General features: G+C 46.0%; 1 long non-coding RNA gene across 1 annotated transcript; it reads right to left on the bottom strand.

Moving 5' to 3' along the window:
- Positions 1-52316: 52316 nt before the first annotated feature.
- LOC142744936 (uncharacterized) lies at positions 52317-55853 on the bottom strand. The gene is made up of 3 exons (XR_012881668.1): positions 55741-55853; positions 54588-54688; positions 52317-52382 (listed from the first exon to the last, which is right to left on the bottom strand). It is a non-coding gene; the product is annotated as an uncharacterized LOC142744936 (long non-coding RNA).
- Positions 55854-72089: the final 16236 nt, after the last annotated feature.

Here is a 72089-nt window from a genome sequence, read left to right on the forward strand (position 1 = left end):
TACACATTGATTCACATTCAAAGCAATACTGCTCCAGCTGATAGCAATCTGGTGTGAGTTAGGATTGCCATACACAGAAAATTAGGATCAACCAGAATGTAGCCAATCAATCGTATGACATATGACGTATGAATAATCCGACCATTAACATGCCAAACTAAACTGGCAGATCAGGGAACTAGTTAAAAATAAAAATTGTGGTGTAAAGCGAAAAAAGAATCGGCCGAAATCATCCAGTGAGTTACATAGTTTGTACGGTTGAAAAAAGACACATGTCCATCAAGTCAGATCAGTTTTTTTTGCTCACAGCAGTCTGCCATCAGCAATCACAAGCAATCGTTCACGTATAAATTTGAAAACTATGGTTGGCCGAAATAGACAAAAGTGGACTTTCATCTTATATGTATGATTAGTTTTACTCTTCCCTGGGCAAGGATGTCTATGATTACCTTTTCGGTGGAGGGTTGGATACAATAGATAAAGACTCTACACCGCATTCCAAATTATTATGCAAATGTTATTTTTCGCTGATTTTCCTAAATAGTCGATGCAAATGACAGTCAGTATAATCTTCAAGCCCTCAACCGTTGGAGTATAATGCAAATTTTATTGAACAAATCTCCTAATGATAACAGATTTTTTTTTAGAAGTAAAAAACTCAAAATGCACTGTTTCAAATTATTATGCACAATAGAGATCAAAACATTTTAGAGGTTGTTAAAGAGGCTCTGTCACCAGATTTTCAAACCCCTATCTCGTATTGCAGCAGATCGGCGCTGCAATGTAGATTACAGTAACGTTTTTTTTTTCAAAAACAAGCATTTTTGGCCAAGTTATGAGCATTTTTATATTTATGCAAATGAGCCTTTCTTAAGTACAACTGGGCGTGTTTAAAGTTAAGTCCAAGTGGGTGTGTATTGTGTGTGTACATCTGGGCGTTTTTACTTGTTTTACTAGCTGGGCGTTGTGAATAGAAGTGTATGATGCTGATGAATCAGCATCATCCACTTCTCTTCTTTAACACCCAGCTTCTGGCAGTGCACAGACACACAGCGTGTTCTCGAGAGATCACGCTGTGACGTCACTTCCTGCCCCAGGTCCTGCATCGTGTCGGTCGAGCGAGGACACATCGGCACCGGGCGTCAGAGGCTACATCGACTCACCTGCAAACGCCGATGCTGCTGCAGAATCAACTGTAGCCTCTGTCGCCTGGTGCCGATGTGTCCTCGCTTGTCCGACACGATGCAGGACCTGGGGCAGGAAGTGACGTCACAGCGAGGACTAAAGGAGAAAAAGCACCACAACATTTGTAAAGCAATTTCTCCCGAGTAAAACAATACCCCACATGTGGTTATAAACGGATGTTTGGACACACGGCGGAGCTTAGAAGGGAAAGAGCGCTATTTGGCTTTTGGAGCTCAAATTTAGCAGGAATGGTTTGCGCAGGCCATGTCGCATTTGCAAAGCCCCTGAGGTACCAAAACAGTGAAAACGCCAAAAAAATTACTCCATTGAGAAAACTACACCCCTTGAGGAATCCATCTAGGGGTGTAGTGAGCATTTTGCCCCCACAGATGTTTCATAGATTTTATTAGAATTGGGCAGTGAAAATAAAAAAAATCCTTTTTCTTCAATAAGACGTAACTTTAGCTCCAATTTTTTAATTTTCTCAACAAATAAAGGAAAAAAAAGAACCCCAACATTTGTAAAGCAACTTCTCTGGAGTACGGCAATACCCCACACGTGGTCATAAAATGCTGTTTGGGCACACGGTAGGGCTCAGAAGGGAAGGAGCGCCATTTGCTTTTGGTGTACAGATTTTGCTGCATTTGGTTTCTGGGCGCTATGTTGCATTTGCAAAGTCCCTGTGGGACCAAAACAGTGAAAACGCCAAAAAAGTTACTCCACTGAGAAAACTACACCCCTTGAGGAATCCATCTAGGGGTGTAGTGAGCATTTTGCCCCCACAGGTGTTTCATAGATTTTATTAGAATTGGGGAATGTGTAATAGCAGGAAGGAGGAGAAGGGAATGTGAGCCCTAATCTACCCACCGCCCTGTCCCTGCCTACTTGCAACGACCCGCCCTAGGCGACGGGGTACAACTGGGCGGCGGTCCCTGCGCTGTCTAAGTGCATGGGAGAACAAACAGGGAACACGCAAGGGAAGGGACAGTAGCCCACGGAACGCCGCGAGGAAACGGAGCGGTGAATGAATAGTCAGGACCAGGATGAAGTGGATTATACCAACGAGAGCACGGAGAAGGAAGCAAGCCAGGGGCAAAGCGAAGCAGGTTAAGCTGAACTGCAGCAAAGCAGAAGCACGGCAGAAGCAGGCTGGAGCAAGCAGCAGTGGGGCCAGGAATCCAGAAGAGTTACAAGCACTGAGGAAGAGAACACGGCAGGTAATAAAGGACAGGGGGCGGAGCTAACTCCGACTGACCAGGCCGCGATAGGCTCTCCCACTCCTGAGCCTGCCACCCTGGTTGGTGGGAGACGGTGTCAGTCTAACAGATCTGGCCTCAGGTGTGGATTGATTAATCCCAGGAGTATACCTAGACGTAGTACCTGGCAGATCCCTAACAGTACTCCCCCTTTTATGAGGGGCCACCGGACCCTTACTAAGAGGACCCGGTTTAGTAGGGAAGAGAAGGTGGAACCTCCTGATCAATACCCTAGCGTGAACATCACGGGCAGGTACCCAAGTCCTCTCCTCCGGCCCGTATCCTCTCCAATGGACCAGGTACTGGAGGGAGCCCTGGACCATCCTACTGTCCATAATCTTGGCCACCTCGAATTCCACCCCCTCAGGGGTGAGAACGGGAACAGGAGGTTTCCTCGAGGGGGACCAGGACGGGGAGCAGCGTTTGAGGAGGGAGGCATGGAAGACGTCATGTATGCGAAAGGATGGGGGCAGCTCCAGACGGAAGGATACAGGGTTGAGGACTTCACTGATCTTATAAGGTCCAATAAATCGGGGAGAAAACTTCCTGGACGGGACCTTAAGGCGCAAGTTCCTGGACGACAACCAGACCAAATCCCCGACGACAAACCGGGGGTTAGCAGAACGTCTACTATCAGCCTGAATCTTTTGTGCGCTCTGGAACGCCTCTAGGTTCTTCTGAACCTGGGCCCAGACTGTGCACAGTTCCCGATGAACATCCTCTACCTCAGGATTATTGGAACAACCAGGGGAAACGGAGGAGAACCTTGGGTTAAACCCGAAATTACAGAAAAACGGGGAGACCCCTGACGAGTTACTGACCCGGTTATTCAGGGAAAATTCAGCAAGGGGAAGGAATGAGACCCAATCGAATTGACAGTCAGAGATGAAACACCTTAAATATTGTTCCAGGGATTGGTTAGTCCTTTCCGTTTGGCCATTAGTTTCGGGATGGAAGGCGGAGGAGAAGGACAGATCAATCTCCAACTTTTTACAAAAAGCTCTCCAAAATAAGGAAACAAATTGTACCCCTCTGTCAGAAACGATATTGACTGGGGCCCCATGGAGACGCAGGATGTGTTTCACAAACAAAGAAGCTAACGTCTTGGCGTTAGGTAGCTTCTTAAGGGGCACAAAGTGGCACATCTTGCTGAAGCGGTCTACTACCACCCACACCACCGACTTGCCCTGAGATGGGGGCAAATCGGTGATAAAATCCATGGAGATATGGGTCCAAGTTCTCTGGGGAATGGGCAAGGAACGTAGTAGGCCCGCAGGTCGGGACTTAGGGGTTTTGGACCTAGCGCAAACCTCACAAGCGGCGACGTAAGCCCTAACGTCTTTAGGCAACCCAGGCCACCAATAGTTTCTGGTAATGAGGTGTTTGGTGCCCAAGTTGCCAGGATGACCAGATAGAGCGGAGTCATGGTTTTCCCTGAGTACCCTTAGCCGGTATTGCAGGGGAACAAACAGTTTGTCCCCAGGGACGTTCCCGGGAGCTGAACCCTGATCAGCCGCAATATCAGAAGCTAAATCAGAATCCGTGGCAGAAACGATTATACCAGGGGGTAAAATACAAGCAGGATCCTTCTCGGAAGGAGGATTGGCCATGAAACTACGTGACAGAGCATCAGCCTTAATATTCTTGGACCCAGCCCTATAGGTAACCAAGAAATTAAATCTGGTAAAGAATAGTGCCCACCGAGCTTGTCTAGGATTAAGCCTCCGGGCCGATTCTAGGAAAACCAGATTCTTGTGATCCGTAAGGACCGTTACCTGGTGTCTGGCCCCCTCCAGGAAGTGCCGCCACTCTTCAAAAGCCCATTTAATGGCTAGAAGTTCGCGGTTGCCAATATCATAGTTACTCTCCGTGGGCGAAAACTTCCTAGAGAAGTAAGCACAGGGGCGGAGATGGGTGAGGGAGCTGGTACCCTGGGACAAGACGGCCCCCACTCCCACCTCGGATGCGTCAACCTCCACAATAAATGGCTCCTCTTGGTTGGGCTGAATCAGCACGGGGGCCGAGATAAAGCACTTCTTGAGGGTCTCAAAGGCCTGGACGGCCTCAGGGGGCCAATGGAGGACATCAGCACCCTTGCGAGTAAGGTCCGTAAGAGGCTTAGCGACGACCGAGAAGTTGGCAATAAATCTCCTGTAATAGTTGGCGAACCCTAAAAAACACTGTAACGCCTTAAGGGAGGCAGGTTGGACCCATTCCGCCACAGCCTGAACCTTGGCAGGGTCCATGCGGAATTCATGAGGAGTGAGGATTTGCCCTAAAAATGGTATCTCCTGTACCCCAAAGACACATTTTTCAGTCTTAGCAAACAGATTATTCTCCCGAAGGACCTGGAGCACCTTCCTGACATGCTCCACGTGGGAGGACCAGTCCTTGGAAAACACCAGTATGTCATTAAGGTACACAACAAGAAAATTACCCAGGTAATCTCTCAGGATTTCATTAATAAAATTCTGGAAGACAGCAGGGGCATTACACAACCCAAAGGGCATGACCAGGTATTCGAAATGACCCTCGGGTGTGTTGAACGCAGTTTTCCACTCATCCCCCTCTTTGATGCGGATAAGGTTATATGCCCCCCGTAGATCGAACTTAGAAAACCATTGGGCTCCCTGAACCTGATTAAAAAGATCCGGAATCAAAGGAAGTGGGTACTGGTTCCTTACGGTGACCTTATTCAGGTTAGGATAATCAATGCACGGCCTAAGACCACCATCCTTCTTCCCCACGAAGAAGAAGCCAGCACCTACAGGAGAAGTCGAGGGGCGAATGAAACCCTTGGCCAGGCATTCTTGGATATACACCCTCGTAGCTTCACGTTCAGGACATGAAAGATTAAATATCCTACCCTTAGGAAGCTTGGCACCAGGCACCAAATCGATGGCGCAATCGTAATCTCTATGGGGGGGCAACACCTCGGAGGCCTCCTTAGAAAACACATCGGCGAAGTCCTGAACAAACTCAGGAAGCGTGTTTACCTCCTCCCGGGGAGAAATAGAGTTAACAGAAAGACATGACATAAGACATTCATTACCCCATTTGGTAAGCTCCCCAGTATTCCAATCAAACGTGGGATTATGCAACTGCAACCAGGGAAGACCTAATACCAGATCAGACGATAATCCCTGCATCACCAGTACAGAGCACTGCTCCAAATGCATGGAGCCAACCAGGAGTTCAAAAACAGGAGTATGCTGAGTAAAATAACCATTAGCAAGGGGGGTTGAGTCGATACCTACTACAGGGATAGGATAAGGTAAATCAATAAAAGGCATCTTTAGAGACATAGCAAATTCCACAGACATGATATTAGCAGATGAGCCAGAATCCACGAAAGCACTGCCCGTGGCAGACCGGCCAGCAAACGAGACCTGAAAGGGAAGCAAAATTTTATTGCGTTTCACATTAACGGGAAATACCTGTGCGCCCAAGTGACCTCCCCGATGATCACTTAGGCGCAGAAGTTTTCCGGCTGCTTATTCTTGCGCCTGGGACAGGTGTTCAGTAGATGCTTGTCGTCCCCACAGTAGAAGCAGAGACCATTCATTCTGCGAAACTCCCTACGTTGTCGAGGGGACATGGAGGCCCCGAGTTGCATAGGTACCTCCGAGTCCTCCGTGGAGGGGCGAGGGGACGGGACCTCGGGGGGGATCGCAGAAAAGTCAGAGGGGAGCACATTGAAACGTTCAAGCTGACGTTCCCTGAGACGTCGGTCAAGTCGTACTGCTAGGGCCATAACCTGGTCAAGGGAGTCAGAAGAGGGGTAGCTAACCAGCAGATCCTTCAGGGCGTCAGATAATACTAACCTAAACTGGCACCTTAGGGCCGGATCGTTCCACCGAGAAGCTACGCACCACTTTCTAAAATCAGAACAGTATTCCTCAACCGGTCTCCTACCCCGACGTAAGGTCACCAGCTGACTCTCGGCTAAAGCAGTCCTGTCAGTCTCGTCGTAAATGAGTCCGAGGGCAGAGAAAAAACGATCAACAGAGGAAAGTTCAGGGGCGTCAGGAGCCAAGGAGAAGGCCCACTCTTGGGGCCCTTCCTGGAGTCGGGATATGATGATACCCACCCGCTGGTTCTCGGAACCTGAGGAGTGGGGTTTTAGGCGGAAATACAGTCTGCAACTCTCCCGGAAGGAGAGAAACGTCTTACGGTCCCCTGAGAACCGGTCAGGTAACTTGAGGTCGGGTTCTAGAGGTGAGGTGAGGGGTACTACTAAGGCAGCGTCACCCTGGTTGACCCTCTGAGCCAGGGCCTGGACCTGTAGGGAGAGGCCCTGCATCTGCTGGGTCAGGGTCTCAAAGGGGTCCATGATAGCGTCAGCGTAGGAGAATGGTAGACTAGGTATGGGCTTGTAATTATGTAATAGCAGGAAGGAGGAGAAGGGAAAGTGAGCCCTAATCTACCCACCGCCCTGTCCCTGCCTACTTGCAACGACCCGCCCTAGGCAACGGGGTACAACTGGGCGGCGGTCCCTGCGCTGTCTAAGTGCACGGGACAACAAACAGGGAACACGCAAGGGAAGGGACAGTAGCCCACGGAACGCCGCGAGGAAACGGAGCGGTGAATGAATAGTCAGGACCAGGATGAAGTGGAGTATACCAACGTGAGCACGGAGAAGGAAGCAAGCCAGGGGCAAAGCGAAGCAGGTTAAGCGGAACTGCAGCAAGGCAGAAGCACGGCAGAAGCAGGCTGGAGCAAGCAGCAGTGGGGCCAGGAATCCAGAAGAGTTACAAGCACTGAGGAAGAGAACACGGCAGGTAATAAAGGACAGGGGGCGGAGCTAACTCCGACTGACCAGGCCGCGATAGGCTCTCCCACTCCTGAGCCTGCCACCCTGGTTGGTGGGAGACGGTGTCAGTCTAACAGGTCTGGCCTCAGGTGTGGATTGATTAATCCCAGGAGTATACCTAGACGTAGTACCTGGCAGATCCCTAACAGAATGAATATAAAAAAAAATAATTTTTCTTCAATAAGATGTAGCTTTAGCTCCAAATTTTTAATTTTCTCAACAAATAAAGGAAAAAAAGAACCCCAACGTTTGTAAAGCAACTTCTCTAGAGTACGGCAATACCCCACACGTGGTCATAAAATGCTGTTTGGGCACGCGGCAGGGCTCAGTAGGGAAGGAGCGCCATTTGCTTTTGGTGTACAGATTTTGCTGCATTTGGTTTCTGGGCGCTATGTTTCATTTGCAAAGTCCCTGTGGGACCAAAACAGTGGATGCCCCCCAGAAATGACCCCATTTTGGAAACAACACCCTCAAGGTATTCACCTAGGGGTGTAGTGAGCATGTTAACCCCACAGGTGTTTTGCAGAAATTCGTGTGCACACGATGTGGGAGAATGAAAATGGGAATTTTTCCTTAGATACGCCAATATGTGGTGCCCAGCTTGTGCCACCATAACAAGACAGCTCTCAATTATTTTGCGGTGTTTCCCTGTTTTATAATCACCCTACTTGTGGCCCTAATCTTTTGCCTGGACATTCGACAGGGCTCAGGAGTGAAAGAGTACCATGTAAAATTGAGGCCTAATTTGGCGACATATAAAGTATTGGTTCACAATTGCAGAGGCTTTGATGTGAAATAATAAAAGAAACCCCTGAGAAGTGACCCCATTTTGGAAACTGCAACCGTCAAGGCATTTATTAAGAGGTGTAGTGAGCATTTTCACCCCACGTGTCTTTTCCATAAATGATTGCACTGCGGAAGGTACAAATTAAAATTTTTCCCTAGATATGCCAATTCAGTGTCAAATATGTCGTGCCCAGCTTGTGCCACTGGGGACACACATCCAAAAATTGTTAAAAGGGTTCTCCCGGGTATGGTGATGCCATATATGTGGAAGTAAACTGCTGTTTGGGCACACTGTAGGGCTCAGATGGGTGGGAGCGCCATTTGGGTTTTGGAGCGTGGAATTTGCTTGGTAATAGTTTTGTTTGGAGTATCACTGTTGTTTCCGTTTATAATGTGGGGCATATCTGAGCTGGGCAGAGTACATCAGGGGCATAGTCAGGTGGTATAATAATAAGGTAAAAAAAATAATAAAATGATCCATAGATGTGTATTACGCTGTGATCGATCCTTTCTGCACAGGCCGGTGTCGCACTGATAAATGTCCTTCCTTATCCCCCTTTTGGTCCACACTCCGCACCTTTGCAGTTTGGGGAATTTTGCCGGGAAAGTGTTGTCCTGGTATAATACGGGCACCGTCGCTTCCAGCAGATATGTTTGGGCCCTCCCCTTCCTGGTTCTCTAATTTTAGTGCCTTGATACATTGCCTTTTGAAACAGAAGAAATGTTCCCCTCGGGCCTTCACAACTGGATATTTTTCTTTCCTGAATTATTGGAGCCTTAACTTATTTTATTTTTTCATAGACGTAGTGGTATGACGGCTCTTTTTTTACGGGACGAGCTGTAGCTTTTATTGGTGCCATATTGGGGTACATGCGACTTTTTGATCACTTGTTATCCTTTTTTTGGGAGGCAAGGTGACAAAAAAACAGCAATTCTGCCATAGTTTTTTATTTGTTTTTTTTTATACAGCGTCCACCATGCTTTATAAACTACATGTTACCTTTATTCTGCGGGTCAGTACGATTCCGGCGATACCAAATTTATAGAACTTTTTTATAACTTTTTGCACAATAAACTTACTTTTGGAAAGAGAATGTATTTTTTCTGTCGCCAAGTTGTGAGAGCCATAACTTTTAAATTTTTTCATCGATGGAGCTGTGTGACGGCTTGTTTTTTGCGAGACGAGGTATAGATTTTATCGGTACCATTTTTGGATACATGCGACTTTTTGATCACTTTTTATTTCAATTTTTGGAAGACAGTGACCAAAAAAACAGTAATTATGGCAGTGTTTTTGAGGTTTTTTTTACGGCGTTCACTGCGCTGGATAAATAACATAATATTTTTATAGTTCAGGTCGTTACGGTCGCAGCAATACCAAATATGTATGGCTTTATTATTTTTTTCTATAATAAATTACTTGAAAAAGTGAAAAAGGGCGATTGTGTTTTATTTTATTACTTGAAACTTTTATTGTATGTTTTACAACTTTTATTTTTACTTTTTTTACACTTTTTTTTACACTTTTCTTTAGTCCCACTAGGGGACTTGAATGTCCAACTGTTTGTTTGATGTTCTAATACATTGCACTACCTATGTAGTGCAATGTATTGGAACTGTCAGTTGTTCACTGACAGCAAGCCGATCAGGCTCCGTCTCTGGGCGGGGCCTAATCAGCTTACGTAATGGCAGACAGGAGTCCATTGTTAGGGCTCCTGTTGCCATAGTAACAGTCGCCAGCCTTGCCATCGCATGGCAAGGCTGCCGATTTTCTACAAACCTCTAGGATGCAGCGATCACAATGGATCGCTGCATCGAAGGGGTTAATGCCAGGAATCGGAGCTAGCTCCTGTTCCTGGCAATAGATCGGGGTGTCCGCTGTAACATACAGCGGACACCCACTGCTGATGACGCCGGCTCAGCTTCTGAGCCGGAAACTGAACCGGCGCCATCTTGCCGATGGTACCGGAAGCCTCCTGGGCCCCGCCGACGACGGAGCATAGGAGGATTCCGTTACAGGCTGATCGGGAGGTAAGCATTAGCCCTCCGATCGCCTTTCCAGCCACCGGCAACCCAGCTATCACGTTGCTGGGGTGCCGGTGGCTATAAACTCCTCACATGCTGCGATCTCTATTGAACGCAGCATGTGAGGGGTTAATCGGTCGGATCGGAGGCTAGCTCCGGTCCTGCCCGATACCTCAGGGTGCCAGCTGTAACATACAGCTGTCACCCGGCGGTGATGTCACTGGCTCAGCTCCTGAGCCAGCTTCATCTCTATGACGTACAGTAATGTGAAAATGCGGTAAGACACCAGTTTTAATGACGTTACTGTACGTGATCCGGCGGGAAGGGGTTAAGGATGCTCCAAAGGTTCTCAATAGGGTTGAGGTCAGGGGAACATGGGGGCCGCACCTTGAGTTTTTCTCCTTTTATGCCCATAGCAGCCAATGACACAGTGGTATTCTTTGCAGCATGAGATGGTGCATTGTCATGCATGAAGATAATTTTGCTACGGAAGGCACGGTTCTTCTTTTTGTACCACGGAAGAAAGTGGTCAGTCATAAACTCTACGTACTTTGCTGAGGTCATTTTCACACCATCAGGGACACTAAAGGGGCCTACCATTGCTCTCCCTATGATTCCAGCCCAAAACATTACTCCACCACCTCCTTGCTGACGTCGCAGCCTTGTTGGGACATGGTGGTCATTCACCAACCATCCACTACTCCATCCATCTGGACCATCCAGGGTTGCACGGCACTCATCAGTAAACAACACGGTTTGAAAATTATCTTCATGTATTTCTGAGCCCACTGTAACCGTTTCTGCTTGTGAGCATTTATTTAGGGGTGGCCGAATAATAGCTTTATGCACACTTGCAAACCTCTGGAGGATCCTACACCTTAAGGTCTAGAGGCACCAGCAGCTTCAAATACCTTTTTGCTGCTTTGCAATGGCATTTTAGCAGCTGCTCTCCTAATCCTATTAATTTGTCTGGCAAAAACCTTCCTCATTATGCCTTTATCTGAACGAACCCGTCTGTGCTCTGAATCAGCCACAAATCTTTTCACAGTACGATGATCACGCCTAAGTTTTCTTGAAATATCCAATGTTTTCATACCTTGTCCAAAGTATTGCACTATTTCATGCTTTTCGGCAGCAGAGAGATCCTTTTTCTTTCCCATATTGCTTGAAACCTGTGGCCTGCTTAATAATGTGGAACGTCCTTCTTAAGTAGTTTTCCTTTGATTGGGCACACCTGGAAAACTAATTATCACAGGTGTCTGAGATTGATTACAATGATCCAAAGAGCCCTAAGAAACAATACCATCCATGAGTTTAATTGAAAAATGAATAATTAAATGTTTATGACACTTAAATCCAATGTGCATAATAATTTGGAACACGGTGTACATATGAGATCTGACCCTGCACTTATCATTATCAATGAGACATCACTGCTAAAAGAAGAATAAATCAGTGTGTAACCACTAACCCCTGAATGCTATTAAAAGGAGCGGCACTAGTACTGAGGATTACCTTTACTGTGCTGCAGACAGTGGCGTAACTACCACTGTAGCAGCCATAGCGACTGCTACTGGGCACGTGGAATGAGACGACCCGTGCCGCCTGCCGCCTTGGGCCCCATGCCCCCTCATGCCCGGTGGCACTGCTGGCAGACACTATGACCGATACAGCAGTAGCAACGCTACATTCAATAGTATCTGCGTCCCTAGGACGCAGATACTATTGAACACTATGGCAGAGCAGGGGGGCATCTCCCTGCTCTGCCATTTACTAGGCTCAGCCTGCAGCCTATCAGGCGCAGGGACAGGATCCCATCGGTGTTGTGGATGCTTTGGAGAAGCGGGGCCTAGGTAAGTATATATATTATTTTATTTGTTTGCTATCCACAAGGGGACGCTTTCTAGAGGGGGGGCTGCATAGCGCTATATACAGGGGGCTGTATGGCACTATATACAGGGGACTGTATGGCCCTATCTACAAGGGGGAAGTGGGGGCACTATCTACAAGGGGAATCTGTATGGCACTATCTACAGGGGGCTGTATGACACTATCTACAAGGGGGAAGTGGGGGTGCTATCTACAAGGGGGGCTGTATGGTACTATCTACAGGGGGCTGTATGGCACTTTCTACAAGTGGTAGGTGGGGGGAGCTATCCACAGGGGTACTGTATGGCACTATCAATGGGAGGCTGTATGGTACAATGTGGAGGTGGGGGCGCTATCTACAAGAGGGGGCTGTGGGCACTATCTACAGGGGGCTTTATGGCACTATCTACAAGGGGGAGGAGGGGGCACTATCTACAGGGGGCACTATCTACAAGGGGGGCTGAATGCCACTATCTACAGGGAGGGATGTGGCACTGTCTACAGGGGGGATGTATGGCACAATCTACAGTGGGCCTGTATGGTACAATCTATAGGGGGTCTGTATGGCACAATCTACAGTGGAGGCTGTATGGCACAATCTACAGGGGGGCTGTATGGCGCAATCTACAGGTGCTGTATGGCACAATCTACAGGGAAGGGCTCTAGCTACAAGGGAGGGCTGTGTGTGGCACCCAGAGGAGGGGGCTGGTCTCTAGTCTTTCCTTCTGGATTATGTCCTTATTGTAATGTCTATGGCCACGGTCTGTCGTTCTAACTTACCCCTCGATGATCGCGGCCATGGACTTCCTGCTGCTGTGCTGTGTCGTCCCCCTGTGAGGTGCCAGCACTCACTTCTAGGTATCGAGCCTGTCTCCCGGAGGGTCTTAACGGGCCAGCGTGCGCACATGAAAATCCTCATCATCAACTCATGAATTCCTGGACTATAAGAGGGTCACCATCCCTTCTTATCCTCGCCTGAGCGTTGTTGTTGTTTCCCTTAGTCTGTCTTGCAAATGGTCTCCTAAGTGTCTTCCAGCTTCCCAGTGTTCCCCGGACCTGTATCCTGCATCCTGTTTCCCGTGCTATCAGTACTATCCTGGTCTACTGCCGTGTTGAGCTGTTGTCGTGTTTTGCTGCATCTCTACGCCTGTTCTACTGCACCACGCCTGACGTCTACCTGCTGCCTGGTCCCAGCCAAGCCTGCCTTGCTGCTGTCTACATTGCCTCAGGTACCCTTTTCTGGACTGTAGACTCTGTACCATACCTGTTTGGCCAGCTGCCATCACGCTACGCGGTACGGCCCAGTAGGTCCACGCCCCGCCTCGTGACACTTATATTTTTCATTTATTAATAAATAAATATTTCATTTCCTAACCCCAGAAGCTAGGGAATGCAATGATACAAAAATGCAAGCATGTGGCATATTACAGGTTAATATCCAGTTACATTACATATAACCTTGTACACTGTTTTCTGTATTCATTCAGAAAGTCATTGCAGGAGACACAACATGGGACTTAGAAATATCATTACAACTCAAACTCCGTCATACCCATGTCATACCCCTTGCATGCATACTGGCATTGTGCTAGCAGACGTGCTCCGAGATGGTGCTATGGTAACCAAGACAGAATCCTTTAATTGCTTTAACAACTTCCTTAGGCTTAGCTACAGGGATTCGATTTGCTAAGAAGGAAATGATGGCTGTCAGAGGCGGCGTGACATGTATCCTGAGAGCTCAATGAATCTGTTTTTATTCATTAGCCATCTACCCAGAGACTCATGTATTGGGTTCACATCCATAGCAGAGATCCTTCTTAGATCATTAAAGTCTTCTGTACAGGTCAATAGTTCATAAATAAATCTCCTTTCCTAATAGTACATTGTATTTACATATTGTCTTCTCATTCAGTACAGATCAATATCTCATTTTAAAAGTTAAATGTAGAACCTCTAGGAATTAAAACATCTCATCAGAAGAGTCATGGAACCACTGAAAAATCAAGCCTCGCATTCAGTGGGGTTACAAAAGGTACAGCCATCGCTGACTTGCATCTACAGAATTTACTAGATACATATTCTGAATACTATAAGATTACTTTATTATTGCTTCAATGGTTAAATAACCCTTAACCGGTTAAGGACTAGGCTGTTTTACAGCTAAATGACCAGAGCAAATTTCACAATTTTGCTATGCGCTTCTTTAGATGACTATAACTCAGCAGGTGAATAAAGTTCATCTTTGAATTTTACACTCTTTTTAAAGGACAGATAGGGCTTTGTTTTAGTGGCATTTGTCAGTATATATCATTTTTATTTTTTTCTCTAAAGTGGGCAAAATTGGAAAAAAATGCAAGAATTTAGCAATTGCGTCAGTTTATGCTAGCATTTTTCACACACGGTATGGACCACGGACAAAATTAATCTCCTTTCACATTCTTCCACTTCTCCCGTGCATGGGGATACCAAATATGTGTGCCTTATTCACTGTGCGGGCATGTGCCAGGGCTTGGCATAAAAGGAGGCTTTTCGGCCTTTTCGGTCCAGGAATTTTGCATTTGATTTTATAGCCGCATACTGTTTTCTGGGGGGTGTAATGCTGCTGAAACATTAGAATTACCCCATAAATTACTTCATTCACACAAGTAGACCCCACAAGGTTTCCTTCAAGGGGTTTATCATATTTTTAGCAAGTCCAGTTTTCTTCTAAAAGTTTCTTGAATAAGATGGAACAAAAAAAAAATCAGCTATTTTTTAGCAAATGCGTCAGTTTAGGCTAGTATTTTTCACACACGGTATAGACCACGGACAAAATTCATCTCCTTTCACATTCTTCCACTTCTCCCGTGCATGGGGATACCAAATATGTGTGCCTTATTCACTGTGCGGGCATGTGCCAGGGCTTGGCATAAAAGGAGGCTTTTCGGTCCAGGAATTTTGCATTTAATTTTATAGCAGCATACTGTTTTCTGGTGGGCGTAATGCTGCTGAAACATTAGAATCACCCCATAAATGACTTCATTCACACAAGTAGACCCCACAAGGTTTCCTTCAAGGGGTTTATCATATTTTTAGACAGTCCAGTTTTCTTCTGAAAGTTTCTTGAATAAGATGGAACAAAATAAAATTACCTTTTTTTTTAACAAATGCGTCAGTTTATGCTAGCTTTTTCACACACAAAATGGACCGCGGACAAAATTCATCGCATTTCACATTCTTCCACTTCTCCTGTGCATGGGGATACCAAATATGTGTGCTTTATTCACGGGCATGTGCCAGGGCTTGGCATAAAAGGAGGCTTTTTGGCCTTTTCGGTCCAGGAATTCTGCACTTGATTTTATAGCCGCATACTGTTTTCTGGGGGGCCTAATGCCGCTGAAAGATTAGAATCACCCCATAAATTACTTCATTCACGCAAGTAGACCCCACAAGGTTTTCTTCAAGGGGTTTATCATATTTTTAGACAGTCCAGTTTTCTTCTGAAAGTTTCTTGAATAAGATGGATCAAAATAAAATTAGCAATTTTTTAGCAAATGCGTCAGTTTATACCAGCATTTTTCACACACGGCATAGACCACGGACAAAATTCATCTCCTTTCACATTCTGCCACTTCTCCTGTGTATAGGGATGGCAAATATGTGTGTCTTATTTATCACATAGAGATGTAGGAGGGCAGACGATAGAAGAAGCTTATTTCACAAATCGCCTTTTTTCAAAGCTGGTTTTACAAAACTCAACAGAGTTTCTATAACACTTCCACAATATCTGCTCTTGAAGCAGAAATCACAAAAAATTCATCTAGGGGTATAATGGGAATTTATTTTTTGGGGTTTTCTAAAATAAGAAATTGCAGGTTTATGCAAATGGAGCTCTCCAGCAGATGAACTTTAGAGAATATGCAAACATGACATCCACCCCCCACCCATTCCCTCCCTCACCCTTGGAGTAAAATCAGGGGAAAAATAAAAACGTAATGTAGGGCAAATATATTTTCAACGAATTAACTAAAATCTAATAATTCAGAACAGTGTGGTATTTTTTAAAACATGGGTCAATGCACAGGCCTGGTTGTGAGGGACATGAGGGACAGAAATATCGGGAATCTTTGCGGTGCCCGTCTTTTCTGCAGACGCGGCACTTTTTCTGAGGGTTGCTTCTGGTTGGTGTTGGGGGAATCCGACTGATGAAGTGTCTTTCAGTCAGTCGCGTGACATCCTCAGACTGGGGGCATTCTCGGGTGTCCTGAACATCAAAAATGAGGCCTTCAATAATTTTTTCCTGGAAATCCAGGTATGTGTCTCTGCCTCTGTTTTTTTTATAGAGCACAAATGAGTTGTGGATGGCCACCTGTAACAAATAAATGGCCACCTTTTTGTACCAGGTTTTAGTTTTGCGTTTTACTAAATAGGGCTGTAAAACCTGGTCGCTTAAATCCACCCCCCCCATGTACTTGTTATATTCGGACACGCTCACTGGTTTGTGCTTGTCCGATGTTGCCCCCCTTTCCCTCACTGCCACTGTTCCTGCGGTATGAATCGTGCTTAGCACATACACATCTTTGCGATCCCTGAACTTGACCGCCAGCAATTCTTCAGATGCATAAGCACAGGAGTCCCCCTTTACCATGCGCTTCCCCACTAATTGCTGTGGAAAACCAATTCGGTTTTTGCGCATGGTACCACATGCCCCAGTCCTTGCAGCATGCAAATGCCTAAACAGGGGCACACTCGAATAAAAATTATCACAGTACAGGTGGTACCCCTTGTGAAGCAGAGGCTGCATTATCCCCCTCACAATCTTACTGCTGGTGGAAAGATCAGGGGGGCATCCAGGAACATTTATTGTGCGGTCCCGCCCTTCATAAATCCTGAAGGCGGTGGTATATCCTGACCCGCTTTCACACAATTTGTAGAGCTTAACGCCATATCTTGCCCTTTTTGAAGGTAGATATTGGCGAAAGCTAAGTCTGCCATGAAAGTTGAGGAGGGATTCGTCCACACTTACATTCTGCTCAGGGGTGTAGAGTTGCAGAAATAAATTATTCAGGGAATTTATTAGCGGTCTTATTTTGAACAACCGATCCTGGTTTGCATCGGTACTTGGGGGGGCCTGTGCGTTGTCATTGAAGTGGAGGAACCTCATTATTGTCTCATAACGAGACCTGGGCATTACTGCAGAATACACTGGGGTGGCTTGGGCGGGTCTTGTTGACCAGTAAGACCTAATGGAGGGCTTTCTGACAATACCCATATTTAGGGTGAGCCCCAATTTTTTTTTTAATTCCAGCAAATTGGTGGGCGTCCAATCTCTGGCATGGGTGGATGAAGGTTTCTGCCTTATATATTGAGTGGCATATAAATTTGTTTCGTGGACAATCTGATTTAGGATGTCGTCCGTTATAAATAAATGGAAGTAATCCATTTGGACAAAATTTGTATTGTCCACGGTTATGCCAGGAGTGGCAGTAAATCCGTGGATTCTAGGCCCAAAAGATGGGGCAGGTGCCCATACAAGAGCCTGGACTGAAGGGACCAGGCTGTCCCGTGCTACAGCGCTACTTGGCCCTGCGCTTTCAAGTTCTGCAGTTTCAACTGCATCAGGGACAACGTCCCCTGAAGATGAACCTGAAGTGACGCTGTCATCGTCACTACCTAAAACAGGTTCCATCTCGGACGCCATCTCTGATGCGGTCTCCGACTCAGACCACAGCATGGCGTATGCCTCCTCGGCGCTAAACAACTTTTTTATATAAAACACACAAACTAACTGCTATATATATCTACACTACCGCTAACAAAAAAATAAACCGCTATTGCTATATATATTATATATATGTGGATATATATATAATTATATACTCCCTACCTGCCTATTCTAATAGAATAAAAGATAGAAAGGTAGATATATAGAAAAAAAGATAGATGGATAGATAGATTGTATAGATAGATAGAAATCTATCTATACAGAGAATGTTTTAGAGTGTAACTGTATTTTTTGTGTAACTGTAACTGTAATCTTCTGGCAGCAATTCTCCCGAGTCTCTTCTTCTCCTCAAACTGAAACAATGTTTGAGGAGAAGAAAAGAGGCAGGAGATTTACTGCCAGAAAAGTCAAAATAAAACAAATGTGGTCGCTGTGATAGGTTTTCACAGCGACCACATGTTCAGGGACCATCAGATTGGTCCCTGATACTCTGCCCAGTGCCCAGAGCTGTTGGTAACAGCGTGGGCACCGGGCTGTGTGCACGCGATCGCGTGCACACTGTTTTCTATGCAGAAATGCATGTGATCGCTGTGATTGGTTGTCATAGCGATCACATGTTCAGGGGCCAAAAGATTGACCCCTGACATTCTGCCCAGTGCCCATGGCTGTTAGCAACAACCAGGGCACAGAGCTGTGTGCACGCGATCGCGCGTGCACAGTCTCTGAAGTGCCGCCGTAAATAGTCTATACGGCGGACTTTAGAGACCCTGACCGCTGGCCGTATAAATACGGCCAGCGGTCGGGAACCTGTTAAATTACTCTTATGTCTACAGGGCTCTCTGAGATTAGGAAAAAAAAGGGTCTTATTTTTCTTTTATATACAGAAACAACGCTTCTCTTGTCCATAGGCAGTGTCTGGTATTGAGATCAACAACATTCAAGTGACTAAGGCCGGATTCACACGAGCGTGTGCGTTTTGCACGCGCAAAAAACGTGGCGTTTTGCTCGCGCAAAAGGCACTTGACAGCTCCGTGTGTCAGCCCCGTACGATGCGCGGCTGCGTGCTTTTCGTGCAGCCGCCATCATTATGACACTCCGTTTGGATCATTATGACACTCTGTTTTCATTCATCCTTTTCACAGCTGTTGTGCGAATCACGCTTGTCCCACGGAAGTGCTTCCGTGTGGCATGCGTGATTTTCACGCACACATTGACTTCAATGGGTGCGTGATGCGCGAAATACGCCCAAAGAACTGACACGTCGTGACTTTTTCACAGCGGACTCACGCTGCGGAAAAATCACGCAACTGTCTGCACTGCCCCATAGACTAATATAGGTTCGTGCGACGCACGTGAAAATCACGCGCGTTGCACGGACGTATATCCCGTTCGTCTGAATAAGCCCTAAGGATGAGCTGCAGTGCCAGACAAATCCAATAGACCAGTGTGGCACTGTCTCTGGAAAAAAAAAACAGACCATTTTTCCTAATATCAGGTCCCCCTGTAAATGCTTAGGTCTACATGGAGATTTTTTCAATGACAACACTAAGGCTGGGTTCACATGACCTATTTTCAGACGTAAACGAGGCGTATTATCCCTCGTTTTACGTCTGAAAATAAGGCTACAATACGTCGGCAAACATCTGCCCATTCATGTGAATGGGTTTGCCGACGTACTGTGCCGACGACCTGTAATTTACACGTCGTCGTTTGACAGCTGTCAAACGACGACGCGTAAAAATACAGCCTCGTCAAAAGAAGTGCAGGACACTTCTTTGGACGTTTTTGGAGCTGCTTTCTCATAGACTCCAATGAAAACAGCTCCAAAAACGGACGTAAAAAACGCAGCGAAAACGGTGCGAAAAACGCAGCGAAAAACGCGAGTTGCTCAAAAAACGTCTGAAAATCAGTGGCTGTTTTCCCTTGAAAATAGCTCTGTATTTTCAGACGTTTTTTGTCACTACGTGTGCACATACCCTTAGACAAAAGAGCTCATCTATAGCAGTATATAAAAAAACAGAAATGGAATAAATTGACTGTCAGTTCAAACACCACATTTATCAATATTTTAATTAATTTTATACCTCTTTCTTTTTCTTTTTTAAAAAAGTGGGTGTGATTAAGGGTATGGTTAAACAGACCTTATATGTCATCATATCTAAACTCTTAAATAGCGGGTTGGGGATGACGAGACAAGAGCAGAATGATTTAATAATGGATTACAGGATAAAGGATAGTTTCATCAGAATTATAATTAAAGGTATTGCATAGGATGGTATTATTAGTACAATATTAAGCAGTAATATGAATATTTTAATAAATATTGTAACATCCACGGCCGCGGACCGTCGGGACTACTCACCACTTGACGGCCGCAGCCATGGATTTGTGAGTGCTGGTCCACATCTCCTCCTCAATAGATGTCAGCGCTCAATTCCTCTCCGCTCTGCTGTGTCCCGTAGGGTGCGCGCACACGCTCGCGCCAGGCCTTAAAGGGCCAGTGTGCGCACATGTAAAACCTCACTAATAGCCCCTGATCACCCTGGACTATAAGAAGGACTCTGCCCTTTTACTCCTTGCCTAAGCGTTGTTTGTATTCCTCTGTTAGTCTTGCAAATGGTCCCTTAGTCGTCCTTTTCCCTGTGTTCCCGTGCCCTGCTACCTGTATCCTGTATCCCATGCTGTATTTGTTCCTGTGCCATCTCTAGTGTTGGAGTCGTGTTGTGCCGTCTACTACGCCACGTCTGACTTACACCACGTCTGATGTCATCTGCCACGTTTTGCACCACCTGCCGCCAAGGTCCCATCTGTGCCTAAGTCGTTGCTACTGTCTGGACTATTACAGGTATCCTTGTGCTCGGTCTTTATATTGACTTGGTACACTGTTGTTTGGCCAGCTGGTTCCCCTCTTTGGTGGTGCAGTCTAGTGGGTCCACATACCCATAGATCGTGACAAATATACTGGAGCTTGTTTTATTACTACCTGCTCACATAATATTAACTACTGTTATCAGGCCCGCATTGAAAATAATTATCACCCAGGCCTTTCTCAAATGAAGTTCTCCCGTGAAGTAGTACCCTACCTTTAATAAGGTATACTATTCTGACCAGTGTTTTATCCAGGTTTAACTATCTAGAAAACATAGGTGTTGTGATGTCAAAATTTCTCTTCTTATTCTCTACCACAGATTTTTCGTTCTCTGAATACTTATCCGGTCTGTTCAATGTGTCCTACTCCTAAGCTATCTCTTCGCCTCACTTTCTCACTGTTGGTGTACCTCAAATCTGTTTCCTCAAACCTCTCCTCTTTGCTATCTACACCTATAGTTCATTAGCTCTACAGGTTTCTAATGTTATTTATAGTTACTAATGTTAGTTACTCAAATCTGACTCTCAGGTCCTGATATTAATGTATTACTATAGAATTGTTAAACAACTGCTTTTTCTTTCCTGACTTCAACAGGAATAAGACAGGAGATATCATCTTTTTATCATTTAAATCCACTCCCGTAACTGCTGATAACTCCACAATAATGCCAATCTCAATAGCCCTCTTCTTAATCATGGTCTTGCCACCACCAAATTATCACATCTGATTTCCTCACCCAAGGTGCAACTACAATTTTACTGCATGACCTCATGATATCTTGACTAGTCTGTGATCTAGTAATAGAATGAATAGCATCTCTCCAATGTACCTCCCTACCTCCTCCTCCACTAATTTACTTCTCACTATATGTAATCAACATATATATGGTGAGAATTTCATAGGAAGCGAGTTAACCTGTCAGCTTGTTTCTCAATTTTTCTATCTATCCGCCAATCTTTGCTGTCAGGGGAGAGTCAGGAGACCCATATACACATTACATAATCTTGGTGGGAGTGGCCAACATTTAAATAATTTGTATGTTCACCATTAGTCTTAGCTATAAGATTTATTTCTAAGGACAAAACTTTGTTTTAAAATGGCTATAGATATGAGATTTTACCTTGCAGACAAATGAACAACTGATCAATCTGCTGACTGTACACTGTTGTTTTAATGTCCAATTGGCTTTTGATTCGCCCATAAACTAGAGATTCTGGCCGATTGCTGTTAACCGGTTGAAAACCACCCACTGTATATATACGGTGCGGGTTTAAGCTTGCTGTCCAAAGCGATCAGGCAGCTAAACGTTGGTCTCTGACTGCCGGTGACCCTGGAAAGGTGGCAGAAGCTGTTTTCACTACTTTTGTCTTATCTGTACTCACATACACAGTGCTCAATAAAGGGCTGTGTATGGAATAGAGACTATAACAGTGGCCACTTCCCCTGTAAGGGCTTGTCCCCACGTAGCGGAATTGATGCGTATTTTCCGTCCGGAATTGTTGGCAGAAAGTACGCAGCAGAATACAGTAGCAGCAAAGTGGGTGAGATCTAACAAATCTCATTCGCACGCTGCATAAAATTTCGCTACAGAAATTTTCTGCAGTAAAAACTGCTGGAAATTGTGCGGTTTTTCCGCAGTGGAAATTTTCTGCAGCAATTCCGTTACGTGTGGAAAAGCCCTAACTGGGACTGCTGTGCAGAGCAAGTTACAGTGAAAAAAGTCCTAGTTTTTTTTCTGACCTTTAAGGCAATAATAATAATAATAATAATAATAATAATAATAATAATAATAATAAGAAAATAAAAGTAAAAAAACAACTAAACTAAATAAAAATTACACATAAACTATTCCCCTCAAAAACGTTTCAGTCCGCCAATAATTGTTGTAACGCTAGCTCTGACCCAATTTCCCTAAAACAGACATGTTATATTGTAAAATTTACGGTAGACAATGCTGATCACAAAAAGTCTATTTTACGGTAACACTATATTATTACCAGAAAAAAATTGCTAAAAAGAAAAAACAATATTTTTTTCAAACAGTAAGCCTAAAAATGCAAAAAATTCAATAAAAGCACAACAATTATGTGTATACAAATGATAAGAAAAGATACCTGCATTGGTCACGAAAAAAATTGCAAAAATCACATCGCTAGCTCAACAACAACAAAAAAAAAAAAAGATATAGCCGTTTAACTAACACATGCTGAAAATGGCAAAACGGTGCCTGGTCCTGTACTGGTTAAAAAAATTCCAAATGCTGTCTGTCAGAAATCATGTAATGCCCATGGCCACGGACCGTCGGGATTTCTCCCCTCCTGGCGGCCGTAGCCATTGATCTGTGAGTGCTGGCCCGCATCTCCTCCTCAGGAGTCGCCAGTGCTCACTTCCGCCTCACTCTGCGGTGCCCCTTAAAGGGCCATCGCGCGCACCTGAAAAGTATGTAAAATTAGCCCATGATCGCCCGTCATTTCTGGTGGCCCACGCTGCCCAAAGACATTGTGGACTTTGTCTCGTGCTGCACGGTGTGCGCTGCCAATAAAGTTGCTCACTCCAATCCTGCCGGTCTGCTCCAACCTCTGCCTGTGCCAAACGCTCCCTGGCAGCATATAGAAATGGGCTTTGTCACAGACCTTCCATCCTCTGCTGGATGCAATATGGTCTGAGTGGTGGTGGACAGGTTCTCAAAAATGGCTAATTTTGTTCCACTGACCGGCCTACCTTCTACTTCTTGACTGGCCAACCTCTTCATCCAGCACCCGCCTGCATGGCTTACCTCTGCATATCGTGTCTGATCGGGGGGTTTAGTTTACATCAAAATTCTGGAGAGCCCTCTGTAAATTCTTTGATGGAATGTTGGACTTTTCCTTAGCCTACCATCCCCAGTCCAATGGTCAAGTTGAGAGGATCAATCAGATCATGGAGAACTACATTTCATCTCCAGGCAGCAGGATGACTGGGTGCAGCTTCTTCCCTGGGCTGAGTTCTCATACAACAACCATACAAGCAATTTCACCGCCTCCACACCATTCTTTATTGTCTACGGCCAACATCCACAAATGCCTCTTCCTGTTTCTGCTACGTCCCAGGTGCCTGCAGCTGACTCTGCATTCCGGGACTTTCTACGGATCTGGCAGCAGACCCGGTCCTCTATTCTGCTGGCGGTCGATTGCATGAAGCATGAAGCAAAAACCAGACACGAGAAGAAGAGAGCCGCCTCAGTTTCTTCCGGGTACCAAAGTCAGACTGTCCTCAATAAATATTCGGCTGAGGGTGCCGTCATACAAATTTGCTCCCAGGTTCCTCGGACCCTTTGAGATCCCCCAGAAGATCAACCCGGTCTCTTATAAGCTTAGTCTGCCTGCTACGCTCAGAACCCCCAACTCCTTTCACTTGTCTCTTCTGAAGCCTGTGGTCCCGAACCGCTACTCTAAGACTCTTGGCCCTGCAGTTGCCCCCAGCGGTTCTGCCGATGTATTTGAGGTCAAGGAGATCTTGGACTTCAAGAGGATAAGAGGAAAAGCCTTTTACCTGGTGTACTGGAGGGGGTTTGGTCCAGAAGGGAGGACCTGGAAGCCAGAGGAGAACCTTAATGCTCCTACCCTTGTGAAAAAGTTTCTCTCCCACTCTGGCCCAAGAAGAGGGGCGTAAGAGGGGGGATACTACAACGCCCATGGCCACGGACCGTCAGGATGGTCCATATCTCCTCCTCAGGAGACGTCAGCGCTCACTTCCGCTTCACTCTGCGGTGTCCCGTAAAGGGCCCATGCGCACCTGACAATTATTTAAAATTAGCCCATGATCAACCTGGACTATAAGAAGGGCCCTGCCCCTTCCTTCATTGCCTGAGCGTTGTTGTGTTTACCCGTGTTAGTCTTTGCAAATGGTCCCTTAGTGTTTTCAAGTTCCCAGTGTTCCCGTACCTTCTACCTGTATCTCGTGCTACCTTGTTCCTGTGTCATAGAGAGTTGGGGTCGTGTTGTGCCATTTACTACGCCTGCTGTGTTATACCGCACGTGGTGTCTGCCTGCTGCCACGGTCCCATCCGAGCCTAACCATCGCTACTGTCTGAATTACCACAGGTACCCTTATTCGAACTATAGACATTGACTTGGTATCCTGTTGGCCAGCTGCTATACCGTTTTGGACGGTATGGCCCAGTGGGTCCATATACCCACAGATCGTGACAAATCATAAGAAAGAGCATAGTCAATTATTTGCAAATAAGTGAGGCAAATAGTTGAAACTATTCATTTTGGTGGATATTTATTTCAAATAAATGAGCCGCAAAGTAAAAAAAAATTAGGCCTTGCATTAAGGTTTGAACCTTTTGAATGAAAAAAATATTAATTGGATATTTATCATGAATCCTCTAATCCCTCTAATAACAGTCACATATATACATTAACTTAAAAGGGTTTTTCCAGTCCTAAGAAATTGATGGCCTATCCTCAGGATAGGCTATTAATAACTCAATCGGGATCCAACTCCCGGCACCCCCGTCAATCAGCTTTTTTAAAGGGGTCTATTGATGAGAATGTGAGAAGGTTGTAATACTGTGTGATGGTGATTCACAGTACAAGCAGATAAGGAAAGTAGGGGAAGCAGCGCTCGTATGGGCGCTGCAGCCCCTTCAAAACAGCTGATCGGTGTGGGTCCTGGGAGTCGGACACCGACCAATGAGATATTGATGGCCTATCCTGAGAATTTCTTAGGACTGGAAAAACCCCTTTAATTACAGTTTTATAAAGCACCAGAATGTATTTCTGTAACACTGCAGAGAAATCTAACCCTAGCTTTCAAGGTGGGTCTGGACCTACAAGTCAAGGGGAGATGGAGTGCAGAGGGAATGTACCTTATTTGTTTTATTTAGTTTTAGACTGCTTAGCATGTGTCCCTAAAAGACTGCTCATCAAAGTGAAGACATTTGAGAACATTGAATAATGCTGTGAGGAGTTAAAGGAAGTTTGTCAGCAGTTTTGACCACTCAAACTGTTAACATCGCTACATATTTAGAGGGCACCCCCAGAAGTTTAAAAGTGACATCGTGAGATGCAGCTGAGAGACCTGCCTGTCCTGTTGCCTTGGCAACTATATAACACCAGTAGCCTCTCCTGCAAATGTTCTCAGCAATATACAGAAAATGCATTGTCCTCATCCTCAGAGTGGCTCATATTCTAATTTCCCTATATCGGGCACATGCACACATACTAAAGGGCGAATTTCATAGAAAGACAGTTTACTTATGATTCACTGAGTGTGAGGTCATCCTCATGTGATCTGCATATATTAGAAGCTAGATGCATATTTTTTTATTTTACTTTGTTTCTGGAATAAATATCTTGACTATTAACACACTATGTGTACAGTTATCAGTGAAATACCTTATGTAAAAAGCGAGACGCCATAAAAAAAAAAAAAATTGCATGTTTCAGTTTTAATCAAATATAAATAGCATGCTAAGATTCCACAGAGCGATAAATTCAGGGTAATATATTGCTCGAATGATTAGGCGCCGTGAACGTAATACCTAAACCTTGAGCATTGCTCGGCATTGGAATTCACATATGTTTTATAGATAATAAGCACTATGTGGAAAATATTAATTCAATTTTGTGTGCCATGAAGCAGGATAAAAATAAAACACTGCTTTTTTTCAGAATAAATGTACAAAATTCGGTAATGACTGTATGTGTGTGTATATATATATATATATATATATATATAAAAACAGATCATGAGAATAATCACAGCTTTCGTCATCACAATAATCTTATAGCAGACTCATTACCAACTTGAGCATGCTATATTAAGTACTAGAAGAACTGACGGAATTGGCTCCGTAACATAAAGATCTGCTCTTGTTTATTTCTATATAACTGAAGCAAACCGGAAAACATTAAATGATGACTAAACTTTGAAAAATATTTTGACGTGTCATAACGACATGTCAGAAGATTTGATCGGTGGGGGTTCGAGCACTAAGACCCCCATCGAGCGGTGTACAGGATCAATAGAATGTCTATGATCCCGTACACCGCATTCTCAGCTTTCCAAGGAAAGCTGATCAGAAATATAGCGGAACAGCACCCACCCGAGTTCTTCTGCAGCTTCGTTTTAGTGATCAAGGGGGTCTCAGTGCTCGGATCACCACCGAACAAAAATGTCACTATAACATGTCAAAAGTTTTTTTTAAAGGTTAGTTACCCTTTGAATTCCTAATTTTAAGGAATTAACAATTGTTATTTTTAAGTAGCTTGCATTATTACAAATGGAAAGTTAAAAATCATGGACTGTTAAGATTTTTTATGTACAAATTTGAAAATCCAAATAAATCATAAAGGTGAATGATGTCTATCTATAGCTCAGACACTAATATGAACACATTAGCAGCATTTACTGTGAACTGCAAAAAAAGTTTCCTTTTTTTTTACAGACTGTCCGTAAAATTACCTATGGTTGGCAGCCCTGATGGTGAGTTAGGGTCTTATGGTTGATATCTAAAAACACTTGCCTAAAAAATGGGTATATTAGCCAAATGCTACACTCTACCGCCCATAAAGGTGTGGCACTATGGTGGGATTCTGAGGCTGGTGCTGTTACAGGGAAATACTGCATGTCATATCATCAGATATACATCAGACCTGGAAACATGAGGTGATGGATGAAAGTTTGAAGATGCTTCATTGTGGGACCAGGAGGTGTCACAGAAACTGCAGATGTGCTACTACAAGTTGGGAAAGAGTTTGGAGTGGAGATAACAAAAGCATTATACTAACTAACTTATCTAAGCGGTGCAATGAAGTGATGAAGAATACCCTAAATACACCCAGGGGCGTAGAATGGAGAGAGCCACATACATGCGAGGCCATCTTTCCATTCACCAGGCAGGACCGGGTTCGGGTGACCCTCAGCAGGGGCGTAGCTAGGGGGGGGCAGGCGGGGCATGTGCAAATTGGGGGGGGGTCGCTAGCGCCACCGCCTCCTGTACTATAATTGTACCTGTGTCTATAGGACACAGGTACAATTAGAAGCAATGAATGACCGGGTACGTTCCGTGCCCGGCTATTCAGGGCCTTTCTACAAGTGAAGCGGCGCGATACTTTGCGCCGCTTGCATCGCTGAAAGACGCTGAATGACAGAGAAAGTCACTCTGCCCTGCCATCAGCGCCTTTCATAGATGCTTCGTTCAACCCCCGGAGACCTGCGCAGAAGAGAGCAGGTCTCCATTGCTGCCGGACGGCGTGGGAACGGGATTAAGGTGAGTTTGAATAGTTTGTTATGTTATTGTAATGAAAAAGTGTGTGGCTTTATCTACGGAGTGGCTTTATCTACAGGGGGGGCTTTATCTAGGGGGGACTTTATTTACAGGGGGGCTTTATCTACGGGTGGGGGAGGCTTTATCTATGGGGGCTTTATCTACTGGGGGGCTCTATCTACAGGGGGGGCAATATACTGGCGGGGGCTATCTATGGAGCACTATATACAGGGGTGGGCTATATCTACAGGGGGCTATATAAAGGGGTGGGCTATCTATGGAGCACGATATATAGGGGTCGGCTATATCTACAGGGGGGCTATATACAGGGGTGGGCTATCTGTGGAGCACTATATACAGGGGTGTACTATATGTGGAGCACTATATACAGGGGTGGGCAATATCTACAGGGGGCTATATAGAGGGGTGGGCTATCTGTGGAGCACTATAGGGGGAGCTATTTTTAGGACACTATTTACAAGGGTGGGCTATATGGGGGCACTATTTACAGGGGGCTCTATGGGGGCACTATCTACAGGGGGCTCTATGGCAGGCACTATCTACAGGGGGCACGGTGTGTGTGTGTGTGTGTGTGTGTGTGTATGGTTTGCTATTATATTTAGGGGCATAGTGTGTGGTATAATGAGAACGTTATCTTTGTTTATATGTGTAGAAATGTTGGAAAAGTGAGAAGCTGAAGACATCTTAGCGGCAAACTGCAGAAATGGGCTGTGATCGGGAGAAGTCATCATAGAGGTCTGGACCGGATGGAGAAAAAGAACTAGAATCTGAGACGTCACCAGTGAGTCACTTAATGTAAATGTTTATTCTGCCTCTAATCAGTAATGTAGTCACTGTATGATCTGCAGCGAGATGATGGGTGGTATGATTATGATAGATATGATTTAATTTTTGTGAAACAGCATCTCCCAGCATATCCTCACCATTGTTCGGGCCATGCTGAGAGCTGGAAACAAATTAAAGCAAACCTATACGGTAGGGGTTGCACTAGATTGAGCTGTATTTGTGCTGGTGTTGTATTTATGTACTGAGCTTTGTTCTGGTGCTGTATATATGTAATGAGCTTGGTTCTGGTGCTGTGTATATGTACTGAGCTTGGTTCTGGTGTTGTGTATAGAACTATATTGCTTGTACAATGTACAAATGTTTTTATGCTCGAGTTACATAAAAAGAAATGTGGACATCATTGATTGGTAGAGAAAACAAACATGGCGAGGGGGAAGGAGATGTCGGGAAAGAGGTTGGGGGGGGGGGGGAGTACATCCATAAAGTATTGGCTTGGGCAGGCAACAGTCAGGTATTAGGGTTAGATTTAGGGGCTGCTAGAATACCATAGAGATTCCCACACTGTAAGCCAAGTGGGAAGGGTTTGTATGCTTTAGTTGCGGAAATGATGACACAAGACACAGGATTGATGTTCAGAAATAGTTCTCTTCGCTAGGCCAGGGTTGTTCGCCGCAAGGGGTGCAAACACTTCTCAGATACACTTATAGGCAGTGTTTTTAATATTGAGTTTCAACACAAAATGGTGCCAATCTCTGGCACTGGCTGGCAATTGTGGCTGACTCGCTGTTTCTATAGGACAAAGCCCGGGCTCCTCTATGATGCATGGGTATGTCGTCTAATGTCTCTAAGCCTATCTCTATCTCACGGCCTCTTCACTCTCTGCCACGCACAGGAAGGCCCTAGAAAACTTCACCTGCTGTCCCTCTCTGCCGCATCTTCCTGGGAGAACTCCTGACCACTTTTATCCAGCTTAAAGTAATCACTTACACACTCAAGGAGGCTCCTGCACTCCACTTTCTGGTTCAGCACTTGCTGGTTCATCGCACTCCATCCACCAAATAAAGGATCCTCTCTGGCTTTAGAGCTACTTATGCCCACGGGCACTACAACAGCACTCACCCTGCTTCTTCTAGGGCTGCAACCCACGCACACTGAACCACATTAGGTGGGAACAGCTGCCTTAGTGTACCCATGCTGTATGCATTCTCACCATGGCCGGCCTTAGGGTTGTGCGACCTGTGCGATTGCACAGGGCGCATCACTCCAGCAGGTGGAAGGGGGCGCTGCGCTGGCTGCCTTCTCCTGTTTGTTTCAGAAACATCCGGGCCACCTTTCCGCCCGGGCGCTTCTTCCCTCAGTGACTGTGTGGCACTACCTACAAGGGGGTTGTGTGGCGCTACCTACAAGGGGGTTGTGTGGCACTACCTACAAGGAGGCTATGTGGCACTACCTACAGGGGGGCTGTGTGGCACTACCTACCAGGGGGCTGTGTGGCACTACCTACAAGGGGGCTGTGTGGCACTACCTACCAGGGGGCTGTGTGGCACTACCTACAAGGGGGCTGTGTGCCACTACCTACAAGGGGGCTGTGTGGCACTACCTAAAGGGGTCTGTGTAGCACTACCTACAACGTGCTGTGTGGCACTATCTATAGGGGGCGGTGTGGCACTACCTACAAGGGGACTGTGTGGCACTACATACAATGGGGCTGTGTGGTACTACCTACAAGGGGCTGTGGTACTACTTACAAGGGGCTGGGTAGCACTATCTACAGGGGGCTGTGTGACACCACCTACAAGGGGGCTGTGTGGCACTATCAACAGGGGGAATCTGTGAGTGGTGGGCTGATGGTCATTTTAGTGAGAGTGGCGGGCTGATGGTCATTTTACTGTGAGTGGGGGACTGATGGTCATATTACTGTGAGTGGGGGGCTGATGGTCATTTTACTGTGAGTGCTGGGCTGATGGTCATTTTACCGTGAGTGAGGGCTGATGGTCATTTTACTGTGAGTGGGGGGCTGATTATCATTTTATTGTGAGTGGCGGGCTGATGGTCATATTACTGTGAGTGGGGGGCTGATGCTAATTTTACTGTGAGTGCTGGGCTGATGCAGTGGCGGACACAGACTGCAAAAGGCCCCTGTGCAGATAATGTGCCAGGGCCCCCCCGCCCCCCCCCCCAATACCGACAAAGTTACCTAAACATATATATGCATATAAAAATAAACCTTACTAATAAAAATTATGAAGGAAGATTTATATTGTACATTTTATTACCAGTTTAGAACACAAGTAACACATTTTTTTCCGGGTTAAATTCTTATCTAAACTAAGTCCCTAAATGTGGGCAAAGAAAATGAAAAACCTATACTCACCTCCTCCGGCGCCTCCGTTCCCCCTCCGCAGCCCCTATCCCTTTCTGTGTTTACAAAGCTGCTGTGGTGACGCGCGGTCGATGGCACATGACCGCTGCAGCCAATCAATGCCCTCAACAGCGATTTGCTGTGGAACTACTGTCCTCAGCAGCACACCAATGAGGAGTTATTGGCAGCAGCGGTCACGTGCCATCGGCAGCGCGTCACCAGTGCAGCCTTGTACACTTGTAACACAGACCGAGACAGGAGGATGGGGGCTGCGGCGGGTGAACGGAGGCGAGGGAGGAGGTGAGTATAGTTTTTTTATTTTCTTTGCCCACATTTTCTTTGCCCAGCTACTGTCCACGGGGGGCCCGCTGATGGGCTCGCAGCTACTGTCCACGGGCCTCTGTCTCAGTCCTCAGCATCGCGCAGCTGAGAACTGAGTCGGCCAGCAGAGGAACGGGCCCCCTTCCCACGCGGGGCCCTTGTGCAGCTGCACCGGCTGCACATGCGGTATGTCCGCCCCTGGGCTGATGGTCATTTTATTGTGAGTGGCGGGCTGATGGTTATTTAACTGTGAGTGGGGGGCTGATAGACTTCAAGTGGTTTTCACCTCTGAGCTCCAATTGAAATGAATAGGAGGTAGAAAATACCTGTGGCGCCCGTTTGGAGTGCTTTTTTTGCCTGTGTTTTTGCATTCAATGGCTTAAAAAAAACGCAAAAAATAAAAAAAGGTCAAGCAACGCTGTCATTTCAAAATCTGCTTCAAAATTCCTGAAGGAATTTTGAGGCAGATTTTTTTTGCCTCACAAAAAACGCTGTGTGAACATACCCTACAAGTGTAGTGTTTGTTTTTAGCCGTTATCTGTCTTTCTCAAAACAATTTTTGGTAGAGCTGCCCTGAGGAAATTTTATTTTTCCAGTGGTGCCTCGAGTCTGAAAAGGTTGGGAAACTCTGTACTAGCCTACAGGATCACGGCGTCCTACACCAGGATCCCATCGTGGATCAGCTCAGTTTGTCGTGGGAAAGGGGCCTAGGTGAGTACAATTTTTTAGGGGGGGGGGGCACTGCCTACAAGGGGGACGTGGGGGCTGTATGGCATGATCTACAAGGAGGAGGTGGGGGATTATGGGACTGTCTACAGCAGGGGTATCAAACTCGGCCGGGTATGTGGGCCACATATAGAAAAAATTAGAAGTTGATGGGCTGAATTTAAACAATCCAGTTTTCCAGTTTAAGTGTCGCTAAATGCAGTCCGGCGGCTCAGTTGGCAGCGTTTGGCAGACACACAAATGTCAAGAATGGGCAGCGCCTTTTAAGATAGTGCCACAGAGCGCTCTGTAGATGCTGCCACAGTGCCCTCTGTTGGTACTGCCACAGTGCCCTCTGTATATAATGCCACAGTGCCCTCTGTATATAATGCCACAGTGCCCTCGGTAGATACTGCCACAGTGCTCTCTGTAAATGCTGTCACAGTACCCTCTGTAGATGCTGCCACAGTGCCCTCTGTAGATGCTGACACACACCCACCCACCCATAGATACGGCCACAGTGCACTCTGTAGATGTTGCCACAGTGCCCTCTGTAGATACTGCCACAGTGCCCTCTGTAGATGCTGCCACAGTGCCCTCTGTAGATGCTGCCACCCACCCATAGATACCACAGTGCCCTCTGTAGATACTGCCACAGTGCCCTCCGTAGATACTGCCACATCCACCTATAGATAATGCCGCAGTGCCCTCTGTAGATACTGCCACAGTGCCTTCTGTAGATGCTGCCACAGTGCCACAGTGCCCTCTGTAGATACTGCCACAGTGCCCTCTGTAGATAATGCCACACACCCCTAGATAACACCCACACACTCACACACCCACACACCCATAGATAATGCCACAGTGCCCTCTGTATATGCTGCTACACACACACCTATAGATAATGCCACAGTGCCCTCTGTAGATACTGCCACAGTGCCCTCTGTAGATGCTACCACATTGTCCTCTGTAGATGCTGCCACAGTGCCCTCTGTAGATACTGCCACAGTGCCCTCCGTAGATACTGCCACATCCACCTATAGATAATGCCGCAGTGCCCTCTGTAGATACTGCCACAGTGCCTTCTGTAGATGCTGCCACAGTGCCACAGTGCCCTCTGTAGATACTGCCACAGTGCCCTCTGTAGATAATGCCACACACCCCTAGATAACACCCACACACTCACACACCCACACACCCATAGATAATGCAACAGTGCCCTCTGTATATGCTGCTACACACCCACCTATAGATAATGCCACAGTGCCCTCTGTAGATACTGCCACAGTGCCCTCTGTAGATGCTGCCACATTGTCCTCTGTAGATGCTGCCACAGTGCCCTCTGTAGATGCTGCCACATTGTCCTCTGTAGATGCTGCCACAGTGCCCTCTGTAGAAGCTGCCACAGTGCCCTCTGTAGATGTTGCCCCAGTGCCCTCTGTAGATGCTGCCACAGTGCCCTCTGTAGATGCTGCCACAGTGCCCTCTGTAGATACTGCCACAGTGCCCTCTGTAGATGCTTCCACAGTGCCCTCTGTAGATGCTGCCACAGTGCCCTCTGTAGATGCTGCCACAGTGCCCTCTGTAGATGCTGCCATAGTGCCCTCTGTAGATGCTGCCACAGTGCCCTCTGTAGATGCTGCCACAGTGCCCTCTGTAGATGCTGCCACATTGCCCTCTGTAGATGCTGCCACAGTGCCCTCTGTAGATACTGCCACAGTGCCCTCTGTAGATACTGCCACAGTGCCCTCTGTAGATGCTGCCTATAACGGTTCTCACCGGTTTGTTCGTGGATCCTCGTTGTCGTCTGGGAGATGGTGCTTGGAACCCAGGCAACGCTTGGCACAGCGGGTAAAGGCGGTCGGATGGATAGGCAGAAGTCAGGGCAGGCGGCAGGCGGCGTAATGGTATGGCAGCAATAGGTCAAGGCAGGCGGCAGACGTCGTAACGGGTATGGCAGCAATAGGTCAAGGCAGGCGGCAGACAAGGACAGTCAAGTTCAAGCAGAGGTCAGTAACGGGAAATCCAGACAAAGGCAGAAGGAACGGAAACAGGGAACTAGGGCACAGGGAACTCACGGGGAACTTGGTTGAACAAGCAGGGATGCAAAGGAGGAGGAAGTTCAGGGAATTAAGGCACGCGCTGGCCCTTTAAGGCAGATTGAGTCAGCTCGGGCGCCCTCTAGTGGCAGCAGCCGCACATCGGGGATGCCGACCACGGAAGGAGGTGATGGCTGCACTCACCTGACGCCATCCAGGACCAGCAGGACGTCCTGACCGGGTAAGTGGAGCTTGGGAACTGCGGGGAACGGCGCGGCAGCTGTTACAGTACCCCCCCTTTATGCCCCCGCTTTTTAGGCTTGCCTGGAAACCTTCGCTCAAAGTCCTTGATGAGAGCTGAGACGTTGATATTCTCCACGGGCTCCCATGATCTCTCCTCAGGACCATAATCTCTCCAGTCCACTAGGTACCATAATCTCCCCCGTGATCGTTTGACATCCAGGATCTCTTGAATTTCAAATTCGGCATCAGCTTCCGGTGCAGGATGGGCCGGAATCTTCTTAGAAAATCGGTTGAGTATGGTGGGTTTTAGCAGAGAAATGTGGAAGGAATTAGAGATTTTTAGGGACTGAGGAAGGCGAAGTCTTAATTAAAGTTACTGGATTAATTTGTGCAGTTATTTCATAGGGACCCAGAAATTGAGGAGCTAGTTTGTAACAAGGGGTCTTCAGACGTATGTACCGGGTGGATAGCCAGTCTTTATCCCCAGGAAGGAGCTGTGGCGGTATCCTGCGTCTTTTATCCGCGTCTCTTTTAAACCTGGCTACAGCTTTGTGGATGGAGTCCTTGGCCGTCTGCCAAATCCGTAGAAAGTCGCGGTGGACCGTTTTAGCAGCTGGAACCTCAGAAGGCACAGAGACAGGTAGAGGAATTCCTGGGTGCTGGCCATACGGCAAGAAGAAGGGAGAAGAGCGGGTAGATTCCCCTGTATGGTTGTTGTAGGCAAATTCGGCCCATGGAAGCAGACTTGCAAAGTTGTCTTGTCTCGGAGACATGAAATTCCTGAGGAAACCTTCAAGTATTTGGTTTATCCGCTCTACTTGACCATTGGATTGGGGATGGTACGCGGAAGAGAAGTCTAGTTTGACCTCCAGCAGTTTGCACAAGGCTCTCCAGAACTTGGATGTGAACTGAACTCCTCTGTCAGAAACAATGTGCTCAGGAAGACCATGCAGGCGAAAGATGTGCTCGACAAACAGCGTTGCCAGTCGGGAAGATGACGGAAGGCCAGAGAGAAGTACGAAGTGCGCCATCTTGGAAAAGCGATCCACCACAACCCAGATTACGGTACACCCAGCAGAACTAGGCAGATCGGTGATGAAGTCCATGGCTATGTGCGACCAGGAAGAGTCAGGCACAGGCAGGGGGTGAAAAAGGCCAGCAGGTCTTGAATGGGAGACTTTATTTTGAGAGCAAGTGGAGCAGGCAGAAACAAAGTCTTTAGTGTCTTGGGAAATGGAAGGCCACCAGTAATGACGACCAATCAAATCGAGAGTCCTTTTGATGCCAGGGTGCCGAGAAACCTTGGAGGCATGACCCCAACGCAGAACACAAACCCTTTGTTTAGGGGGTGCGTAGGTCTTTCCTCGGTGAATGTGTACCACTTCAGCAGGAGCAGCGATCACAATACATTTCGGATCTATAATAAACTGGGGGCTGGGCTCTTGGTCTGTGGGGTCAAAACAGCGAGATAGGGCGTCAGCCATGGTATTTCCAGCGGGTTTGTAGTGAAGCTGAAAGTCGAATCTGGAGAAGAATACTGCCCACCGAGCTTGACGAGAGTTTAGGCGTTGAGCAGTCTGTAAATATAGGAGGTTTTTATGATCTGTGTAAATGATGATGGGGTGCCGTGCACCCTCAAGCTAATTTCTCCATTCCTCCAGGGCCAATTTAATAGCTAAAAGTTCTTTATCTCCAAATCCATAATTTTTTTCGGCGGATGTGAACGATTTGGAGAAAAAAACGCAGGCCACAAGTCTCCCAATACAAGTCTTCTGGGACAGAATAACTCCAACTCCCACAGAAGAAGCATCGACCTCCAGAACAAATGGTTTGGTGGAATCCGGTCTGTGTAGGACTGAGGCAGAAGAGAAGGCATCTTTGAGAGCTTGTAATGCGGCTTCGGCCTCCGCGGTCCAGTCTTTAGCATTAACCCCTTTTTTGGTCAGAGCAGAAATAGGTGTCGTCATAGAGGAGAAATGAGGAATAAACTGGCGGTAATAATTTGTGAATCCTAGCAGGCGTTGGACCGCTTTGAGTCCTTGCGGATGAGGCCAGTTGAGAATTGAGGACAGCTTGGCTGGATCCATTTGAAGACCCTGGTCGGAAATGACATACCCCAAGAAAGGCAGGCTGGTTCTCGCGAAGAGGCATTTTTCTAGCTTGGCAAACAGGGAGTTCTCTCGCAGATGCTGTAACACTTGGCGCACATGCACACGATGAGTTTGAATATTGGGGAGAAGATTAAAATGTTATCCAGGTATACCACCACACAGCTGTACAACAGATCTCGAAAAATGGCATTAACAAAGGCTTGGAAAACCGCAGGAGTGTTACAAAGTCCAAAGGGCATGACAAGGTTTTCAAAATGCCCATCACGAGTATTGAAGGCGGTTTTCCATTTGCCTCCCTCGCGGATACGGATGAGATTATAAGCTCCACGAAGGTCTAGTTTGGTGAAGATCTTCGCCCCCTGTAGCCGGTTAAAGAGTTCTGACATCAATGGTAGCGGGTACTTGTTCTTTAACGTGATATTGTTTAATCCTTGGTAATCAATACAAGGACGCAGGGAGCCGTCTTTTTTCCCCACAAAGAAAAACCCTGCGCCAGCAGGAGAGGAGGACTTACGGATGAATCCTCTCTCCAGATTTTCTTGGACATACCTAGACATAGCCTCAGTCTCGGGCAAAGACAAAGGGTAGACTCTACCTCTGGGAGGCGTGGCGTTGGTGACCAGGTCTATGGCACAGTCGTATGGATTGTGAGGAGGCAGCGATTCAGCTTGTTGTTTGCAGAAGACATCCGAGAAGCTTTTATATGGAGTAGGAAGTCCTGCTGAGTTAGGTTCTGTAGGCTGAGGCTTAGGTGGGCGAATAGATAGCAGACAATGTTGGTGACAGAAGTCACTCCAGCGGGTAATTTGTCCTCCAGTCCAGTCAATAACAGGAGAGTGCTTCTGCAACCACGGTAGACCTAGAAGCAAAGGGTTCAGAGAGTTCTTTAACACATAGAAGGAGATATGTTCCTGGTGCAGCACCCCTGTTAACAGGAGAATGGGCTCGGTGACGAGATAGATAGTTTCCTGTAGGAGCCTCCCATCTGCAGAAGCAATGGACAACGGTTTGGTGAGTCTTTGCACTGGGATTTGGTAGGCTCCTGCACTCCACTTTCTGGTTCAGCACTTGCTGGTTCATCGCACTCCATCCACCAAATAAAGGATCCTCTCTGGCTTTAGAGCTACTTATGCCCACGGGCACTACAACAGCACTCACCCTGCTTCTTCTAGGGCTGCAACCCACGCACACTGAACCACATTAGGTGGGAACAGCTGCCTTAGTGTACCCATGCTGTATGCATTCTCACCATGGCCGGCCTTAGGGTTGTGCGACCTGTGCGATTGCACAGGGCGCATCACTCCAGCAGGTGGAAGGGGGCGCTGCGCTGGCTGCCTTCTCCTGTTTGTTTCAGAAACATCCGGGCCACCTTTCCGCCCGGGCGCTTCTTCCCTCAGTGACTGTGTGGCACTACCTACAAGGGGGTTGTGTGGCGCTACCTACAAGGGGGTTGTGTGGCACTACCTACAAGGAGGCTATGTGGCACTACCTACAGGGGGGCTGTGTGGCACTACCTACCAGGGGGCTGTGTGGCACTACCTACAAGGGGGCTGTGTGGCACTACCTACCAGGGGGCTGTGTGGCACTACCTACAAGGGGGCTGTGTGCCACTACCTACAAGGGGGCTGTGTGGCACTACCTAAAGGGGTCTGTGTAGCACTACCTACAACGTGCTGTGTGGCACTATCTATAGGGGGCGGTGTGGCACTACCTACAAGGGGACTGTGTGGCACTACATACAATGGGGCTGTGTGGTACTACCTACAAGGGGCTGTGGTACTACTTACAAGGGGCTGGGTAGCACTATCTACAGGGGGCTGTGTGACACCACCTACAAGGGGGCTGTGTGGCACTATCAACAGGGGGAATCTGTGAGTGGTGGGCTGATGGTCATTTTAGTGAGAGTGGCGGGCTGATGGTCATTTTACTGTGAGTGGGGGACTGATGGTCATATTACTGTGAGTGGGGGGCTGATGGTCATTTTACTGTGAGTGCTGGGCTGATGGTCATTTTACCGTGAGTGAGGGCTGATGGTCATTTTACTGTGAGTGGGGGGCTGATTATCATTTTATTGTGAGTGGCGGGCTGATGGTCATATTACTGTGAGTGGGGGGCTGATGCTAATTTTACTGTGAGTGCTGGGCTGATGGTCATTTTATTGTGAGTGGCGGGCTGATGGTTATTTAACTGTGAGTGGGGGGCTGATAGACTTCAAGTGGTTTTCACCTCTGAGCTCCAATTGAAATGAATAGGAGGTAGAAAATACCTGTGGCGCCCGTTTGGAGTGCTTTTTTTGCCTGTGTTTTTGCATTCAATGGCTTAAAAAAAACGCAAAAAATAAAAAAAGGTCAAGCAACGCTGTCATTTCAAAATCTGCTTCAAAATTCCTGAAGGAATTTTGAGGCAGATTTTTTTTTGCCTCACAAAAAACGCTGTGTGAACATACCCTACAAGTGTAGTGTTTGTTTTTAGCCGTTATCTGTCTTTCTCAAAACAATTTTTGGTAGAGCTGCCCTGAGGAAATTTTATTTTTCCAGTGGTGCCTCGAGTCTGAAAAGGTTGGGAAACTCTGTACTAGCCTACAGGATCACGGCGTCCTACACAAGGATCCCATCGTGGATCAGCTCAGTTTGTCGTGGGAAAGGGGCCTAGGTGAGTACAATTTTTTAGGGGGGGGGGGCACTGCCTACAAGGGGGACGTGGGGGCTGTATGGCATGATCTACAAGGAGGAGGTGGGGGATTATGGGACTGTCTACAGCAGGGGTATCAAACTCGGCCGGGTATGTGGGCCACATATAGAAAAAATTAGAAGTTGATGGGCTGAATTTAAACAATCCAGTTTTCCAGTTTAAGTGTCGCTAAATGCAGTCCGGCGGCTCAGTTGGCAGCGTTTGGCAGACACACAAATGTCAAGAATGGGCAGCGCCTTTTAAGATAGTGCCACAGAGCGCTCTGTAGATGCTGCCACAGTGCCCTCTGTTGGTACTGCCACAGTGCCCTCTGTATATAATGCCACAGTGCCCTCTGTATATAATGCCACAGTGCCCTCGGTAGATACTGCCACAGTGCTCTCTGTAAATGCTGTCACAGTACCCTCTGTAGATGCTGCCACAGTGCCCTCTGTAGATGCTGACACACACCCACCCACCCATAGATACGGCCACAGTGCACTCTGTAGATGTTGCCACAGTGCCCTCTGTAGATACTGCCACAGTGCCCTCTGTAGATGCTGCCACAGTGCCCTCTGTAGATGCTGCCACCCACCCACCCATAGATACCACAGTGCCCTCTGTAGATACTGCCACAGTGCCCTCCGTAGATACTGCCACATCCACCTATAGATAATGCCGCAGTGCCCTCTGTAGATACTGCCACAGTGCCTTCTGTAGATGCTGCCACAGTGCCACAGTGCCCTCTGTAGATACTGCCACAGTGCCCTCTGTAGATAATGCCACACACCCCTAGATAACACCCACACACTCACACACCCACACACCCATAGATAATGCCACAGTGCCCTCTGTATATGCTGCTACACACACACCTATAGATAATGCCACAGTGCCCTCTGTAGATACTGCCACAGTGCCCTCTGTAGATGCTACCACATTGTCCTCTGTAGATGCTGCCACAGTGCCCTCTGTAGATACTGCCACAGTGCCCTCCGTAGATACTGCCACATCCACCTATAGATAATGCCGCAGTGCCCTCTGTAGATACTGCCACAGTGCCTTCTGTAGATGCTGCCACAGTGCCACAGTGCCCTCTGTAGATACTGCCACAGTGCCCTCTGTAGATAATGCCACACACCCCTAGATAACACCCACACACTCACACACCCACACACCCATAGATAATGCAACAGTGCCCTCTGTATATGCTGCTACACACCCACCTATAGATAATGCCACAGTGCCCTCTGTAGATACTGCCACAGTGCCCTCTGTAGATGCTGCCACATTGTCCTCTGTAGATGCTGCCACAGTGCCCTCTGTAGATGCTGCCACATTGTCCTCTGTAGATGCTGCCACAGTGCCCTCTGTAGAAGCTGCCACAGTGCCCTCTGTAGATGTTGCCCCAGTGCCCTCTGTAGATGCTGCCACAGTGCCCTCTGTAGATGCTGCCACAGTGCCCTCTGTAGATACTGCCACAGTGCCCTCTGTAGATGCTTCCACAGTGCCCTCTGTAGATGCTGCCACAGTGCCCTCTGTAGATGCTGCCACAGTGCCCTCTGTAGATGCTGCCATAGTGCCCTCTGTAGATGCTGCCACAGTGCCCTCTGTAGATGCTGCCACAGTGCCCTCTGTAGATGCTGCCACATTGCCCTCTGTAGATGCTGCCACAGTGCCCTCTGTAGATACTGCCACAGTGCCCTCTGTAGATACTGCCACAGTGCCCTCTGTAGATGCTGCCTATAACGGTTCTCACCGGTTTGTTCGTGGATCCTCGTTGTCGTCTGGGAGATGGTGCTTGGAACCCAGGCAACGCTTGGCACAGCGGGTAAAGGCGGTCGGATGGATAGGCAGAAGTCAGGGCAGGCGGCAGGCGGCGTAATGGTATGGCAGCAATAGGTCAAGGCAGGCGGCAGACGTCGTAACGGGTATGGCAGCAATAGGTCAAGGCAGGCGGCAGACAAGGACAGTCAAGTTCAAGCAGAGGTCAGTAACGGGAAATCCAGACAAAGGCAGAAGGAACGGAAACAGGGAACTAGGGCACAGGGAACTCACGGGGAACTTGGTTGAACAAGCAGGGATGCAAAGGAGGAGGAAGTTCAGGGAATTAAGGCACGCGCTGGCCCTTTAAGGCAGATTGAGTCAGCTCGGGCGCCCTCTAGTGGCAGCAGCCGCACATCGGGGATGCCGACCACGGAAGGAGGTGATGGCTGCACTCACCTGACGCCATCCAGGACCAGCAGGACGTCCTGACCGGGTAAGTGGAGCTTGGGAACTGCGGGGAACGGCGCGGCAGCTGTTACAGTACCCCCCCTTTATGCCCCCGCTTTTTAGGCTTGCCTGGAAACCTTCGCTCAAAGTCCTTGATGAGAGCTGAGACGTTGATATTCTCCACGGGCTCCCATGATCTCTCCTCAGGACCATAATCTCTCCAGTCCACTAGGTACCATAATCTCCCCCGTGATCGTTTGACATCCAGGATCTCTTGAATTTCAAATTCGGCATCAGCTTCCGGTGCAGGATGGGCCGGAATCTTCTTAGAAAATCGGTTGAGTATGGTGGGTTTTAGCAGAGAAATGTGGAAGGAATTAGAGATTTTTAGGGACTGAGGAAGGCGAAGTCTTAATTAAAGTTACTGGATTAATTTGTGCAGTTATTTCATAGGGACCCAGAAATTGAGGAGCTAGTTTGTAACAAGGGGTCTTCAGACGTATGTACCGGGTGGATAGCCAGTCTTTATCCCCAGGAAGGAGCTGTGGCGGTATCCTGCGTCTTTTATCCGCGTCTCTTTTAAACCTGGCTACAGCTTTGTGGATGGAGTCCTTGGCCGTCTGCCAAATCCGTAGAAAGTCGCGGTGGACCGTTTTAGCAGCTGGAACCTCAGAAGGCACAGAGACAGGTAGAGGAATTCCTGGGTGCTGGCCATACGGCAAGAAGAAGGGAGAAGAGCGGGTAGATTCCCCTGTATGGTTGTTGTAGGCAAATTCGGCCCATGGAAGCAGACTTGCAAAGTTGTCTTGTCTCGGAGACATGAAATTCCTGAGGAAACCTTCAAGTATTTGGTTTATCCGCTCTACTTGACCATTGGATTGGGGATGGTACGCGGAAGAGAAGTCTAGTTTGACCTCCAGCAGTTTGCACAAGGCTCTCCAGAACTTGGATGTGAACTGAACTCCTCTGTCAGAAACAATGTGCTCAGGAAGACCATGCAGGCGAAAGATGTGCTCGACAAACAGCGTTGCCAGTCGGGAAGATGACGGAAGGCCAGAGAGAAGTACGAAGTGCGCCATCTTGGAAAAGCGATCCACCACAACCCAGATTACGGTACACCCAGCAGAACTAGGCAGATCGGTGATGAAGTCCATGGCTATGTGCGACCAGGAAGAGTCAGGCACAGGCAGGGGGTGAAAAAGGCCAGCAGGTCTTGAATGGGAGACTTTATTTTGAGAGCAAGTGGAGCAGGCAGAAACAAAGTCTTTAGTGTCTTGGGAAATGGAAGGCCACCAGTAATGACGACCAATCAAATCGAGAGTCCTTTTGATGCCAGGGTGCCGAGAAACCTTGGAGGCATGACCCCAACGCAGAACACAAACCCTTTGTTTAGGGGGTGCGTAGGTCTTTCCTCGGTGAATGTGTACCACTTCAGCAGGAGCAGCGATCACAATACATTTCGGATCTATAATAAACTGGGGGCTGGGCTCTTGGTCTGTGGGGTCAAAACAGCGAGATAGGGCGTCAGCCATGGTATTTCCAGCGGGTTTGTAGTGAAGCTGAAAGTCGAATCTGGAGAAGAATACTGCCCACCGAGCTTGACGAGAGTTTAGGCGTTGAGCAGTCTGTAAATATAGGAGGTTTTTATGATCTGTGTAAATGATGATGGGGTGCCGTGCACCCTCAAGCTAATTTCTCCATTCCTCCAGGGCCAATTTAATAGCTAAAAGTTCTTTATCTCCAAATCCATAATTTTTTTCGGCGGATGTGAACGATTTGGAGAAAAAAACGCAGGCCACAAGTCTCCCAATACAAGTCTTCTGGGACAGAATAACTCCAACTCCCACAGAAGAAGCATCGACCTCCAGAACAAATGGTTTGGTGGAATCCGGTCTGTGTAGGACTGAGGCAGAAGAGAAGGCATCTTTGAGAGCTTGTAATGCGGCTTCGGCCTCCGCGGTCCAGTCTTTAGCATTAACCCCTTTTTTGGTCAGAGCAGAAATAGGTGTCGTCATAGAGGAGAAATGAGGAATAAACTGGCGGTAATAATTTGTGAATCCTAGCAGGCGTTGGACCGCTTTGAGTCCTTGCGGATGAGGCCAGTTGAGAATTGAGGACAGCTTGGCTGGATCCATTTGAAGACCCTGGTCGGAAATGACATACCCCAAGAAAGGCAGGCTGGTTCTCGCGAAGAGGCATTTTTCTAGCTTGGCAAACAGGGAGTTCTCTCGCAGATGCTGTAACACTTGGCGCACATGCACACGATGAGTTTGAATATTGGGGAGAAGATTAAAATGTTATCCAGGTATACCACCACACAGCTGTACAACAGATCTCGAAAAATGGCATTAACAAAGGCTTGGAAAACCGCAGGAGTGTTACAAAGTCCAAAGGGCATGACAAGGTTTTCAAAATGCCCATCACGAGTATTGAAGGCGGTTTTCCATTTGCCTCCCTCGCGGATACGGATGAGATTATAAGCTCCACGAAGGTCTAGTTTGGTGAAGATCTTCGCCCCCTGTAGCCGGTTAAAGAGTTCTGACATCAATGGTAGCGGGTACTTGTTCTTTAACGTGATATTGTTTAATCCTTGGTAATCAATACAAGGACGCAGGGAGCCGTCTTTTTTCCCCACAAAGAAAAACCCTGCGCCAGCAGGAGAGGAGGACTTACGGATGAATCCTCTCTCCAGATTTTCTTGGACATACCTAGACATAGCCTCAGTCTCGGGCAAAGACAAAGGGTAGACTCTACCTCTGGGAGGCGTGGCGTTGGTGACCAGGTCTATGGCACAGTCGTATGGATTGTGAGGAGGCAGCGATTCAGCTTGTTGTTTGCAGAAGACATCCGAGAAGCTTTTATATGGAGTAGGAAGTCCTGCTGAGTTAGGTTCTGTAGGCTGAGGCTTAGGTGGGCGAATAGATAGCAGACAATGTTGGTGACAGAAGTCACTCCAGCGGGTAATTTGTCCTCCAGTCCAGTCAATAACAGGAGAGTGCTTCTGCAACCACGGTAGACCTAGAAGCAAAGGGTTCAGAGAGTTCTTTAACACATAGAAGGAGATATGTTCCTGGTGCAGCACCCCTGTTAACAGGAGAATGGGCTCGGTGACGAGATAGATAGTTTCCTGTAGGAGCCTCCCATCTGCAGAAGCAATGGACAACGGTTTGGTGAGTCTTTGCACTGGGATTTGGTAGCGATTTACCAAGGACTGGCACAGAAAATTCCCAGTAGATCCGGAATCTAGGAAGGCTTGAACGCCGAAAGTGGTTCCTGCAAATTACAGCTTCGCTGGTATGGTCATCTTCTGAGAGGAAGGTATTCCACCTAGGGTAGCCTCTCCTACTTGCCCTAGGCGTTGGAGTTTTCTGGCCTCACTGGGCAGTCTCTGAGGAAGTGCGTTTTTCCACCACAATATAGACATAAATTCAACTTGCGTCTATTCTGGCGCTCCTCAGGCGTGAGTCTTGTTCTCTCCACGTGCATGGGTTCGTCCGACTGGGAGGAAGATGAGGGCAGAAGAGGTCTTTGGAAGGTTGGTGCCAATCGTGATGTCCAAATTCCTGGAGCAGATTACTGTTGTCTCTCACAGAAACGTATATCTATATGATTAGCAAGAGTAATCAGGTCATCCAAGGACGGTGGAAGGTCTCGGCCCGCAAGTTCATCCTTGATTCGGCCCGCCAGACCCTCCCAGAAGGTCGATACCAAAGCCTCATTATTCCACTGGAGTTCTGTAGCCAAGGTGCGGAACTGAATGGCGTATTGGCCTACAGTGGAGCTTCCTTGTCGGAGCTTAAGTAGGGAGGACGCTGCAGAAGAGGCTCGGCCCGGTTCTTCAAACACCCTTTTAAAAGTAGAGAGAAAGTTCTGAATGTTGTACATGATCGGGTTGTTTCTCTCCCACAGGAGCGATGTCCAAGCCAGCGCTTTACCAGACAGCAGGGACAGGTTATAGGCCACCTTAGCCCGGTCTGAGGAAAAATGATGCGCCATGACTTCAAAGTGGATGGTGCATTGGTTAACAAATCCCCTGCAGGTCTTGGGGTCTCCCTCATAGCGAGCAGGCGTAGGTAGCTGAAGTCCAGGACTGTAGACATGAGCTTGTTGCGGTGGTGGTGGTAGTATCGGTGGCGCCGGAGGTGCTAGCTCGTTCAAGTGAGTGGACACGTTCTGCAGAAGCTGGAAAAGCTGATCTTGGCGGACTCGTTGTCTGGAAAGCTCCTGAGCCATATCAGCCGTTTCCGGCAGGGCTGTGTCAAGGGGATCCATGGCTTGTTCAACCTATAACGGTTCTCACCGGTTTATTTGTGGATCCTCGTTGTCGTCTGGGAGATGGTGCTTGGAACCCAGGCAATGCTTGGCACAGCTGGTAGAGGCGGTCGGATGGATAGGCAGAAGTCAGGGCAGGCGGCAGGCGTCGTAACGGTATGGCAGCAATAGGGCAAGGCAGGCGGCAGACGTCGTAAGGGGTATGGCAGCAATAGGTCAAGGTAGGCGGCAGACAAGGATAGTCAAGTTCAAGCAGAGGTCAGTAACGGGAAATCCAGACAAAGGCAGAAGGAACGGAAACAGGGAACTAGGCACAGGGAACTCACGGGGAACTTGGTTGAACAAGCAGGGATGGAAAGGAGGAGGAACCTTAAATAGGAAGTTCAGGGAGTTAAGGCGCGCGCCCTCTGGTGACAGCAGCCGCACATCGGGGATGCCGACCGAGGAAGGAGGTGATGGCTGCACTCACCTGACGCCGTCCAGGGCCAGCAGGACGTCCGGACCGGGTAAGTGGAGCTCAGGACAAGCAGCTGATCTGGGAGGGTGCCGGAACCGGAGCGGAGGCCGTGAGAACGGCAGGGAATGGCGCGGCAGCCATTACACTGCCACAGTGCCATATATGGACAATGATGTCAGGGGCTTGTCCCGAGCTGGAGTCCCGCTTCTAGCACTCTTCTTGGGACTCCCGCTATGCTCCTGACATCACTGTCCAGCTCTGGGGAAGCCCTAGACATCGCTGTCTATATGTGGACAGCGATGTCAGGGGATTCCACAGAGTCCCGGAGCAGAGCCTATACTAGTGCTCTGCCCGGGACTCCAACTCTGAGGAAGCCCCAGACATCGAGTGTTCATATATGGACAGCGATGTCAGGGGATTCCACAGAGTCCCGGAGCAGAGCCTATACTAGCGTTCTGCCCGGGACTCCGGCTCTGGGGAAGCCCCAGACATTGTGTGTCCATATATGGACAGCGATGTCGGGATTCCACAGACTATAGTCCGCTGTAGGGAAGATCCTGACAACACTGTCCATATATGGACAGCGATTGTAATGGCAGGAAGGAGGTGAAGGGAACAAGTGAGCCCTAATCTACCCACCGCCCTGTCCCTGCCTACTTGCAACGTCCCGCCCTAGGCGACGGGGTACAACTTGGCGGCAGTCCCTACGCTGTCTAAGTGCAAGGGAGTACAAACAGGGAACACGCAAGGGAATACAGTAGCCCACGGAACGCCGCGAGGAAACGGAGCGGTGAATGAGCCAGTCAGGATCAGGAAGTAGTGGAGTATACAAACGGGAGCACGGAGCAGAAGCAAGCCAGGGGCAGAGCAACGCAGGATAAACGGAACTGAAGCAAGGCAGAAGCACGGCAGAAGCAGGCTGGAGCAAGGCAGCAGTGGGGCCAGGAATCCAAGAAGAATAACAAGCAAGGAGGAAGAGAAAACGGCAGGTATAAATGGACAGGGGGCGGAGCTAACTCTGACTGACCAGGCCGCGATAGGCTCTCCCACTCCTGAGCCTGCCACCCTGATTGGTGGGAGCAGGTGTCAGTCTCAGAGGTCTGGCCTCAGGTGTCGACTGATTAATCCTGGGAGTATACCCAGACGTAGTGCCTGGCAGATCCTTTACAGTACTCCCCCTTTTATGAGGGGCCACCGGACCCTTACTAAGAGGACCCGGTTTAGTGGGGAAGAGAAGGTGGAACCTCCTTATCAATACCCCAGCGTGAACATCTCGAGCAGGCGACCCGCCCTGGCTTGTTATTATGTAATGGCAGGAAGGAGGTGAAGGGAACAAGTGAGCCCTAATCTACCCACCGCCCTGTCCCTGCCTACTTGCAACGACCCACCCTAGGCGACGGGGTACAACTTGGCGGCGGTCCCTACGCTGTCTAAGTGCAAGGGAGTACAAACAGGGAACACGCAAGGGAATACTGTAGCCCACGGAACGCCGCGAGGAAACGGAGCGGTGAATGAGCCAGTCAGGATCAGGAAGTAGTGGAGTATACAAACGGGAGCACGGAGCAGAAGCAAGCCAGGGGCAGAGCAACGCAGGATAAACGGAACTGAAGCAAGGCAGAAGCACGGCAGAAGCAGGCTGGAGCAAGGCAGCAGTGGGGCCAGGAATCCAAGAAGAATAACAAGCAAGGAGGAAGAGAAAACGGCAGGTATAAATGGACAGGGGGCGGAGCTAACTCTGACTGACCAGGCCGCGATAGGCTCTCCCACTCCTGAGCCTGCCACCCTGATTGGTGGGAGCAGGTGTCAGTCTCAGAGGTCTGGCCTCAGGTGTCGACTGATTAATCCTGGGAGTATACCCAGACGTAGTGCCTGGCAGATCCTTTACAGCGATGTCAGGGAATTCCACAGAGTCCCAGAGCAGGGCATATACTAGCGCTCTGCCCGGGACTCCGCTCTGGGGAAGACCCTGACAACACTGTCCATATATGGACAGAGATGTCAGGGAATTCCACAGAGTCCTGGAGCAGAGCATATACTAGCGCTCTGCCCGGGACTCCCCTCTGGGGAAGACCCTGACAACACTGTCCGTATATGGACAGCGATGTCAGGGAATTCCACAGAGTCCCGGAGCAGAGCCTGTATTAGTGGCTCTGTGTCCCGCGGGCCGCAGATGACAGTCTCAGGAGCCACATGCGCCACACTGGCCGCATGCTTGAGACCCCTGGTCAGCAGGGAGGCTGTATGGCACAATCTACAGGGGGGGGGGGGCACTATATACAAGGCGGGGCTGTGTGTGGCAGCCAGGGTAGGGGGGCATTGTACTGTGTGGGGGCCACTAAGCGGACATTATACTCTGTAGGGGGTACTACAGGGGGCAATATACTGTGTGTGGCACTTGGGGGGTATAATACTGTGTGGGCATAATTAGAGGACAAAATACTGTGTCCTTGAAGGGGTTATAATATATTATTAAATAATATTATTATTATACTGTGTGGGGGGCACTAAAGGGGCATTATACTGTGTGTGGGCACTATATGGGGCATTATACTGTGGGGGGCATTATAATTTTTTTATCGGCCATTTTTTTGTATGTTGGGGGTGGGGCGCCGAAAGATCATTTCGCACGGGGCGCTATCTATTCTAAGGCCGGCCCTGATTCTCACCACTGTTATGGTGGAGCAAGCTACAGAAAACGGCATCCGGGCCGTTTTTCCTGGCGTCACCTAAAAAGCCATTGATCCACCATGTACATTGCACAAATAAAGCATTATATGATAGCAGCAACTTCAGGATGTGTGGAAGAAGCAGTCAGACAGTCATTCTTAAATATTGAAAGACACAGTACAAACAAATGGCATATCTCTGGGATGGGCTACTGCACAAAATAACACAGGCAGAGGGAACCCCTTCCCACAGCTTACAATACCCTTATAGCTACTGGATAACTAAGGCTGAGTTCACATTGAGCTTTTTTTGTTGCGTTTTTAATTGCAGCCAAAAGAAATGCATCTAAAAGAAACTTGTTTGTTTTTGTAAAAATACATGTTTTGCTTAAATGTTTGAGTTGTAGTCTGGTTTTGAATTTAATGATTATAGGCTTACAGCTGCAACACTTTGTAAAAACGTGTGGGTATTTAAAAAAACGCATGCATTTTTTCTGATGTGTTTTTGAGACAGCATTTCAAAATGCAACAAAACGCAACAAACCGCACAATGTGAAATCGGCCTCACAATTCTTTATACATCTGTTGGCATTCAGTATCACATTTAGGCCTCATTTACACGAGCGTGTGCGTTTTGCGCACGCAAAAAAACGCTGCGTTTTGCGTGCGCAAAAGGCACTTGACAGCTCCGTGTGTCATCAGTGTATGATGCGCGGCTGCGTGATTTTCGCGCAGCCGCCATCATAGAGATGAGGCTAGTCGACGTCAGTCACTGATCGGCAGTAACTCTTTCAGCACCCTCCACAGTGAATTCCGATCACCATATCGAGTAACCTGTTTAAAAAAAAAGAGGTTCGTACTTACCGAGAACTTCCCGGCCGTTGCCTTGGTGACGCCTCCTTGGTGACGCGCCTCTCTTGACATCTGGCCCCACCTCCCTGGATGACGCGGCAGTCCATGTGACCGCTGCAGCCTGTGCTTGGCTTGTGATTGGCTGCAGCTGTCACTTGGACTGAATTGTCATCCCGGGAGGTCAGACTGGAGGAAGAAGCCGGGAGTTATCAGTAAGTCAGAACTTTTTTTTTTTTACAAGTTCACGTATATTGGGATCGGAAGTCACTGTCTAGGGTGCTGAAACAGTTTAACTCTTTCAGCACCCTGGACAGTGACTGTCTCCTGCCGGGTTCGGTCAAAACGAGTTCGGCCGAACCCGGTGAAGTTCGGTTCGGTCATCTCTAAGACACTCCGTTCGGATGTTTGTAAACAGAAAAGCACGTGGTGCTTTTCTGTTTACATTCAGTTTGACAGCTCTTGCGTGCGACCTTCGTGGTTTTCACGCACCCATTGACTTCAATGGGTGCGTGATGCGCGAAAAACGCAGATTTTTAGAACATGTCGTGAGTTTTTTTCAGCGCACTCACGCTGAGCAAAACTCACGGACTGTCTGCATGCCCCCATAGACTTGTATAGGTCCGTGCGACCAGCGTGAAAAGCACGCGAGTCGCACGGACGTATATCACGTTCGTGTAAATGAGGCCTTAGTATAATCATTATGGTAATTGTAATTCATTGTGTGCAAATGAGTGTATTGGGGACAGAGGGGTAACTTGAAGCTCCTGGGCCCAAATTCAAAATGTCTAAGAAACCCCCCATGTGTCATTTATAATACCGATGTCAGAGGGGCCCCTGTTGCCAGTTTTATTGTAGATATATTGTTCTGACATGGAAGTTCTTATTGTATTTGTCCTATGTATTAAAACGGTTGCATGATTCTTAACTCATTTGTCAGGCGATGCTTCGTCGATTTACATTCTGCAGTGACTGGCTAAGTATGACAAATGTGTTGTGTATGTATCATTGCTTGACCAGAAAGCCATTATAAATGATGCTGTCAGGATATTTTACTCCTTGAACATATAATCCACTATATCTAGAATATTTTACACTCTGTGGTGCTGCATTATAGTCCTGCTTTGTATTCCAAGCTGGAAGCAACTGCCTATTTATAGAGTAAAATATAGGTTATTACAAGGCAAGTTATTACCATCTTTCTTTTATACAACCTACAAGTCTGAAACACCTTCAACGTGATAATGCTATTAAGTTACATTTTGTCAAGGAACAGACTTAATAGTGTGATGCCTCCCTAAGAACATTTGTATTTGGTTTACGATATGTATAATAGCTTCCTGTGAGTCAGAAAGCGCGGAGGTAATTACCGATTCACGAAAAACATCTATTTCTATTTATTGTTAGAATAGATTTGGTCTGGTAATAGTAGTGGATTCAATGGATTCAAATAGTAATTTATTATACAAAATATATCAACACCCATTTGCTATTGTCCATTTTATCTTATCTAGTCTTTAGAGTTACTTTATTTCACAATATTCCCTTCTATACAAGGGGCAATTTTCTAATTTCACTCGCTGGATACCACAGTACAGGCTGTCTTATAGCTTCAGGAATTTTAACTCATTGCAATGTTTTGTTACTTTTGTCTTCATCATTTTTAGACTAATTTAACAGAAGACGCTTATCTGCTTTTCTTTTACCGCTGGTAAGTAAAAGACTTTGTTCTGGTATTATGCAAGTTATTATGTTTATCTTGCAGTAACCTATACAGCATCTACAAATAATGGGATGCTAGTCATAGTGTGGTTTTTTTACCCTTTTTTTGGGGTGACCCCTGCTCTCGGGGCACGGATGATGATCATCAGCACTGGCCCATCCGAGGGCTATTGTGCCATCATGTCTAAGGGTTTGTGACGTCAACCTATATCCTTTACTTATGTACTGTTATTTTTGAAATGTTGCTTGTGGGACCATGTTGATATCAATTACGCACACATGTATTATGTGATTATAGAACGTTCCCCCTATTCCCCATATACATATCAGTGACGCTAGGTTATGTGTTATGGGGCTGTGCAATTTGTTATGTGTTTTAGTTATAGACTATCTATAATAACATTTGTTATTGTTGTTGATCCACATTACCCCAATAATTAGGGGAAGAAGAAGAGTGTTTGGATCCAGCGCTGTGTGCAGTTTAAAATGGAAGCAAGTTCCAAGTTTAATGGTTCTTGGTTTAAAAGGTAGTCCAGAGGTATAAAGTTCAGGTGTGGAAGTAAGCGGGCGGTGGTGTCCTCAGAGCCTACGCGTTTCGGACGCTTCTGCGTCCTTAGTCTTGGCTGTAATGTCTGTTTGAGAAGAGCGCGCTGTCAGGTTTATATCCTGGTTCCTGCGGTGCAGCTGATTACTGATTGCGTTCCACGGTTGTTTGGTTGTTTGGACCGCAAGCCGGAAGTGGGAATGTTCTCTATCCGACGTATTATTTTCATTTTCATCTGACTGTTTTGTATGTTTGTAACTGGAGTGTTAAATTATGTAAATCTATTTCTAACTTAATAGATTTTGCATTTCAGTTGGTGTTACTATGTGGAGTGCAGTATCGATGACAGGAGAACTATATTGCAAAGGATATGATACCCAGGGGTTTACGACTCAGGAAAACGCCAACCTTCATATATACTGAAGATTTCCAGAAAGAATGGAACCAGACCCTATCCACATGTTCTATTAGTTTGATGAAATTAATTACCAAACAAGAAGAACAAAAATTGTCTGAACTAGACACCAATATTACTGACATCAGAAAATCACTTGAGGTCTTTTCCAACTCACCTTCCTTTTCCCTCCTTCAAACTCGAACATCAACTGCCATCGACAAACTGGATCATTCCATTGCTGAAACAAAAAAAAAGCAAGTTCCAGCGAGATACAAGAGATTACACACATAATGAAATTTACAATTGGAGTCAAAGAACGAGAAACCATACAAGACCAAGGCCTATCCTCAAAAAACGAAACCAATAACGTAATCAATACAGGGATCTACCGAACAGAGTGAGTTTCAGTTCCACGGAACCGGACTCTGCTGACGGCATGTCAGAAGATGACAATACTAGAACTCGCCCCCATTCCACCTACAGAACAGAAAACTCAAGTCATCAGTCAAAAAACGAGGCATGAGGAGGGGCAGGAAGCACAAATCGAATAAATCAGGATTACAATCGTTGCCTCCGCCCCCGGAAATTTCAACAGTACTAGAAATGAATGTAACCAACTTATCCTCCACTCCCTTGACCACGGAACAAATCGAAGTTTTATCGTTGGGTCTCAATTTCGCTCCCAAAAACAATTTCAATCTATTCAATACATTATTGGACATCAATAAATTTATCCGTAATTTGACTGTCAAGAAGCATTTCCTTACACAGGAGAATATCTCCTCGGACAACGCTCTAATGCCATCTCCTCCCACTACACTCGTTGAAGAAGAAGTCCCTCCAGCCCATTCACCTTCTAGTCTAGCCAAATTCTCCTTTCAGGAACTTACAACTCTAGCGTGTCTAGACCATTTATGCACAGAAACTTACAACCAAACAGTGACAACAGCCTCGAACTTCTTAACATCTAATCCGAAGTTCTACCCTACGAGCTCACGAACGGACTCGATGGATCGTTTTCAAACGGTCATGGAAAAAGAATTGCAAAATCTGGCGGACAGCCTCAAATTCCAACATCCAACAACAAATATGTCGATCCAACATAAACAAGCAGTCAAGTCACTACATGACAACAAGGACATAGTCATAAAAATGGCAGACAAAGGAGGCAGTGTCACAGTAATGAACAAAAACGATTACAAACAATCCATCATCAACATGCTATCTGACAAAACAACCTACAAAGTACTGGATAAGAACCCATTGGATAACATCAAAAATCATATGAAAAAACTCCTTAATGACGGTCAACTAGGAGGTTTCATTAACCAGAAACAAGCTGATTTCATCCTTGTTGATCAACCTATCACTCCAATTATCCATGCGCTTCCAAAGACCCACAAGCTAATTCTTCCTCCACCAATGAGACCCATCGTCTCAGGCATTGGGTCAATCCTGGAAAGATTGTCAGAATGGCTGGACACACTACTGCAACCACTAGCACAAACAGCTCCTGGCTTTTTAAAGGACACCAAGAACGTCCTTAATTCACTATGTCACAAAAGATGGGAAAAAAATTACACATGGCTCACATGCGATGTTATATCCTTATATACATCCATCCCTCATCACATAGCTTATGCCGCCCTTGACTACCATTTAACCAAACATAGTATGTATGAAAAAAACTTCCAAATGTTTATCCTAGAAGTACTCATGTTTTTGATGACTAATAACTATTTCCAATTTGACACAAAATACTATCTTCAACTCAAGGGCGTCTCCATGGGAGCCAAGTTTTCTCCATCGATAGCGAACTTAGTCATGTCCTGGTGGGAACAATCTCACATCTTCTCTACCAACAACACATATGGCCACTGTATTGAATGGTATGGAAGGTATATTGATGACATTTTACTTATTTGGAAAGGGGACATTGACATCATCCCTGCCTTCGTAGAAACCCTCAATCAAAACCACTGTAATCTCAAATTTACCTACAACTATGATACCACCAACATTATATTTTTGGATCTGGAACTAAACGGCAAAGAAGGGCAAATAATATCTACCCAAACTCACCGAAAACCCACTTCCTCAAATAACATTCTTCATGCAAAGAGTAACCATTCAATACAGACTATAAAGGCCATACCAGTGGGTGAGATGCACCGTGCCAAACGGAATTGCACCTCCCACAGCCAGTTCGAAATAGAACAGAACTCAATCAAGACTAGACTTAAAGCAAGAGGGTACCCCACATGGTCACTCAACAGAGCAAGCGATATTATGACCAAAATACCCAGAACTGATTTACTTACATACAGTAATAAACATACCAAGAAAGGTTCCATGATTCCATCTGGTAATAACCAACCCACTTTAATTTTGCAACAGAGTAACCAGTTTATGCAAATTAAAAAGTTAGTTACCAACAACTTACCCATTCTCCAAGAAGATGACAATATACGCTCCATCTTGGCTGAAGGTTGTCGAATCGTGGCAAGAAAGGCACCCTCTTTAGGCAGCGTTTTATCCCCGTCACTGTTCACATCAAACGAAAATAGCAAAACAACATGGTTAGAAACCAAGGGTTTCTACAAGTGCGGGCAGCACCCCTGCAAGACTTGCTCCTACGCTCATCCAACCAAAATATTTAGTAATTCCACACAAACAGATACATTCAGCATTCAAAATTACATCAATTGCAATAGCGAATCAGTCATCTACATTATTGAATGTACAGAATGTCAACTAAAATACGTGGGCTGTACTAATAGAAAACTAAAAACAAGAATTTTGGAACATCTTAGCTACGTGAGAAACATCAACATTATTAATATCTCCAACGCGTCAAAACATTTCATTGTACAGCATAATCGAAACACAAAAAATTTACGTTGCTATGCTATCGAAAAAATCCATCCCCCCAAAAGGGGAGGCGATCTTAAACACAAAACCCACCTTAGGGAGGCATACTGGATTTATAGACTAAAAACCAGATATCCAGATGGCCTCAACCTAAGAAGAGACCTAATGTTTCAATATTAATAACCGATTAAAAATAGCAACATTTCATCTATTTGAGCCTTTTTCATTTATGACCAAAAATAAAATTACAATTAATGCATATAAAATGAGCCAATATCGTGTCTCCCCAAGACCTCTTTCTCTCATACCCACAGTCTGTACATGCATAACATATGCTATTTGCTATGTACATCACTTTTTATACCACTTAGCCCACTTTCGTGATTCGTCATTATCTTCTATGTTTTTAATAACAATAATTTTTGTTCCAGTTGTTGTCCTACCCCCACTTTTTCCATCCCCGATTCTGCATCCTCACTGTTACATACTGAGCGCCCTCTTTTGTCTTTTTTTCCCCTACATCAGGGAATACTGGTAATACCTCCTTTACAACCCAGCTTTACACATAATACACCACTACTGCCTATCCACAGTATAAAGTAACAGTTAGTAGAAATACGTCATCCTATGAGTTAATTATAGATCCTATGACTCACACAATACTGTAAACCAGAAACTATTAATGTAACTCCAATAACATTTGTATATATATACATAATACTTACCAACTTCACTATTTGTTGCTACGGACTGTAGGAAATCCCGTGTTACTCGGCCGTGAGGAGTGACGCGACGCTCCGTTCCTCCTGTCATCGATACTGCACTCCACATAGTAACACCAACTGAAATGCAAAATCTATTAAGTTAGAAATAGATTTACATAATTTAACACTCCAGTTACAAACATACAAAACAGTCAGATGAAAATGAAAATAATACGTCGGATAGAGAACATTCCAACTTCCGGCTTGCGGTCCAAACAACCAAACAACCGTGGAACGCAATCAGTAATCAGCTGCACCGCAGGAACCAGGATATAAACCTGACAGCGCGCTCTTCTCAAACAGACATTACAGCCAAGACTAAGGACGCAGAAGCGTCCGAAACGCGTAGGCTCTGAGGACACCACCGCCCGCTTACTTCCACACCTGGACTTTATACCTCTGGACTACCTTTTAAACCAAGAACCATTAAACTTGGAACTTGCTTCCATTTTAAACTGCACACAGCGCTGGATCCAAACACTCTTCTTCTTCCCTGCTTCAGACCGTGTGCCGACACGAGGATCCGGGCGCTATTGTGACACAACCCACAGTGTCAGGTGAGCTGGAGGATTCCTCCCCCCTCTTCTCCTATTTTCACTCCAATAATTCCTCTGAGATAGGTGATAAATATACGCATATGTAGATGATTTACACAGGTGTACTATGTGGGGGGTTACTGTTAGGCCTGATTTACACGAGCGTGTGCATTTTGTGCACGCAAAAAACGCGGCGTTTTGCATGCTCAAAAGGCACTTAACAGCTGCGTGTGTCATCAGTGTATGATGCGCGGCTGCGTTATTTTCGCGCAGCCGCCATCATTATGACACTCCGTTTGGATGTTTGTAAACAGAAAAGCACGTGGTGCTTTTCTGTTTCCATTCAGAGTTTGACAGCTGTTGCGCGATTCACGCAGTTCGCACGGAAGTGCTTCCGTGCGGCATGCGTGGTTTTCACGCACCCATTGACTTCAATGGGTGCGTGATGCGTGAAAAACGGCAAAATATAGAACATGTCGTGAGTTTTACGCAGCGGACTCATGCTGCGCAAAACTCACGGACTGTCTGCACTGCCCCATAGACTAATATAGGTGCGTACGATACGCGTGAAAAGCACGAGCGTCGCACGCGCGTATATTACGCTCGTGTAAATGATGCCTTAGGTGTATACTACTTGTATCTGTAGCGAAGGTTGTTTACATATTTTGCCTCATGGTTGTCTCCTATTTTATCTGATATAATGCTATATTGCAATTTATGTGTATATGTCATTTACATTTTTTGATAAATCATGGGGATATGATCTTCTGTAATAAATCACAACCATTATGGGATCGATAATGTCTGGGTTTCACAAAGGGATAATAGACATCCTAGATGACTAGCCTGCAACACTTTTTATTTAAATGGGTCCAACATTCTGTAACGATTAACATCTTTATTTTGATAGTGATCATGTTTTTCCTTTGGATCTTGTTATTTATTAAAGTGTTTGTTGTTTGCTATTTTGGATTTGACCCCTTTCCTGACTCACTGCTGTTTCTTGGATCGCTGCCTGCCCTGACCTTTTCTGTCTTAGGATTTGTTTACATCTGCGTCGGGACTCTGTTCATGGGTTCCATCTTACCTTTCTGTCAGGGGAACCCATGAACAGAATCCAAACTGAAACAAATGGAAACCGTAGGTTTCAATTTGCATCACCATTGATTTCAATGTTGACGGATCCGGTGCAAATGGTTTCCGCTTGTCACCATTGTCTAAAGGTTCTGTTGTTTTGACGTAATGAATAGCGCAGGCGACTACGCTATTGATTCCGTCAAAACAATGGAACCCTTAACCCCGACCCGCACGAGTAAGTAACTGTACGTCGTTGCGGGAGGTTACTTCCCGCACGAGGACGTACAGTCACTGAGTTTTTTCCGGTGCACACTGTCGGCGACAGTGTGCACCTGGAACCGAGAGGTCAGCTGTCGCCAACAGCTGACACTCCACTCTTGCCGGCCAGCGGTCCTTTGCCACTGATTTTGGTGAATTAACCCCTTCAATTCGGTGATCGGTTGCAATCGCCGAATTTTAGGGGTTTCTAGCATATCGGCAGACCCCGGTCCGAAATCGCAGGGTTTGCCAATAGTTAGCATGGCAAACGGAAGCCAAACAATGGCTTCCGTGTCTGCCATGCACGGAAGCCCATCAGGATCAACCTTCGGCTGGTCCAGATAGGCTTCCTGTCAGAGTGACAGGAAGTCACTGTGTCATTCCCGATGCACTCTGTCGGCGACAAGGTGTGCATCGGGAACTGGGAGAACGGCTGTCCCCGACAGCTGACACTCCAGTGTTGCCGATCAGCGGCTCATCGCCGCTGATTTAGGCAATTAACCAATTAAATGTGTTGCTCGATTGCGATCACCACATTTAGGGGGTTTGTAGCACATCAGCAGCCTCCATGCAATTGTGGGGGCTGCTGATGCTTGTGATGGCATCCGGAGGCCAGGCAACGGCCTCCGGGTCTGCCATGTATGGAAGCCTATGAGGACCAGACTCTGGCTAGTCCTCGTAGACTTACTGTCAGAGTGACTGTGACGTCACACTGACAGTTGGAATACATTACACTACATAAGTAGTGTAATGTATTCAAGCAGCGATCAGAGCAGCAGGTAAAAAAGTGTAAAAAGGAAAAAAAAGTTAATAAACAAAAAAATAAAGTGTGAAAAGTAAAAAAAGTTAATAATAATGTTTTATAAAAGTGTAAAAATTAGTTTTTGTTTTCCTATAATAAGTCATTTATTATAGGAAAAAAATGTAAATGTTAAAAAAAAGTACACATATTTGGTATCACCGTGTTCATAACGACCCAAACTATGAAACTATAATGTTATTTTTTCCGCGCGTTGAACGCCGCAAACAAAATAAACGGCATCGCTATATTTTGGTCACTACCCCTCCCAAGATATAGAATAAAAAGTGATCAAAAAGTCGCATTTAGCCCAAAATAGTACCAATAAAAACTACAACCCGTCCCGCAAAAATCAAGACCTCCCAGAGCTTTTTTGACGAAAAAATAAAAAAGTTACGGCTCAGAATAGGGTGTCTCAGAAAATAAATTATTTTATAGAAACGTAATTTTATTGTGCAAACGCTGCAAAACTTTAAAAAGACTATACACATATGGTATCGCCGTAATCATACCGACCCGCAGAATAAAGTAAAACGTAATTTATTGCGCACGGTGAACGCTGTAAGAAATCAAGAATTTAAAGCGCCAAAATAGCTGTTTTTTGGTCACATTAGCTCTAAAAAAGATCCTGTGGGGTTAAAATGCTCACTATAAGCTTTCACTATACCACCGGGGGATGAATTATACTGTATTCAGCTTCATCATGCTCTACTAGCACAATTCGCACTGAACTCCGCGACAAACTCTAGTTATGACTTGGTGGAGAGGTTGAGCACTCCGTTCACGCACGGAGTCGTGTCACAAATGTATTCCTTTTTACTAGATGCTAAATTGCGAATGGCGCCCCTTGTGGCTGAGGATAGGTGGCGAGCACTTATTCCACAACTTACAGCAGAGGACTGGAGGGAGGCTCAGGGATCCCACTTGCTGGTTTCACCAGCTGCAAACAATAAACTAGTGCAACTGTTCATCATCCACCAATGTTATTTAACGCCCGTAAGGTTACACCGTATGGGACGGATGGCATCCTCACAATGTCATAGGTGTGGAGAGGAGAGGGCTGATTTTATTCACTTAATGTGGGGTTGCCACTGAATCCTTAGCTTTTGGGAGGAGGTAGTCGCATTATTGACGGCAGTGATGGGAAGGACGATACCTTGCAGGCCGGAGGTGTGTTTGTTGGGACTGCTTCCTGAGGAGCAGTGGTCAATATATGAGAGGATTTTCCTCAGAGAATCACTATTTATGGCAAGGAAGGCGGTGGCCATAAGGTGGATGGCGGATAGGGCACCGACAGTAGCGCAGTGGCGTAAATTGGTCAATGAAATACTTCCCTTTGAAAAAATGGTGTATAAACACCGGGGGAAACCGGCTAAATTCGATCTGATCTGGGGTGGCTGGTGCTCATCTAATCTCACTCACTGTACAGTCCAAGGGTTATCTGCTGCTCTGACTCAAGCTGGGGGCGGAAGTGGGTAAGGGACTCGGGTGGATGGCACACCCATATGTTCTTTTCTTTGCAGTACGAGATGGTTGGTGCTTTATTGCAGAATATTGAAACGTGGGCACTTTATTTCTTCTTGTTTCGTGTTGCACTGGATTAAAAGTTTTATTATAATGCTTTTGTTAAGGATCTGCCAGGCACAGCTTCTGTATCTACGCCAATAGGTAATCAGTCTGCACCTGCTTCTATGTCTGTGAGACTGACTCCATCTTCCACCACTCAGGATGGCAGGCTTAGGAGTGGGAGAGCCTATCACAGCCTGGCCAGACGGAGCTAGCTCCCGCCCTCTGTCTATTTATACCTGCCTTTCCTGTTCCTCCTTGCTTGTGATTCTTCTGTTTCCTAGCCCTGCTGCAGCTTCTGTACTATTTGACCCTGCTTCATATGACCCTGGCTTACTGACTACTCTCCTGCTCTGCGTTTGGTACCTCGTACACTCCTGGTTTGACTTGTCTTGTTCACTACTCTCCTGCTCTGCGTTTTGTACCTCGTACACTCCTGGTTTGACTCGGCTCGTTCACCACTCTTGTTGTTCACGGTGTTGCCGTGGGCAACTGCCCCATTTCCCTTTGCTTCTGTGTACCCTTGTCTGTTTGTTTGTCGTGCACTTATTGAGCGTAGGGACCGTCGCCCAGTTGTACCCCGTCGCCTAGGGCGGGTCATTGCAAGTAGGCAGGGACTGAGTGGCGGTTAGATTAGGGCTCACTTGTCTGTTTCCCTACCCCCATCATTACAGCTTTGATCAATTTGTACTATACATACGTGGTCTGCGTACCACGGTCTAACGTCATGTGTACCTGCGAGTACACTTATCTTTCTGTATTGATTCTTCTGATATATGCACTGATGATTGCATAATGTTATCCTGATGTATGTGATGGTTTGACTCTGACAGTTTATTTTCAATAAAACGAGTTTAAAAAAAAAATGCTCACTATACCCCTAGAAAAGGGTCACTTTTGGGGGGTTTCCACTGTTTAGGTCCCTCCGGGGCATTGCAAACCCGACATGGCACTGAAAACCAATCCAACAAAATATGCGCTCCAAAATCCAAAAGGCGCTCCTTCCCTCCTGAGCCCTGCTGTGGGTCCAAACATCAGTTTATGACCACATATGGGGTATTGCCATAATCGGGAGAAATGGCTTTACAAATGTTGGGGTGCTTTTTCTCCTTTAAGCCTTGTAAAAATGAAAAAATTCTATGTTTCCACAGAAAAATAGGTGATTTTCATCTTCACAGACTAATTCTACTAAATTCTGCAAAAACACTGTGGGGTCAAAATGCTTGAGGGGTGTAGTTTCCAAAATAGGGTCACTTTTGGGGGGTTTCGACTGTTTAGGTACCACAAGACCTCTTCAAACCTGACATGGTGCCTAAAATATATTCCTAAAAATAGGAGGCCCCAAAATCCACTAGGTGCTCCTTTGCTTCTGAGGCCGGTGTTTCAGTCCATTAGGACATTAGGGCCACATGTGGGATTTTTTTTTAAAATCTGTAGAATCTGGGCAATAAGTATTGAGTTGCATTTCTCTGGTAAAACCTTCTGTGTTACAGATTTTTTTTTTATTACAAATGAATTTCGGCAAAAAAAATGAAATTTGTAAATTTCACCTCTACTCTGCCTTAATTCCTGTCAAATGCCTAAAGGGTTAAAATACTTTCTAAATATGGTTTTGAATACCTTGAGGGGAGCAGTTTTAAAAATGGGGTGATATATGGGGACTTTCTAATATAAAAGGCCCTCAAAGCCACTTCAGAACTGAACTGGTCCTTGAAAAAATGGCCTATTGAAATTTTCTTGAAAATATGAGAAATTGCTGCTAAAGTTCTAAGCCTTGTAACGTCCTAGAAAAATAAAAGGACCTGAAAAAAAAGATGCAAACATAAAGTAGACATTTGGGGGATGTTAACTAGTAACTATTTTGTGTTGTATTACTATCTGTTTTACAAGCAAATACATTTAAATTTAGAAAAATGCAAATTTTTGCTACAATTTTAAGTTTTTCACAAATAAATATTGAATTTATCGACCAAATTTTTTCACTAACATAAAGTACAATATGTCACGAGAAAACAATCTCAGAATCGCTTGGATAGGCAAAAGCATTCCGGAGTTACTACTACATAAAGTGACACATGTCAGATTTGAAAAAATCATCTGTATCCACAAGGCCAAAACAGGCCGTGTCCTAAAGGGGTTAAGCAACGGTGACAAACGGAAACCATTTGCACCGGATCCGTCACCATTGAAATCAATGGTGATGCAAACGGAAACCTATGGTTTCCGTTGGTTTCAGTTTAGATTCCGTTCATGGGTTACTCTGACGGCAAGGTCTGGCGGAACCCATGAACGGAGTCCCGACGCAGATGTAAACAAAGCCTTATTGTATTGCATGAACTCTGCTAGCCCTGACCTCAGATTTTTAAGACCACTCTTATCTGCTTATCAATTCTGGTACTTTACTTAGAAAATACCATCTACAAGCCATCAGCAGCTGCTATTTAAATGTACTCCGGGCACACAACCTGGGGATACCATGCAAGGGGCATTTTAATATAAAGATTCCAAAATCCCTATAGACTCAGCCCCCCCCCCCCCACCGTTTAGCCTGGTCAAATGCAAGCGTGGCATAGTGGGTTCACGTTCCTGGCCCGAGGCCTGGTTGTGACAACAAAGAGAAGCTGTAAGCTAAAGCTCAAAGATAAGGAGAAGCAGATGTTGTGCCTTTTTGAGAGAGGGGTCCCCTCGCTATAAACTGACCACTGCTGCCTGGAACCCCAGCAACCAGTTCTAATCTGTGCGCAGTAATTGTTAAATTTCCCTGTAGCGCCACTGTGTAAGCATTAAATTAATGGGCTATCCATGTAATGCACAGATGAGGTGGCTCTTCCAGAGCAAGATACGCTGTTTGTAACCACCATTGGCAGATGTATTATATATGAAAGCAGCAGGGCTTAGGGTGGCATTTTGATGATGGTGACGAGGCTGCAGATGGGGAGGCCACCTGACTGGAAATGTTTATTTATTCCGAATGTTGTTTTGCACCAGCACTTCAAAACTATTTTCCCCCGATTTATTACAAATTTTAAGAGCACCAATAGCGGTTATTTTTTTTCTACTTGAGTCAAAATTGTGCGTGTTCCTAATAATCAAATAAAATAATTACAGTATTCCAAATTCACCATATAGTTATGTGGAACCTTAATTAATACATTTATATGTATCAGTAATATCCTAGAAACTTTCAAAGCTTGTGTGGCTCCCTGTCCAGAATGCTTAACTGGATTACCACACTATGTATATAATTATATAAGTATATAAGTATATATACACCTACTTATACATGTTATAGTAAACTCACCCATTACATATAGACCTATATGTGTGTCACGGTCACAGGGTATGTGGACCCACTAGGTCGCTACGCCGTAGCAGAGAGGCAGCTGACCAGGTCTCAGTCTATACAAAAGTCTAATGGCAGTTCGTAACACACGCATACCTGAACTAGTCCAGACGGTGGCTGTGGCCTCAGAACAACGCCGAAAACAAAAATATTGTGTACAGATAGTCTCAGATTTAAGCTTTATGCATTGATCCAATGCTAGAACTATGCTCTTAACATAAATACAGCACAAGAACCAAGCTCATTACATACATACATACATACATACATACATAACAGACCCAAGCCATATATATCTAGATGCAGCACCAGAACAAAGCTCAGTACATATATACAGCACCAGAACAAAGCCCAGTACATATATACAGTAGAAGAACTAAGCTCAGTGCATAAATACAGCACCAGAACAAAGCTCAGTACATAAATATAGCACCAAACCAAGATCAGTACATAAATACAGTGCTAGAACCGAGCTCAGTACATATATTCAGCACCAGAACTGAGCTTTGTATACACATATAGTATAAGAACCCAACCCAGTACATAAATAAGGTGCCAAAAGTAAGCTCAATTCAGAGATATGGTACCAGAACCAGAGATATGGTACATATATAGAGCACCAGAACCAAGCTCAGTACATAAACACAGCACACTAATTAAGCTCAGTACATAAATACAGCACCAGTAGAAATATCAGTACATATGTATAGTATCAGAACCAAGCTCAGTGCACAACTGCAGAATCAGAACAAAGCTGAGCACATAATTACAGCACAAGAACTATTATTAGTACGTAACCACAACACGAGAACCAAGCTCAGTACATATATACAGCATCGGGACAAAGTTTATTACATGTATACGGCACCAGAACCAAGCACAGTACATTAATACATTACAAGATCAGTACATATATAGCACCAGAATCAAGCACAGTACATAAATACAGTACTAGAACCAAGCTCAGTACATAAATACAGCACCAGAACAAAGCTTGGTACATAAATACAGCACCAGAACCAAGCTTGGTACATAAATACAGTACCAGAACCAAGCTCAATACATATATACAGCAACAGAACAAAGCTCAGTACATATATACAGCACCAGAACAAGGCTCAGAATATATATATATATATATATATATATATATATATATATATATATATATGCAGCACACAAACCAAACTCATACAGCACCAGAACCATCTATAGCACTGAGATATAGCACCAGAACCAAGCTCAGTACATGTATAGAGCAAAAAACAGGATAACAAAAAAACTACTTTTCTAGGACATATTCAGCACACGTCAGGGTAAAAAGATATATATTTTTTTATTTATAGATTAATTGGTGAGAAAGAAATTGAAAACCATTCCCCAGGCTATTGCCTTAAAAGGCAATATAAGCAAACATTTAAAATACCACCTGGTCATTTAGAATACCAACATATATATTTCACAAGAACATATCACATAGGATCTTATATACATGTCAATAGAATTGCTAACAGCAACAGATACGATAAATGACAGAACATATAATAAAAATTTTTAATGGAAAAGAGCAATCTCCACGAGACTCTAGTTTACAGCTTAGCTTTAAAGAGGCTCTGTCACCAGATTTTGCAACCCCTATCTGCTATTGCAGCAGATAGGCGCTGCAATGTAGATTACAGTAACGTTTTTATTTTTAAAAAACGAGCATTTTTGGCCAAGTTATGACCATTTTTGTAGTTATGCAAATGAGGCTTGCAAAAGTCCAAGTGGGTGTGTTTAAAAGTAAAAGTCCAAGTGGGCGTGTATTATGTGCGTACATCGGGGCGTTTTTAATACTTTTACTAGCTGGGCGCTCTGACGAGAAATATCATCCACTTCTCTTCAGAACGCCCAGCTTCTGCCAGATCACGCTGTGACGTCACTCACAGGTCCTGCATCGTGTCAGACGAGCGAGGACACATCGGCACCAGAGGCTTCAGTTGATTCTGCAGCAGCATTGGCGTTAGCAGGTAAGTCGATGTAGCTACTTACCTGCAAACGCTGATGCTGCTGCAGAATCAACTGTAGCCTCTGGTGCCGATGTGTCCTCGCTCGTCTGACACGATGCAGGACCTGTGAGTGACGTCACAGCGTGATCTGCCAGAAGCTGGGCGTTCTGAAGAGAAGTGGATGATACTTCTCATCAGAACGCCCAGCTAGTAAAAGTATTAAAAACGCCCCGATGTACGCACATAATACACGCCCACTTGGACTTTTACTTTTAAACACACCCACTTGGACTTTTGCAAGCCTCATTTGCATAACTACAAAAATGGTCATAACTTGGCCAAAAATGCTCGTTTTTAAAAAATAAAAACGTTACTGTAATCTACACTGCAGCGCCGATCTGCTGCAATAGCAGATAGGGGTTGCAAAATCTGGTGACAGAGCCTCTTTAAAGGTAGAGACTAATAAACAAAGCTCCATAATCATACAATATATCCAATCAAAATATCTTTCTTGCAATAATCTGGTTCCAAAAGATTTGTCGGGGTCCCTATTAGATAATTTTTTGTTATTCTACATGTATACAGCACCAGTACAAATATAGCTCAGTACAGAGATCATTTGCAATTTCAGTTTATCCCCTGCCAGTTTGCACGACGTAAAACTACAGCTCTTAGCATATTTATGAAATGAATATGCAGGTGCTTATCTGCTGTGACTTATGTATTACCAGTAATGTTCAGGGTTGGGACCCCCTCTATGAGGTTGCCTTGTCGTGGCAGGTGGGCTCGCACAATTTGATCAAACTGAGCGCTGAGAACCTCACATTTATAAGCAGTAATGCAATTAAAATAATAGAAATGCATAATAAACATAAAGAGTGTATGTATATATATATATATATACACACTACCGTTCAAAAGTTTGGGGTCAACCACACAATTTTGTGTTTTCCATGAAAACTCACACTTATATTTATCAAATGAGTTGCAAAATGACTAGAAAATATAGTCAAGACATTGACAAGGTTAGAAATAATGATTTTTATTTCAAATAATAATTTTCTCCTTCAAACTTTGCTTTCGTCAAAGAATGCTCCATTTGCAGCAATTACAGCATTGCAGACCTTTGGCATTCTAGCTGTTAATTTGCTGAGGTAATCGGGAGAAATTTCACCCCATGCTTCCAGAAGCCCCTCCCACAAGTTGGATTGGCTTGATGAGCACTTCTTGCGTACCATACGGTCAAGCTGATCCCCCACAACAGCTCTATGGGGTTGAGATCTGGTGACTGCGCTGGCCACTCCATTACAGATAGAATTCCAGCTGCCTGCTTCTTCCCTAAATAGTTCTTACATAATTTGGAGGTGTGCTTTGGGTCATTGTCCTGTTGTAGGATGAAATTGGCTCCAATCAAGCGCTGTCCACAGGGTATGGCATAGCGTTGCAAAATGGAGTGATAGCCTTCCTTATTCAAAATCCCTTTTACCTTGTACAAATCTCCCACTTTACCAGCACCAAAGCAACCCCAGACCATCACATTACCTCCACCATGCTTGACAGATGGCGTCAGCCACTCTACCAGCATCTTTTCAGTTGTTCTGCGTCTCACAAATGTTCTTCTGTGTGATCCAAACACCTCAAACTTCGATTCGTCTGTCCATAACACTTTTTTCCAATCTTCCTCTGTCCAATGTCTGTGTGCTTTTGCCCATATTAATCTGTTCCTTTTATTGGCCAGTCTCAGATATGGCTTTTTCTTTGCCACTCTGCCCTGAAGGCCAGCATCCCGAAGTCGCCTCTTCACTGTAGACGTTGACACTGGCGTTTTGCGGGTACTATTTAATGAAGCTGCCAGTTGAGTACCTGTGAGGCGTCTATTTCTCAAACTAGAGACTCTAATGTACTTGTCTTGTTGCTCAGTTGTGCAGCGGGGCCTCCCACTTCTCTTTCTACTCTGGTTAGAGCCTGTTTGTGCTGTCCTCTGAAGGGAGTAGTACACATCGTTGTAGGAAATGAAGACTCCACTTTTCTCATCACCTATATCACCATTCTCTTGTTAAGGGTTCCTGAATATGACCATGTCTATGAGCCTTAAAGGGGGGTTTTCCCGAGTTAAAACTTTTATGTGTTAATGCTTTTAACTTTGGAATGTGCTTACTTTGTAATGTACTTACAGTTTCAAAATTGGCCCCGTTTCCCGATGCTGCCGTGGGGCACATGACTGGTGACGTCACACTCTGCCCGCTGTGTTTATCAGCCGTATACCTGTTACGTTGTCAAATTATTCAAATTTTCTTCCTGGTATACAACACGTCACTAGTGTATGGGCTGTTCTGTTATACAGCCAGGAATGTGCATGCGCGGTCCCTGCTGTTCCCTCGTTTGACAAGCAGACCATGGGTCACAGAACAAATTACCTATTTAACCATAGCTCTTTACACGCATTTGCATGGTCCATGTGTCACTCCACTCAACTTCCTTTAGACTGTAAACTGTGATGGGAAGTATCCTCCTTCCATTTGTTTACTTGTCAGATGTGTGTTTATTAGTATTTGTCAATCTACATGATAGCTGCATCCACTGAATATGCAGAATATGCTTCAGGGGTAAAAGTTATTTTATTATTATTATTAATGTTACGTTCAAATAATTTTACTCAATTGTTCTTAGTCAAGCTGAATACTATGATTTCTCTATGTGGGAGTACGTTAACTTGTTTAAAATTTTTGTTGTTAGTGGCTCTTCAGTTTGATAAACAAGTAAAGTACACCAAAACTGCTATTTTGGTTGCTTAAGGCCTCATGCACACGGCCGTGCCCATAATCACAGGCACGGCCAACTGCCGACGGCCGCGGGCCGCATTTTTGTGCCGTGCTCCCATACAAAGTATCGGAGCACGGCCCGTAAAAAACGAAAAGTAGGACATGCTCCATAATTCCCGGCACGGTTCCTTTTTTTTTTTTTTAAATATCCTTTTTATTGTCAGTTTTCACATTTTCTTACAAACATTTCACGTAAAAGTTACATCATGAGTGCGCAGCACTCTACTGTCATTGAATTAACTTTGAATTAAATTCAACATAACATAACATAACATATAAACATATAAACATGGCATAAGTGTCGATCTTCATATGGACCGAAAACATGACTTCCCCCAACCCCGACACGACTTAGGTCATCAATGAGTATCTACTTATCATTTATCCCCCAACTAGTTCAAAGTTGCAACCCCCCTAAAGTGCCTGCCAAGAGCTGTGTGCAGTACCACTTTGTGTGCTGGAAAGGCTTAACAATTTCCGCTATTTCGGCTGCTGTACATTGCGATTCTATGAATATTTGCCACTTATCAAATAGCTTCTTGGTTCCCGTTTCCTTCCGCCTTTCCACCTCCACCTTCTCAAGAATTAATAACTGTTTCAGCTGTGACACAATCAGTTCTAACCCCGGCGTGTCTGCCTCCAACCATTTACTCAGCAGGCATCGCAAGGCTACCAGTAAAATCGTGTGCACCAGCGCTGGAGGTGGTCTCACTCCTCGAGCACCCTCTTCCTCCGGCGGCCTCGCCTGATGGAATAGTAGCGCTTGAGGCGTCATTGGGAGGTTCGCTTTCCAATGATCCTCAATATATTTTTGTACCATCCCCCAAAATCGTTTCGTATGTACGCACCCCCACACTCCATGCCATAAATTCGTCAGAGGTGTATTGCATTTGGGGCAACACGTAATGCGGTCAGGGAAGGATTGTGAAGGCAAAATATTAAAGCCATATATAGCTGAATGCATCAACTTAAAATAGGTTTCCCTCCAGCTCTCATTTATAACACTCTTCCGTACCGTCTCCCAACCCCCAGTATGATCTCTCCTATACCTGGATCTTGGGTCCACCGTTCCCAGATTTTGAAACTAACCCTTGATTGCGGACGAACAAAACCTTCTCTCAGTGCTCTATACAACCCTGAAACGGTCGCCCGACCAGTTGTTGGACCTATGACCTCATCTAGAGTGTGCGAGGTAGCTTCCTTACTCAAATCCCTGAGCCTGGAGGTGCAAAATGCTCGTACCTGAAGTATTTGTAAAAAATTGACCCTACCTTCTATGGGTCTGAGTTTAGTGGTGATTTCCTCCCCAGTTAACCACCGCCTTTCCTCTATGTGCATAAGATCCCCTGCGTTGTCAATGCCTACCATCCCCCATGAGGCAAATCCGTCCCCCTTGCCTACTCCCGGTAAAAATTTCGGGTGTCCGCTCAACGGCATATATTTCGATACCAGGTGAGGTAACCCAAACTGCTTACGTAACACTTTCCATGCTAGGACTGTATCTCTCAATACAATGGAGGTTTTGAGACGGCACGGAAGAGAAGCAACTCTACAATGTAACAAAGCTTTCAGGTTCCAGGGTGAGGCATACTCCCCCTCCAGATCTAAGTTGGAATAATTGCTTGTTTCGTGAAGCCAATCTACTACATGACGAAAATGACAGGCCACGTTATAACCCCTGACATTCGGAAAGTTCACACCCCCTTCTTGTTTGCCCATCATGAGCTTGGTAAGTGCAATGCGAGGCCTTTTTCCTGCCAATATAAATTTAGTGAATGAAGCCGTCAGTTTAGAGACATCCACATGCTTCAATAAGAGAGGGATTGTTTGAAAGGGGTATAGCAATCTGGGGAAGCTAACCATCTTAATCAGGTGGCACCTTCCCAGGAGGGACAACGGCAATTGGCACCATCTAGTGAGTTCCGCTTGTATTTTTTTAATTAACGGGGGATAATTTAGGCCATACAGGGTGTCCGGCACCCTCCCTATTCTGATACCCAGATAAGTAATGCAATGTTCAACCGGGGATATCCCACACCCCAAGGATTGCCAAAAGGTCTTAGGCAATGGCCTGCCCAACTCCAGCAGTTCGCTTTTAGCTAGGTTGACTTTATATCCCGAGCATTGCCCAAATTCCTGCAAAAATTGAAAAACCGTCCTTAAATGCTCTTGAGGATTTGACATAAAAAGTATAATGTCATCAGCGAACAGGGCTAACTTCACTGCCCGAGACCCTACTTGAATGCCTCTGAACATATCCGATTCCTCCAGAAATCTAGCCATAGGTTCCAATGCGAGATTGAATAACAGGGGCGACAGGGGACAACCCTGTGGGTGTTCCTTTATGTAATTGGAAGGGATCCGACAGGAACCCTGAGGAGTGAACACGTGCCTGCGGGTTATTGTAGATACCCTTCAGGAAGACCCGGAAGTCTCCCTGAACGTTCATTTTGTCCAGCACCATCCCCAGCCATTCCCATTGTATGTTTTTAAAGGCTTTCTCTGCGTCTAACGCTAATAGTGCCGGCCTGGTACCTGGCTGGGGATCGTGCCTGACTGTTTCTAGCACCGTCAACACTTTGCGTAGATTCGTCACTGCTGCCCTGCCCTTTACAAATCCTACTTGGGATTTTCCCACCAGTGTGGGTAGATACATAGCCAGCCGATTGGCCAAAATTTTTGTGAGCAATTTCTGATCTTGGTCTATCAGTGAAATGGGACGGTACGACCCCGGGTCAAGAGGATTCTTCCCCTTCTTGGGTAACACCTTTATATGCGCTACTTTGGCCTCTGCTGGTAAAGCACCAGTCCTTAGTAAAATATTATAGTATGCCACCAAGGTAGGGCTGATTTATTCTCTCAGAGATTTAAAAAACTCTCCTGTGAATCCATCCGGACCCGGGGCCTTTCCATTAGATAAGGTCTTAATGGCGCTCCGAACTTCCTCTAATGTAATCTCTGCGCTCAAGTGACCGTTCTGCTCCTGAGTGAGCCCTGGCAGCTTCACCTTCTCCAAAAATTCCCTCCCTTTTTGGAGATCTATGGGTGTTTCTGAGTAAAGGGCTTGGTAGTATTTACTTAATATGGTGTTGATTTTTTTTGGGTCTGAGGTAGAAGTTCCATTAGATTCGTTAAGTGTTGAAATGTGTGACGGTGTATACCTCCCCTTCGCTAATCGCGCTAATAATTTGCCCGCTTTATTGCCGAAACGCATTAGATCGGCATCAAATTGGGACCGGTAAATACTCTCTCTTTTGTCTAACCACTGGTCAAACTGTCGCTTGGCTTCCCTCCATTTCTCCCCCAATGGCGGTGATGGAGAGTGTAGAAATGCTGTGTATGCACACCGTAATCTGTCGCTCGCTGCCTTGTATCCTTCGGTCGTTTTGCGTTTAAGATTAGACATAAATTGCATAACTTTCCCCCTTATTACCACTTTGGCTGTACGCCAATACAATGACGGTTCCGAACGATGCGATACATTATCCCCACCAAATTCCATCCACCACCCCTTAAGCTTCTGTATAAAGCCCTCATCCTTTGCCAGAAAGGCGGGAAACCTCCAGATAAAATCCGTTCCTCTAGCTACTGTGTCGGCCAAGGTAATGGTAACCGGGGCATGGTCCGAAATAACTAGATCTTCAATCGCCGCTTCACGTAATCATCGCGATAATGCGTAATTAACTAGCAAGTAATCAATACGCGACCATGACTGATGAACATGGGAGAAATGTGTATATTCCCGCGCATCTGGGTGTAGACTCCTCCACGCATCTATTAGGGCCGTGCGTCTTAAAAAGTCGGGCAAGATCCTATCTCTATTTCTCTGCGAACTAGTCCCTGCGCTCCTATCTTCCCTTGAAGACCTCACAGTGTTAAGGTCTCCCCCCAGAATCAAAAACCTAGTGCGATCCTGCTGGA

Source organism: Rhinoderma darwinii, chromosome 1 (genome assembly GCF_050947455.1).
Source record: "Rhinoderma darwinii isolate aRhiDar2 chromosome 1, aRhiDar2.hap1, whole genome shotgun sequence".
Classification (NCBI taxonomy): Eukaryota; Metazoa; Chordata; class Amphibia; order Anura; family Rhinodermatidae; genus Rhinoderma; species Rhinoderma darwinii.